General features: G+C 42.0%; 3 protein-coding genes across 15 annotated transcripts in view; 2 read left to right on the plus strand and 1 right to left on the minus strand.

The window, feature by feature from the left end:
* Positions 1 to 25,819: 25,819 nt before the first annotated feature.
* Positions 25,820 to 40,371, plus strand: lcorl (ligand dependent nuclear receptor corepressor-like). 6 transcript variants are annotated; one of them, XM_019876642.1, is made up of 8 exons: positions 25,820 to 26,112; positions 26,863 to 26,928; positions 27,783 to 27,871; positions 27,995 to 28,121; positions 28,487 to 28,711; positions 28,850 to 28,919; positions 34,399 to 39,437; positions 39,532 to 40,371. In XM_019876642.1, exons 1-8 carry the CDS (start codon positions 26,019 to 26,021, stop codon positions 39,537 to 39,539), a joined length of 5,718 nt encoding a protein of 1,905 aa, XP_019732201.1. In that variant the 5' UTR covers positions 25,820 to 26,018; the 3' UTR covers positions 39,540 to 40,371. The 6 variants fall into 6 exon arrangements, with proteins under 6 accessions (XP_019732201.1, XP_019732200.1, XP_019732202.1 ...); XM_019876641.1 differs by having other exon boundaries at positions 25,822 to 26,112; positions 28,847 to 28,919; XM_019876643.1 differs by having other exon boundaries at positions 25,825 to 26,112; positions 27,783 to 27,865; positions 28,847 to 28,919.
* Positions 40,372 to 41,858: 1,487 nt separating this feature from the next.
* Positions 41,859 to 51,914, minus strand: ncapg (non-SMC condensin I complex, subunit G). The gene is made up of 22 exons (XM_019876647.1): positions 51,830 to 51,914; positions 51,430 to 51,543; positions 51,052 to 51,306; positions 50,366 to 50,594; positions 49,680 to 49,825; positions 49,497 to 49,581; positions 49,201 to 49,393; positions 48,982 to 49,131; positions 48,455 to 48,595; positions 48,255 to 48,378; positions 48,024 to 48,113; positions 46,864 to 47,052; positions 45,607 to 45,717; positions 45,274 to 45,393; positions 44,769 to 45,005; positions 44,292 to 44,473; positions 43,723 to 43,888; positions 42,807 to 42,974; positions 42,588 to 42,711; positions 42,360 to 42,407; positions 42,231 to 42,300; positions 41,859 to 42,145 (listed from the first exon to the last, which is right to left on the minus strand). Exons 2-22 carry the CDS (start codon positions 51,535 to 51,537, stop codon positions 42,019 to 42,021), a joined length of 3,063 nt encoding a protein of 1,020 aa, XP_019732206.1. The 5' UTR covers positions 51,538 to 51,543; positions 51,830 to 51,914; the 3' UTR covers positions 41,859 to 42,018.
* A 2,405-nt stretch (positions 51,915 to 54,319) lies between these two features.
* The window catches only part of fam184b (family with sequence similarity 184 member B), a 25,471-nt gene continuing 24,088 nt past the window's right edge, over positions 54,320 to 55,702 (plus strand). Inside the window, exon 1 of one of the 8 annotated variants that reach the window (XM_019876716.1) lies at positions 54,320 to 54,989. In XM_019876716.1, the coding sequence (XP_019732275.1) occupies positions 54,840 to 54,989 (150 nt within the window). In that variant the 5' untranslated portion in view covers positions 54,320 to 54,839. The remainder of the gene's footprint in view (positions 54,990 to 55,702) is intronic. The other 7 variants (XM_019876711.1, XM_019876714.1, XM_019876710.1 and 4 more) reach the window with 7 other exon arrangements.

Genomic DNA, 55,702 nt, shown 5'->3' on the forward strand with positions numbered 1-55,702 from the left:
ACACACACACACACACACACACACACACACACACACGGCTGGTGGTTCAAGTTTAAATACAAAATATGTGTTTGCACACATATGCATTTGGCCTGTGTGCGTGTGCGCATGTGGGTTGTCGCCCCATGGGCAGCTCAGAGGTGCAAAGTGTTGCTTTGCCAAGTGTTAATTGAGTCACAATGATACCAACTTGAGGCCACAGCAGCAGAAAGAACTCAATTGGACTACAACGACATTCATAAACACACGTTGGCGGGATTTCAACTACGTGTCCCCAGGCCCAATTCTTATCTAGTGGGTGAAATAAATGTGCGTTTAATTTCAAGTGTCCCATCTCCAATATCACTGCGTTCACATTTACTGCAGCAGTAAACCCCATTATGATGCAGTTCATCATTTGGGCCCCGCTAGCAAAAAGTGATTGTCTTGTACATGTTTGTACAGTGGACAAATTTTGAGTTGCACATCTTCAGTGGACGAGATGGTTGATCCCCAAACGGAACAGACAGAATATATGCCTGTGAGTATTGTCAGTTGTTGTGTTTGTATGTATTGTTGAGTGTTAATTCGCATTTGACTGAGGTTAACAGTCTCATTAGCGTAAGATTAATGCTTGTTTCAATTAGCCCATCTGTGTCATTTCGCATTACGTTAGCAATTACTGTACATGTTATCATAAAACGAGCAGACTTTCATCAGACAGAATTATACAGATTGGTTGAACATTTAGATGTGTTTCAATAAACAATGTTAATTCGCCTTTGTTTTATGAAAAGTACAAAGTTGCAAACAGTCTAAAATTAAGCAGGGGATGCACATCTATGAAAGTATATTATTTTGAGATGAACATAATTGGGATATTTGTATTTATTTATTGTCATTAGCTAGGTTTTGCACTCCAAGCAGAATTACTGCTCCATTTCATTGAATCTAACTTCATTTAATTTAAAACCCTGACCTCATCCAGTCGAACAGATTCCAATGTCAAAGACTTTGGAACTACTCAAAGCCTCACCCTTGTTGCCGTGTAATTTCTGAGAAAGATGAGAACGTGATGAACACACTCCACATTTTTTTGATGTAAAAGCCAGACTCGCTGTTGTACAACCAAGCATTTGAAATTTGCTGCAAAATGACACTTGACACATGATTAAACGTTGTCCGTTTAAAAAGCTTCCAGGCTTCCAGCCAAGGCAAATGTTGGTCAGGCCCGTGTAACATATTATAGTTAAATTGACACGGACACTCCCGGTTCATACCGCTTTGGTCACTGTGAACTCTGCCAGTATGGCGTCATACACGACGTATTCTCTCAGCGCTTGGTCTGCGTGTGTGTGTGTGTGTGTGTGTGTGTGTGTGTGTGTAATAGACACTCATAATACATTTCCATTCACATGATGAGAAAAGTCTTCCACTTGCCACGCCCACTAAACACTCGTCACAGGCCAGTCCCACCCTCTCGTACAGGTCAGCTGATGAAGTGAGGCTGTGTGAGGTGTGGAAATTTGCGGAAAAAATTCCCACACACTCACACTAACTTGTAAATTGAACGTTGGCCATGATGGCCAGGTCAGTGTCAACTTCAGACATGAAGTGCTGAGCCAATTACATGAAGTCACACTGTATGTCCAGTTAAGTCCAAAATGTTTCATTTCCTGCCCATGTGATTTTTTTCACTCGTAGAATGTATCAAGAGGTACTGTATAGTACGACTTCAAACGAAGCAACGAAATTACAGAGACTGTCTTAAACGACTCCCTTGGAACCTAATATGACTTTCGCCAAACTATTTCACGCACATTTACAGCTTTTCAGTGTTTCAAGTGTTTTGCACGACTTGCTAAAAAGGAGCTGAACAGCAAGATTCTTAATGGGCGCTTGATCCATGAATCGACCAATTCATTTCCTGTATCGACTGGAATTGGTATTTAACCAGTCCTCTTCATCACGCTGTTCACATGTTGTTGACGTTGTGAGATCAAGATGACACCAAACAATCGATCAGCAGTACCTTGCCATTGCAAAGCTACAAACAAGATGTCAGAGGTCAAGTGTGTGCAACAGTGACAGGGACACTGGAAGAGTCACAGAAAGGCACAGAAGTGGATGTCTTTGGCAGTGTAACGGTTGATTTATGGATCAAACATCTGTTTTGAATTTTCTCATTAATTTGTTTGTTGGACTGTTGGCCCTGTGCAATTATATTTTAGAGAAGGTTAAATAAACCTTTATTGATTATCGTATATTTCTGAAATTCCATTCAAAATTAGACTATCCCCATGAGTACTAAATATATAAACACCGTAAGCCTCTGTGTGGCTATTTTCACTGTTTTTACATTTTGACAAAAATGCATTGAAGTGTTCCATGTCATAATATTTTCATATCCTTTTGCGGGAATTATCCAGTGTTCTAAACCCAGAGATAATTATAATTCTAGATTATGCTGGAAGTTACCAGGGTCCTTTAAAATGGTCCAAAATAATGTCTTTGCTCAAAATTGTCCCGTAAGATCAGGAATTTAAATAACTGTCAAGAAATGTTTCATTAATATCCGTAACATAACGTCTAAACAGACACAAAGTCAAACATTTCACTTTCACTCAAAGTTTGGCCATGCCATGAATAATTTGGGGCTTCGCTGTATGTCTGCGTGATGACTGATTTTCCATAATAGATGCCAAACATTACAGTATATCATCATCTTAAGGCTCAAGATTACAGGATGTGAGGACTAAATTTAAGGGGCAAGGCAGCTTTCTAATGGATTATGTATTTTTAAAAGAGAAGGAATTAAGTTTTGATATTCATCAAATCCTGCCTAGCAACAAGAATGCGACGAGACCAGGAAAAGGAATCAAGGCAATTCATTTGACGCTCTTTGGAGAATGCGCAAGAACAATATTGATGCATCCTGAAATATCGAAATGAATCACAAGCGTCTCTTGGTGATATTTGGGAGTTTCACTGTGCCGATGACTCACTCAGGAGGCAGTTTTGGGCCAGTGACTTGCCTTACATCAATGAGTCTGAAAACCAAGAAAAGGGGTAATTTTGATAATTACACCCAGCCTTGTTTTTAATATACAAATCCAAACTTTCGCTTGGCGAGGAAATGCGATCGGAATACTTGGTTGATGGCTCACAGGATTTCCCCTTTGTTGGGAGGCTGTTTGTTCGAGCGTGTGAGGTTATAGCTTTCTCCACACTTAATTTCATGTGGAATGGAGCGGCTACAGGGCTGACTCCACTGACACACGTGCAGCGCACCAGGGGCCTGCTACACCACCCAAAATGTCTCTCAGATGCATGCCTTTGATCAGGGTGACATTTTAAAAAGGGGTGTGCGAAGTGTGTGGAGGCTGGAGACGGACGGCTTGCGGTGGCATGGTGACTGGTGTTTTTATTTGCTTTGATGCTGATTCCCACTGATTGAATAACCCTGATTTCTACGGCTGAGCGGCGTCATGTGCTTGGTGCATGGTCTGTACGAGCGCACCAGAGGTGGTAGCACAAATACTTTGGAAGTGCCCCCAAGAAGATTTTTCACTTCTTTGCCCTTTACTTTTGTATTTACGGTATTTGTGGTATGCACACATACCGGTATAGTTTCTCTAATTAGTGGAGAGACACTGAAAGGAAAAAAAAAAAGTAAATAGCATCGTGAGCGTAGTTGCTATTTTGCTCGTAATCCTGCCTAGCAACGGACTGGCCACAAAAAAATGTGATGTGACCGGGAAAAAGCCATGATTTCATTTGTGAAGTTTCAGAGTGAATCACATGGAGCGCGTTTGTGTGTGAAGGGTGGGGTGTGCATTGATTGGCTTTTTTTCCTGACATCAGAAGTCAGGTGGTGGTCCGCTTCAGCTCCCAAACTTTGAACAAATTAAGCCGAATAGAAAATGTATACACGGACACACCCAAAAACACCAGTGATCCTACAAATCTGGTAATTAGAGCAATTTTTCAAGATGCATCTTGGTGATGGCACCAATAAAAACTGAGCATCATTACCTCAAGTTTAGTGACAGGACTGGGGGGAAGAGCAGCTAAGAAATCCACAAGGCCAAATTTGCACTTTGCGCTGATAAGATCGTGGCTTAGTAGACAACTTGGCTAATTCTTGAATGTTCTTTTAGGATTGCATTCTTGATTTAATGGGGTCCATATTGACTGTGTTATGGCTAGACGGTACATTATCTGACTTTATTCACGCACACATGAAATCCCCATCAGGCTGCTCAACATAGATTCATTTTGTCCCTGAATTTATTCAGTCCAATTCAGGCATCCCACATATTTCACTTTTTAATATTATTTATTATTATTTTTTTTTTTTTTTGTAAAAAGGAGTTAACCACTCGTGGCAATGACATTCGGAACACACCACTTGAAATTTGATCACAAGTGACCATGCACTTGACTGCACAAAAAAGTACAGAGAATACAGTACACGGAAGCCACAGAATCCAAAGAAAAAGTCAAACATGCAGGTTTTTCAATCTCTTGGAGCTTGCTAAAATGAGGTCTGGTGAAGCGCGCGTTGCCTTCCCGTGACCTGATAATAGGTAAGCAATTTGAGCGGGACTTGCAATCGCACGACCTCACGGCATTCCGCTGCAGTATAAAATGATCCCATTTTTAGTTTACTGAAAGAAAAACATCATTTTCTCACAGGCGAGGCTTCTGAAAAATAATGAGCCCCAAACCTCGAAATCTAAACACCTCTAAGACATGGCAAAAAAAAAAGTGTTTCTCAGTGAGGAGTGCCTGTCATGTTTGTGGAAGGAATCACCCTTTTTGGACTGTGTCACATCACTTTGAGGGTTTGCACACAGATTTTCGGAGAGAAATGTGACAATGTTAATGATGAAGTTTACAGCCTTAAAAAATAAGGTACAGATATTGTACTTCATGTATTTCACCTATCATGGGATATTTTTACAACGTAACCGTCACAATAAACGAGGGACCAGTGTAATCATTAAACAATGTGAACAGTCGCAGCTGCAAATTGTTCTTAAATAATTTATCGGGAAACAATTAAATCCTATGGTGAAATAAGGTGGCCACAGGTACTAGACCAAACAAACAAACAAATAAATAAATAAATAAATAAATAAATAAATAAATAAATAAATAAGGGTCTGTCTACATGTGCCAGCCTCTTACAAAATGATTTATTTGAGCTCAGGTTGGAGCAGCACATTTGTCAGCCAGAGTGTTAAGTGTCACACGGGCATGACACATGTGTGCGACAGCTCCCGGCAGAAAAACACCACAGCTGGACTTGAAGGCTGATAACTAGTGACATGGAGAGGAAGAGGAGAGAGAGGAAGGAAAGGGAAGGACACTTGTAGATTGTTGCCGAAGGCTCCATCCACATCATGACCGCAACAAGGTGCTGAGAGCAAGAGTTTCTGATGTGCCAGTTGTGCATTGAAGTACACGGGAAAGCTCTGAATCCTTGCTCCTTGCAACTTAATTCCGCTTTTACATTCAGAATACAGTCAACCACAGCTACATCACAGTTTTTATAGAAAGATGCCAGCAAATTGTCTGTTAGCGGCAGACCAGGATTGACAGTGTGCTGTGTGCTTCTTTAATTTTACATGTGTGGCTTGATTGCCGGCATGGTGGTCGACTGGTTTCCATGTCCGCCGCTGCACGTAAACTACACATTATATTTTTAAGCAGAAAAAAATCGAATCCATTGTATACCTGCAACAGCCACACACACGTATGCACTACCAGCAGCCTCTTTAAAGGAGACCTCCCACTGTTCTTCATCACTCAAACCGGTCATCAGATTCCCAAAATACCGAAAACCCACTTTTTAAGCTCTAAACTCCAATTTCAGCTCCACTTTATTTTTCTTGGCCCAACTACAAAGTTTCGTTGTGTTCATTAAAAGTCATGGAAATTTATTTCCTAGAAAGAAACCATTGCTGAGAGTGATAAAATGATTTGTATTGGTCACGTGTTCATAAAAGCAAGATACTAGGGAGAGGATTTTAAGCGAATGACATTTCTAGAAGTTTCTACAATCCAGGTTTAGAACGACATTTTCTTCTGACCACCTAACCACATCATTGATGATTACCTGCATGTGCATGGAACGTGCACGTCATGTGCCTGTCTGGATATGTTCCGTGCACAGTTTTATGTGCGTGTGTGTGTCTGATTGCTTTTGGTAGCAGTATTAACCTCAGCGAGCCAGGAACAGTAAATGAAATGCCAAATGTCATATCAGTTGGAGGGGAAGATACACACACACACACACACACACACACACACACACACACACACACACACACACACACACACACACACACACACACACACACACATAGGAAATTATAATATGATCCTGGTGTCCATTTCAGGAGATTGGTAGGTAAATGAAAGTAAATTAATCTCATCCTAACCTCAGCTTGTTGGTCGAGACTGGGCTGTCAATCAGCGGCTTCATCACTCATCATCTTGCTGCTGCAGAATTTTCTCCTATTTTTGTCATTGTGTTAGTAAAATAGTTTTAGAACTACAGTTAATTGAGAGTTGTGTCTCATATTTTGCTTGCTTTTTCTGGGCCTTTTTTGTTTTTATGTCTTGCATTAAGAGTAAATAGGAATATGGTTTTCCAAGGCAGAATTTTAACAGCAAAGAGAAGCATGGAAAACAAATGCAGATAGTGTTTACAGTATGTATCATATATAAGCAATGTATATAAAAAATGTAAAAAAAATATTCATTACACATTACACAAACATAAATGTATCATCAGAAAAAAAAAAAAAAACAGCACATTTTTTTGTGCAAATACTGGATGACCCAAATAAGTACCGTATTTTCCGCATTATAAATGCACCTTATATTCTGATGCTCCTTATATATGGACCAATATTCTAATGTCTTGGACGTACTATTTAAAATTTTCTGTAAAGCGCTTTGTTACAGCTGTAGCGGATGTGAAAGCTCTATATAAATAAAGCTGTATTGTATTGTATTGTATTGTATTCCTTTAGCGTAGCTCCATCTAGTGGATGCATAACACAGTCGCAACCACTATTGCAGCTTTGATTCTACGCGCCTTATAATGTGGTGCACCTTATATATGAAAACAGTTTTTAAATAGGCCATTCATTGAAGGTACGCCTTATACTCCGAAGCGTCTTATTGTGCAGGAAAAAAAAAAATACAATTTTGCCAGACTCTTCTTCTCATGTACGAACTTCAGCTGTATCTAATGGATTGTTTTGGCCACTACAAATAGTGAAATAAATTCATTCATGATGACGCAAATACAGCAAACGAAAACTTTGGGAATGCGCATATTAAATGAATACCTCTCTCAGTGTCAATCAAAATTAAGCATGATGTAAAAGCGTCATTTTAATGCCGCGCTTGCAAAGTCTTGGGATGTAAAGCTGCTCGATGGAAATGAGATCAGTGAAGCAGTGAAACATTATTCACTTATTCAGGCCCTGAAGCTGTCCCCTACATCCAGGAGCTCAAAGATACTTTTGGTGAACTGAAGTCCGGGAATAAGGCCACGGAGAGCATGAAATAAGCTTTTATTGTAATCATGGCCTCCGGGCTTTTGTGGTAGCCGCTGCAGAAAATCCCCACCCTACATCCTGTGCGGTAGCACATAGCCACTGAAGGCTTCACACAAGTTCTTTTGAGGGTCAGGTAGCAGCACAAAATGATGTGTAACAATGACGTGGTGCCTCGTTTATATCCCTGAGTTTGCACTGTCGTTCAAAAAAAGCCTTAGGGTATACAAAAGTGACCTAGTAAAAATGATACCGTTCTTGCTTTTCACATACCGATGACAACATTGTTGAAACGAACCCTGCAAATGCAAGGCTGTCCTATGCATCCTACGCACATGCATTTTAATTATTTAATTGACTGAAAAGGTTGTGCAATAAATATGAAGTGTATCATCAATCATTTTTGTCCAGGCCTGTTTCATGAGTTTGTGTTTTTTTTTAAATAATTCTGTTGAACAACAATTCAAAAGCAATTTCTGATTTTCACTGGTTAATTGTGATTTATTATTGCTGTTATTCTCGTTGTTTTATTTTAATTGTTATTATTTTCATCACCAGAGAATAGGTGGTCATTTGTCCATGTGAATAAAGAAGTTAAAATGAGTGAGAACTGAAATCTGATTTGTTCTTGGACATTTTACTACAGGTGCGTAAATGGGGACCGAAAATGAATGAAAAACAAATGTTATCGTCCTGATATGACTCCATAGAGAAAAAACAATGCAATAACAAACAATGCAAAACGAGACCGCAATACTTTGAGCTGACATTTTCTGTAAATAGGTGACACAAATTACATACACAAATTTTTCTGTCTGAATGATTTTGAGTTTTTTTTAATTTTCACTACAGAGTCCAAGACAGGTACTTCATGTCCGTGGGATCTTCTGACATTTTACAATATTAATGGCAAAAAAACGCGCAGTAACTAATCCAAATTATACTGTCTGGTGGGAATGAGGTTTAAAACAAAGTGTCAACAGAAGAGCGAGGGTAAGTTCCGTTTCATCAAAAGATTTGTGGCTGGTGTTTATTCAAGGCTTCAACATTTAAACTCTCCGCAGGGCCTGTGTATGGATGTGAAGTGCATGTGTGGATGAATATGCATATGTGCGGTGTGTGTTTGATCCTGTATTTGTGGATGTGAAATCAGATTAAACTGGGAAGGGCAGTGTGCTCTGCTACGCTCGGTCTAATCTGCGGTATGTGAGAGTGAATTTGTATGTGTGTGTGTGTGAGTGTGTGTGGGTGCGTGTGCGTGTGTGTGTGTCTGTGTGTGCGTGTGTGTGTGTGTGTGTGTGTGTGGTGGGGGTGGGGGCTGAAATTGCAGTCTTTGGCTCTCAGGTATTTAACTTGGAGGCATCCGTGCACAGGTTACGGTATGTATATGTAATGCGTCTATAAAAGTAAGAGCCCACCTGCTGATGGCTGTGATAAGAACAAATGGGGCTCAGTCTACTGTTACCTTCAAAACATCCATGCCTGACTCAAAATGACTAAAACATGATGAGAACATGTAGTCCATGTTCATGTCAAGCGATTGGAGGCTTTAAAAGCTTTGTTTCATGACAACGTGGGATCTGGTTAAAAGAAAATTGTGTGCAGAGCAAAACAAGGCTGCGGATGTGAACTGTCTCTTAAAAATACTGTTTTGAACAGCAGTGTGAAAGAAAGCATTTGCATAAAAAGACTGGCTAATGTCTTTTTTTTTTCTTACGCTCAAATGCTGGCCAAATGGTCATGTTATTTTCTGGCATCTATCATGAATGAACCGTTTGTACAGCATAATCAAGCATTTCGTTTAAAAAAAACAAAAACGTCTTAAAAACATCTGCCGCGGAGCCACGATGCAGCTTTAATTTTAAGGGAAATGAAGTTGATACTTTTACACTATGAGCACTATGCTGGTGTCCTGGCAGGTCCAAGTGGTGCACTCTTTCCATTCCAGCTCTTCACAATCAATTCATCAATTGCATCCATCCTTCCGTCACTGACAACTTTACTCGTCTCTTGATTGCATATCAATACTCCCATTGTATGTGAAAACTGTCATTTTAGGCTCACGTTAGAGCAATTTGTTGCTTTAACACACTATTCATTGGAATGGTAAAAGTAAGACAATCTGTGCCGCTTTTGGCAAAGTGGCCAATGAAATCCATCTTCCAGAAACAATCAGTGTGACCTCATTGACCTGTGGGTGCCAGTCACCCAACCCTCAGCCGCACGCTGACCCACACCAGGTGACCATGTGTTAGCAGGCCCTTTTGTCAAAACTTGAACAGGACACGTCCATCAGCGGCCCGGAAATTACCACTTGGAGAATGAGAGGGATCTGTGTTCTCCCAACAACGAGGGAAAAGAGGGCGAGGCGGACGGACGGACAAAGATAGATGCTGACCTCTCCATCCTACCTCCAGCTCTATCATTTCGATCATAGGAATTTTCCTTATTTCCAGTCGCTGAAATTGTTTCTCTAGCGAGCCGCAATAGTGACATTTGGAAAACCGTTCCCAGACATCACGTGTGTTTTTCAGGATAATGTTACAGGAAATTTCCCCTTCATTCCTCACAAAAGACAGTGAGGTTATGACACATATGAAACAAGTGCCAGTGCAAGACTGAAAAGTGAATACACCCCTTTGCTTGCTGTACACAAATAAAGGCTGTCACAGGGCCAAAACAAAAGGAACATGAATGCAAAAGTTGAATTTACTGGCCAAGCCCAAAGATTGGCAAGCATCACCAATACATGTAGATCGTCAATCACTGCCTTAAAGCTGTTGAAAACTGACGTTCAATCTCACGCTGTACAGCTCTAAAGAGTCATGAATGACTTGGCATGCCAAGTGGCCAATTTTTGGTTGTTTTTTTTTTTTTTTTTTGGGTGCATGTATCCGGCGAGTTCGTCATAGATAAACCACCGTAACCAAAGTGGTTATAAATGATGTTGACAGTACAAACAGACATGCTGGGTGCGTTTCTCATGAGGGTGTCTAGCGAGGCATAAAAACCAACCACACGCAGATTTCCTGTCGATCGAGATGCTTTCAAACGGTTTCTGGAACAGTCTGAATTGAAGGAAGAATCAGCGTACTCTCAGTGCCACCTCTTAACCCATAAATCTGTGGAACAGCTCTCTGAGCAACTGCAAAACAAAAACAACTATGGCGGAGGGAATTACATATGGGTTTTTTTGGGTTTTTTTTTTTTTTTGTTTTTTTTAAGGGTTGTTGCTGGGGTGGCCTGGTGGTCGACTGGTTAGTGCGTCGGCTTCACACTGCGTGGGGTTTCTCCGGGTACTCCGGTTTCTTCCCACGATTCAAAAACATGAGTGGCAGGTTAATGGAACATTCTAAATTGTCCCTAGGTGTGATTGTGAGCGCAAATGGTTGTTTGTCTATGTGTGCCCTGCAATTAGCTGGCAACCAATTCAGGGTGTTCCCCCGCCTACTGCCCGAAGACAGCCGGGAAAGGCTCCAGCATGCCCATGACCCTTGTGAGGATATGCAGATTAGAAAATGGGTGGATGGGTGGATGGGTCGGTGCTGTTATAGACACATTTTAGACAAATCAAATGCAGAAATACAATGAGAACTTTAAGGTCAAATTTGAAACTTGTTAAACTACACGACTTCTGATTTCTTCCGATTTCAAAACAATTTCCCCCTTAGAAATAATGACGATTAACATAATCTATTCTATCTGGCGTGATTATAAAAACGTTCTTAACTTTACAGGTAATGTTTAAGTCAATTTACGATTACCGCTTTCATGTAAAACTGCTTTCTTAATGTGTGTACTGTATTTATCTCACATTCTTCTCCACATCCTTTGCTGAGGTTTATTCTGTTCTAAGGTTTACTTTGTTCTAATATGTGTCGCAAGAAAGCTAAAGAAAAAAAAAGAGGAAGCGATTCAACCCGATAATGACAGGACAAAATGTTTCAATTGAATCCAATGACGTGGTTCTTCCAGTGTTGTTCAAACAGGGACCATAACCGAAGAACCAGACTGAGATGGGTGATGGAACAAACCTAATTTGAGTTATAAAAGATGGCCAAGACATGACGTATAACTTGAATACTTTAAGATTTATGTATATGTGGTGGTGTTGCATATGTTTTTTGGGGGGGCAAAATCATCAATCTAATAAAGTTTTTCAAGTTCCTTGATTCTCTTTCTGTCCACCCATTCATATGTCTATTATCCATGAATCCGTTTACTCTACCACTCATCCTCTTTCAGGTCACAGAAGAGCCGAAGCCTATCCCAGCTGACTTCGGGCAAGAGGCAGAGGCAGGGTACACTCTGGGCTGGTCGTCAGCCAATAATGGGGCATATAATGGAGCTCTAGCATCAAGCAAGTAATTGATCTTGGCTTTCAGACTGACTTGGCATGCAAACAATGTGCGAAGGCCACATAGTACTCTAAACACGTGTACAATGTTGTTTGAAGCCAAGTTATTTCATCTTAACTCAAACGTGTTGCCTTATAAGAGACCAGCCTTGACACACAATCCAACAACAAAACAGTAACGTTCCACTTTGAACAGACTACATGTTTATATGGCATGCACATCATTAGCATAAGTGTCGGGATTAAATCGGGTTCACACAAAGTTATTGGCGACACCACATTCTCTCCACAGTGCGGTGAGACGGTTGGACCTCCGTATGTTACCATGACGGTTACATGATTAATGATAAACTGTAAGCGGGGGAATATCAAAAGCATGACTACAGCTTTCCCTTAGCTGAGTGGTGTTGGTGTTGACAAACAGCTCATGTTTTCATTTCCAGATGTTCATTAGGTTTGTTGTTGTTTCACCGATGGGGTGTTCCCCACAGCTGTTGGAGATAACGTAATACGCCAGCCGAGTCCTCCGACAAAGGGAATTAATTCATTGAGCTCTGTTTTTGTAGACAGGGCCGGACAGAGACGCTCATTCGCTCAGGCCTAAAAAATGGCGCATCTTGATGTTTGTGCAAGCCTACTTGAGGGTGTTTTGGAATTTGGCTTACCGTGCTGTGCCATGCAGGGCATTCCGATGGACTGAGGGTGTTTTCTTTTCGTCGCACCTGAAAATTTGGTGGCGTACAGTCGACTAGGCTTAAGACTTGGTGGAAACAGATCTAAGTTGTTGTGCAGGTGGTGAAATGCGAGTCTGGTAAATTTGATTGAGGCGCAAGCATACAGATTCTGAGCTCTGGCTCGAATCATCCTATTTCAATGTCATCATATTTCAACCACAACGTCAGATTTCTAAATCTGTGTAAAAATCAATTCATTAAACGCATTAACATTCCTTCCAATTCACCAGACCACCCCTAAAACTAACATTTTCGGGCAAAATTAACCCTTTCATGCACCAATAACGATAACCTGCAACCTGATAACATGATGAGATGTCCACTGTCGTAACCGATGTCACTGAAAGGGTTAAGCTACAACTTCCTCCTGATTTTCACCAGCATTTTCTCGAAGTAATCAAGTTCGGTAGCTCTTGAAAGAGATTGTAGAGTAATCTTGAGTCTATTATAACACCTACAGACGAGCGCTCTAAACTCATCGTGCCATGTTCATCTTCATTTAAAAACAATAAAATGGATGGTTTTGGAATCTGTTACACGTCTGAAGGGATCATTGACCGTACAAAACTTAAAATGAAAATATATGACTTTCTCTTTTGCTTTTTAGAAGTTTTACATGGTGTAGGGTTTACTCAGGTTCATCCTTTCATTTTTAATGGGCAGAAGACAGACTACTGGATACCCAGTCAATCACAGGGTGATTACAAACACTGCTCAGGTCTCATAGAAGATGTGTTCATACTGAGCATGTGAAAGACATAAGCGTGTCTAGAGATGCTGTGGACAATATTTACTATAGATCCTAGATGAAACATGCAATGTGATGTTATCGACTGGGCACCAACTCCCCAAACCAGAATCGGAATGTGAGATTCATGTGCTCCTTTTTTTTAATCGGTGTGCATACAACACATTGAATTCTGAGGTTCATGCTGGACTATATTTATAGTCATTTTACACTGTCGGCAAAACAGAAGAAACCGTCCAGGGATTCTGATTCAATACAAAACATTTTCTCACAAGTGTACACGGTTGCTTTTTTTTTTCTTTTTTTTGTTCCATCTTGGATTGTGGAGTCGCCTCCTAGTTTAAGACAAACAAAAAGACACATTGATTCTGTCCCTTCTACCATGACCTCATTGGGCCCTTTTTTGGGGTTTAACACACAACAAATGTATCCAGCTGACGATGAGAAAGTGCACGACGTTCATCTGGCAAGCTGTTGTGTTGTCAAATGGGAATTCGGGGTATCATTCAGGGTCAAGTTGACATGAATAGTAAAACACTTGATATGGATAGTTGATGGTCAGGCAATTACACAATGTTAAGAATTTATAGCCATGTTGACAGCTGTGTGAGTCTTTACTGAGCTGTGCCTGGAGCCAAATGTTAATTTCATCGGATGAAAAGTCCCTGGCTCATCACAGTTGTTACAGGTCATCCCTGTGGGACGTGAAGCCTAGAACAAGTATTGAAACAATTTTTTTTCACCACTCAAGCTTCAGTGTTTGGGTAACATTTTAATTACCAAATTGCTACAAGGATACGACATCTGGCACATGAACAACAAAAAAGATTGCACGGTTCAATCGTGGAAGAAAGCGTGGGTCACGCCAGCTCTACATCTGTCTGGCATTTAATGCGCTGCATTGCGTAACTGATCCTCAAAGGTGAAATTGTAGACTTGCTTCAACAGCCACTTCAACCCATGCCAGACAATGAATTAGAGACAACGGTGCATGGAGCGCATAAAGACCGAGTGGGAGCTCTGTTAGACAGGAGAGAGCGATGGAAAGGCCACCTTAAGTTTCAACACACCCTTGCAAATCAATAGCACCAGCTGCCAGCATCCACTTAAATACACGAGACAGATAAGCAGTGCATGTTCACACATGAAAAAAGAAGGCTTTCGTCAGGGGAGTCTTCATTGTTAACGCTCGAAGTTGCATTTGCGATTTGGACTTGGGTCCTGAGTTTGAAAAGCATGTTTTTTAATCGTATTATTCTCAAATTAAAAGGGAAGTCAAGTAAAAAATGCGCCCCCACCAGTCTAAACACAACCTTCTAATTAATATTGCATTTGCGGAATATGAATTAAGTCATTAAATTCCACCCATTTTTATCCACCTCAGGTGGCGGCCACTTTGCCATGAGCTGTTGACCTAAAATGACATCACAGTTCCTTAGGGCTCAGGTAACGACCAATCACGGCTCACTTGTTTCCTGGTTTTGGTCATGTGACCGTCGCAAGCTGAGACCTTAAGCACTGACATGAGTAGACCAAAGTTTCTTCTGGGAGTCTTCACTGTAAACGCTGGAGGTTGCATTTGAAATTTTGGACCTTGGTCATGAGGTTGAAAAGCATTTTCCCCCTCTATTTCATATTCCATTATTCTGCAGGAGGGCTGAATGTAAATCGGGCTGCAGCTTCCCAACATGCTCGTATCTCTTGTACTGAAAAAGGAGCAACTGCGCATTTCCAACTTTATAATATTCACAACACATCACAAATCAGGCAATGCCACAAACAACTTGACCGATAATTAACAATGTCACATTTATAGTGCTCACATTTAAAAAAAAAAGCTAGGTTACAAATATTTCAATTTATTATTTCCTTTTCATTTGGTTTTATTTGAGGTAATGCGGTGAGTGGTAAAATTGTGGGGCAGTGCCGACGCACTCTCGATTGCCCCGGAGTCACTGGTCCAACTGGCTGTCTGACTGACACGATGCAGATGTCCTCCACCTCTCTCTCTCTCTCTCTCTCTCTTTCTCTCATTACTTATTCCCATCAGGAACATGTGAACAAGCAAGGAAGCAGCCAGGAAGGTGACATTGATTAGTACAAATCCATACACATTTAAATAAAGGCCAAGATGCAAACATGCAGGTTGTATGAGGACCACGACAACAACAGCACTATCCTGTTAAATATGCGCTACACATACCGTACACACACACACACACACACATATATATATCTATATATATATATATATAAATGGTGTGTTTGTTCTACCATTAACATACAAAGACTGCAAGCTATTTTCAATCCTTTGGATTGGTAAAAACAACACCCACTCATATAGAATTGACCAATAAATAGATTGCAAAACAATATGAAATTCACTAAATAGTGACACAAGAGGTTTTAATCTGACGCCAGCAATATGCCCACTGCTTTCACACCTTAACTTTCATTGACACTTAAAACGCAAAACCCGTCTCATGCTCTTTTCTGCACAAATTGTGATTGGCAAAAAAACTATACCCATAAGACCAATTTAACGGACTCTGGAAATACACTCTGTAATGTTCATATATTTAATACTTTTCCTATTAAAGAAATTGTCGCGTCATTTGAATTCAAGTGCAAACATTTGGCTTCAGGTAATGACTTAGTGAGAAAAGTAATGGCTGTTATACGTTTGGTGTGCGTGTGCGCGAGTGTGTGTGTGTGTGTGTGTGTGTGTGTGTGTGTGTGTGTGTGTTTGTGTGTGTGTGATATACAGCAAAACCAGATCTTAAGATGGGCCTCACTCCAGTCTCTGCTCAACTCTTCAAGTAATTCAAGGTTAAGAATTAACTTTATGTCCCCTTTTTTATGCTAATGTGGCCATGGCGCTTTAGAAAAATGTCTGATCATAAATCGTCTTTCCATGACAACACTTCACTGAATAAGGGCAAAGTACTTTTGGGTAAATCATAATGCAACTACTGTTTCCAAGGTTCGTGGATTGAAAATATATCCTAACTTCCCCAATTGCAATCAAATTGTGACGGTTTGCAAAATGTAAATAAAAACAGTATCCAATGATTTGTATATCCTTTTCAACCTTTATTCAATGCCTACGGCATCGGTAACTTGCTCATCAGTGAAGTCGCCATTAATGCTGAAAGGTAGGTTTTGGAGTAGTGGAACAGCACTAGACTGGCCTGCCAGCAGTCCAGACCTGTTTCCCATTGAAAATGTGTGCCGCTTTATGAAGTGAAAAATATGACAATGGAGACCTCAATCTATTGCGCAACTGAAGTTGTACATCAGAGCAAGAATGGGAAAGAATTCCGCCTAATGCATCAACAATTATTTCCCTCAGGTCCCAAACGCTTATTGAATGTAGTTAAAAGGAATGGAAAATGGTCTGAAGTTATATAGTGCTTTATCTACACCACATGGTGCCCAAAGTGCTTCAAAAAGCCTCACATTCACTCATTCACACTCAGCCCCAACCGCAAACCTATGGAACACCTTTTGGGTGCCCGACAACACAAATTTTCTCTCAGGTTGAACATCGGGCACCTCTGACTACACAGGTGTTCTTTCTTCAGAAGAGAAGAACAAAAATAATCCCATAGCCACAGTCCAAAATGTTGCAAAACGTTGTTTCCTGAAACCCTATAGAGTATAGTCTCTTCCATCCTTACAGGATGTCACAGCAACTCTGCAACAAAAACATTTGTCACACGTACACATACAGTATAGCTGATTTACTGTGACAGTATGGTCTCCACTGTGACCGTTTCTGTTTCACTTCCTCTGGTGAAAGCATCGTGTCACTCTTTATCTGGCACACACATCTACACAGAGAGTCCATGCTTGGTTATTGCAGTCTTTCCTGGATCTCACTTCCTGGCATTCACAAATGTGTGAAATGACACTGCCTGTATTAAGCTCACACATATTCCGGTTGGCATGTGCTTTCCTTTGCAACATAGCGGCTCATTTCCAGCTGGAATGTCTTACCAGAGAGTATTTTCATTTTATTTTTAACATGACATACAAACAAAGTTATGCACCATAGAGGTCGTACATTCAACTTGTGATTAACTCGTCAATGCATACAGGTCGGATAAGATGAAAGCGCTATGCCTTAGTCGACTAGCCAGGAATAGGCTCAGAGCCAATCACGAGCGATGAGTCTATGCACCGTGCGCTCACAACCTATTAGATGGAAACATCTGTGCGTACACGGACGGATGAGCTGGACTGTGTGAGTGCGCAAACGTGGGTGTGTAAGTCAAAATCGATTTACAGTGAGAAAATTCTCCTTTCCCCCTCTGGAGTATCTCATTGTTGGCCCGGACTAAGGTAGTAGAATTTCTTTCGGCACGTCTGGTGTTCACACACACACGCACACGCACACGCACACACACACACACACACACACACACACACACACACACACACACACACACACACACACTGTATGAGTGTGAAGACTATTTGGGCACAACACTGTTGGCATGTGGGTTAGATTAGCCAAGCCTGCCGAGCTTTATAACCATTGTTCTTAAATATAGAGCAAGGGGGACATGGAGGGAGTGCTGACGATGGAGACAGGGAGAGAGGGAGGGGCTATCTCTTTGGAGACTGGGGAAAGAAGGAAGGGGAAGAGCACGTTTCCATCAACAACAACAGACACAACCCTTTTGTACAAGTGTAGAGAAGGAAGAGGTTACCGGTAAGTCTTTATGGAATCTCTTCATAGAATCTCAATGTTACATTACATTCAATTAAAAAATAAAAAAAAAACAATAAAATTGGAATGAGAGAAATAAACATATATACTCACACACAAAGTGGCAGATCAAAGCGACTGGTTGTTTTTAACAAGTGTGTTTTGCGTTGTGAAATGAATTGAGCGAAAGAGTTTCTTCCTAACTGCCATCGTTCTGCCACAATGTTCTTGAAGCAAAGCCTACATTTATACTTTGTCATGTCAAGACGGAGAAAACTGCGGGTACCTGTACAAATAAAGAGCAATTAAAGGCGCTATCGGCGGCCGCAGTTCATTCTTGTCGATTTGGCCCATTGTCTTAAAAGTGAGTCTACGGTGAGCGCATTAAGCTTTCTGATTCACTTTTGATTTGGGTCACTTTTAACTCTCATCAAGAGTCAGATTGAGGAGCAATAAGCAGCTCCCAAATATCAGAATCCTTTTTAGCATGTCAGAAATTCGATCAGCTGTGAAATTGATCTTGCACAGCTGGATCTTATGTGACATATGCAATTTTCACTTAACTTGTGGAGCAAAGATACAAGACCAGTTACAACACCCAAATGTCAAAGGTGTTTTGCAACCCATGTCTTACTCTTAAGTGATGCCTACTGTTATCCCGACACTCCACGAGATGTGAGTTCCAAATTGTTGTCTGCAGCAACCTCTGCGACATTGTTACTAGATTTATAGCCTTTCTCTCAACAGATACCAATCCTGAGAGCTTATATCGGTGCATGATCTGAATACCATACTATAGTTCCTCAATTTGTGCCAAGACCTTTATTTTCCATGGTGAGGCTCGCCAAGTCTTTAGTGGGTGCACCTTTCTATATGAGGTGGCACAGATGATTTTCCTTTTCCCTCAGTTTTATAAGAATATGTTCTCATGTCGCAGCACAGAGCCACCTTTTTGATCCACGGCCATATTGTGGGTGCCAAGCAAAAGAGGAATGTCTTCACTGGAGAGACAAATTGAGAAAAGTGTGGGTGTGAAGTCATAGTGGTTGGCTGTATTTTTCCCTCTGCCAGCTATAATAAATCCTCTCTTTGACCTCAACAATGTTCATTTGTTGATACGCGGAATGAAGCAAAAAAATATTTGTTTGGTGTCCTTTTGGGAGAGTTGGTGAATGAGTGAGCAAAGAAATCTTTAGATTTATGTGTGGGTCAATATACAAGTGAGGAAACACCCAAATCCTTTTTACAAGATGGAAAAATGTCACTTAATCTCTCAGTGAATAATGGTCGTGATAATGTACAAACATATGCAGGAAGTTGTACTCAAACCGTATATTACATTTCAAGATGAGGCAATTTTTGTTGATATATATATATTTTTTTTATAAGTGGGTAATGCATGAATCATAGTGACACTTAAGGCATATGCAAAAGGTAATTATTTTGTATAAAGGTGTACAGTTTAATGCTGACCGACAGAAGAAAAGAACATAAAGGCCTTTTAAAGTTGGAAATCAAAACTGTTTGCCGCATCTGTGCCAAAATTTAACAAGTTCGACTGTGAGCCATGATTAATCCCTTTACCAACCGTGTACATTGTCCGGGTTTATATGGTAGAAACCTGAGAACATGGTACAATTCAAGTCGATTCTCATCATGATTATTACGGTAGTAGTTCTATTTCCAAGCAAAGTTGTGGAAAATTTGTTCCAACTTTTTAAGGATGTTTTACAATATGCAAACTTAATAAAAGAAAACAGCAAGTTTAACGGACACCCCACGACATGGCTTTTTACTGGACTTGGCCACTGAGTGCACTTGACCTTGCATGTGTTTTCAGTTTGGCCATTTCCTCCCGTCTCTCCGTCCCCCATCCCTTTTAGGGCAAGGTCTTTCTCCATGCATCTCGCAAACCTTCAACACCTCCCCGTGTAGTACGACGACGTGTGTGTGTGTGTGTGTGTGTGTGTGTGTGTGTGTGTGTGTGTGTGTGTGTGTGTGAACGAGACCACAGCCAAGTGCATTATTGTGTGCAGAAATAATGATAATCCTCTGCAGTCCCCCTGTGCCTCATAAGCCTCCCGAGCTCCTTTTCACCATTAACATCCAGAACACACGTCAGCCTGAGCCCCCCGGCTTACCCTCAGACTGTCCAGATTCACAAAAGACGGAGAGAGCGTGAGGGAAGGGGTTCAGTGGAAACCAGCTTGACACAGCTGAAGTTAGGGGACCTTCAGATCGACAGCAGTATCTCTGCGCAGCAGTCTACTCCTCAAGATCACTGTACATGCATTGTCTGTGTTCATACTTTTAGACTAATTTTACATTACTTGACTGCCCCTTCACATGCTAGTTTTGCATGTTTAGCCACAGCGGAAAACTGCAGTGTGATGCAGTGCAGTTTTACACTGTAAACTCCAACCATAATAAGTTCAGTGTCAATCAGAACTGAGCATTATTATGTTTGCCAAGACAGATTTTTATGACTTTCATCTTTTCATGCACCCTGTAACCTGATATCATGATAAACTCTCCACTGTAGCAACCGCTGTCCCTGAACGGGTTAAGTTGTAGTCGTGACCATAATGTTTTGGTTAGTTGGTGTATGTTCTTTATGAAGGCATGTAGGAAAAACGGTGGTCACAAAATAAGCGTTATCATGCAAAGTATAGTGATTTAAAGAACATTAATGTGGGGTCTTTAATTTCACTTGCATGATTGGTGGAGCACCACGAGACTAAGAGGAGGCACCGCGTTTAAAAAAAGCTTATTAATATATTTAATTAAGAATTGAAGTTTATTCGATATTATTTGAAAATTGTAGTTGAAAAAAATGCTGGAAAAAGCTTGGTACTCTTTGCAGCGAAATCAATAAACACTCTCTTGGACTAGAGAAAATATGCTGCAATTAAGTGTAGTTGAAATACTGTACGTTTGTTTCAACGGTTTGGTCCCCCCCAGGCCCCCCAAGGTAAAACAGGATAGAGATGTAGACTGGTAGATCAATCAATCCATTGTCTGATCCGCTGACCCTCAGGAAGGTCGCGGGCGTGCCTATCCCAGCTATGGTCGTGCGGTAGGCAGGTACACCCCGAACTGCTTGCATGCCATTTTATTTGGGTGTTAGGCAGACGACTGTCCCCCTGGAATTCTGCCAAGCAAAAAGTGGGCTTCAAATATGTGACGCAAACTTCCCTTGGTATCGAGCCGACTCGCATGGTTTGAGTGCCATCAGTTAGTTTCATATGAGTAAAACTTACACACTGAATCCCCTTGGGATCCGGGGTAGGCTCAAGCACGCCCGCGACCCTGGTGGGAATAAGCGGTTCGGATAATGGATGGATGATCAAAGGGTCTCTACGCTATGGCCAAAATCCAACAATTACAGTCATCCCCAAGATCTTATTGTGCTCTACTCTGCACTCATCAAAAAACACTCATGTAATCATTACATTTGCTTTCCTTTCTTTTCATGTTTCATGTTGCTCTCCCTTTCGTTTGTGTAATAGAATGAGTGCCAAACTTTCCAACTGAGAGAAATAAGTCATTTTTGGGAACTTCGTTTAAAGGGCCCAGCTCAATGGCTGAAGGGCGTCTGCTTCATGTCATCGAGTCAACTCTGAAGGATTCACTTGCCAAAAACACGAGACCTTGGACTCTGAGTGTGCGGCGACTGAGGTTACGCTCCAGTAAAAAGCTCATTTTGATTCACTAGATATACAAATGATTAAACACACCGGTTCCACCTATCAGCATAAACAGCATACATAATCCATCAAATGTCATCGATCAACACCTTTTTTTAATGAAAAAAACAGCCAGACCCCTGCTGTAATCCTGAGCTTTCACTTTACTGCCTCATTTTTCAAATTTATCTTGTTGCATCTGATTAAATATAATCCCTGCTGCTTTCTGTGCGTCGCAGTGAATTACATTTAACTGCAACGATTATTTGGATGCATGGCAGAGAAGGTGAACACATCATATAAGAGTGCACATTAGTGAGGGGCCTATACATGAAAAAATAAAATAAAACTTACTGATTGAAAGCAGAATAAGACAAGTGGAAATGTGTCACAGTAATGGGCTTCTTTCAGAAGAATTTTTATCGTCAAATTGGCCAATAAAAACCTTCCCAATGTCACGAAATCCTGTTTAGATTAAATGTGTGAGGTGTTTCTTTTATGGTATTGGGAGAGCTGGTTCTAATCATTTTGAAATCTGATGGAATGCACTGGTAAATGGAATTAAATTAAACACCCTTCTCTGACGGGCTTCAACCAGCTGGCCTTGTTAAAGCCCAAGAAAGGATTGTTAAAAGGTGCTGACGAACACCAATTCGCTAGGCTAAAGAAGATGGAATTTTGGTCATTGGACTGTTCATGGTAAGGCGATTAATCCTGTAATGAGAGCAGTCGCGAGAATGTCATTCTTGTTAGATGACCGTGGAACCCAAAAATCAGTATGTCTTACAAAAGCCATTAAATGTTTCAAGAAAAAACACTCCTATTATTTGCATCCATCCATGTTCACAGAGATTGACCCTTGCATTCAACACATCATAGGAGTGAACACAGTAAACACACCTTTTGCACTGCAGGTAAGTCACCCCTTGCCGTATGTACAGCCTGGTGTATACAATTAACTGTTTTGATCTTAATATGAAGAACGATTTACTTCTGAAGACGGCCTACGGCAAGCCTCTCTCTTCCATTTCGTTTTTATATTCTACTTTTATGGGTGGCACGGTGCATATTGGTTAGCCTGTTTCCCTCACAGTTCTGAGGTTCTGTTTTCAAATTTCAGCTCGTACCTTCCTGTGGAGACTTTTCATGTTATTTCTGTGTTTGCATGGGTTTAATGTGGGTATTCTGGCTTGCTTCCACATTAAAACAAAAAATCATGCATGTTAGGTTCCCTGAATGATATATATTGTACTTTGGTGTATGTGTGTGTGAATGGTTCCTTGTGTATTAAGCAATGATACAGCATGCGACCTGCCACTGCCTTGGGTCCCTTCCTGGGTGTACCCTACCTCCCACTGGGATAGGCTCCACCTTATCAGTGACCTGAATGAAATAAAATCAAATTTGAAGGTGGACAAGGGTTTTGCCTTCTGATTTGACAAGGCAGTGAAAATGAGGAAAATTTAAACGTGTTGCTTCTGTTCCACACTTTTAAACTGCATAACAAGACCCATGTGTGCGCGAGCGCACACACACACACACACACACACACACACACACACACACACACACACACACACACACACACACACACGCGCGCACACACACACACACTGCCTTGCACCCAGGCAGGATTAAGTGGCGTTTTACAATGAGTTATGGTGGTGGCGAGGTGTTGTACATTCTTCTGGGCTGCAGCAGATGCAGTTGATGGACCACCACCACTATGACTATATAGCTGTCATTTTTCTGTTACGTTTTGCCACAGTGTATATTATGAACACATGCACATTTTGTCTCTTTGCACAGGGTAGATCCGCGGCATGGTTCTCAGCACTGCCATATTTCATTACCATTTCCTCAGCAAGGCCCCTTGACGCCCTTGTGAAAACTGACCCACTCACAAGCCAGCCTTCTATAACTCATGCTCTTTAATGAACTTTTCCCTGGCTGTCTCCTCCCATGGAACCTTTTTTTAATCTACCTAGATGTTGTTGGGCAAACATGTTTCAAGCCCGACTGAAAAGAGTGTTCTCCTCATTATTGCCAATAGCAGTCATGCAACATCTGTACAACTGAAGGGTAGATCCGCGGCATGGTTCTCAGCACTGCCATATTTCATTACCATTTCCTCAGCAAGGCCCCTTGACGCCCTTGTGAAAACTGACCCACTCACAAGCCAGCCTTCTATAACTCATGCTCTTTAATGAACTTTTCCCTGGCTGTCTCCTCCCATGGAACCTTTTTTTAATCTACCTAGATGTTGTTGGGCAAACATGTTTCAAGCCCGACTGAAAAGAGTGTTCTCCTCATTATTGCCAATAGCAGTCATGCAACATCTGTACAACTGAAGTGCTCTGCTGTCCCCATGTGGTTGGTTTTACACACTGGCAGCAAGTAAGCTTATGAATCGTGCATCTCCCACAAACATTTGCTTGTATTTATAAAAAACTTTAAATTCATCCATCCGTTTCCTGTTGCGCTTGTCCTTGGATAGTGGGCCAGAATTTTCTTCGAAGCCGTCCGGTAGTCTTTCTCCATGGCCTCACTGAACTCCTCCCACGCCTCGATGACTGCCACAGCTGCATTCCGCTCGGCTGGCCAGTACCCACCAGCTGCCTCCGGAGTCCCGCTGGCCAAAAAGGCCGGATAGGACTCCTTATTCAGCTTGACGGCATCCCTCACCGCTGGTGTCCATCAATGGGTTTTGGGTTTGCCAGCACAACAGGCATCGATCACATTCCAGTTACAACTATGGTGGGCTGTCTCAACAATGGACGAGAGGAACATGGTCCACTGTGAAACAAGTGCACATGGACACCTTTATGTCAGAACACGGTGTTCGTTGTGGACGATCCATGAGCACAAAAGTCCAATAACAGAACATCAATCGGGCTCTGATTGGGGAGGCCATTCCTCCCAATTACACCCTTTCAGGTCTCATTGCCATTGCCCATGCATGTGAGCACTGAAGCCCACCAGCAGAATTACGGAGTCTACAGCATCCACTCCAAGGACTCCAAGATGGTCTAGTACTATTAACTGCTATTTGATGCATCGGAACAAACAACAGCCAGGACGGGTTGACGTTTGTTATGTATGTATGTTTGTATGTACGTACGTATACAGTATATGTATATAGGTGATATGTATGTAGGTGATTATGAACATCCCATGCGGTTCCTACCCTCCGAAATGATTGTTAAACACTTAAAATATTTAAAATATGAATTTTGAATGCAAAAGAATAAATACAAAATAAATCATGTGATGCTGATTAAAGGCGATGAAGTGTCTAATTTTCATGGTCTTGGTTTTCTCAACTCAACTGTATTTATAGAGGACTTTCAAACACCCGTCGCTGCACACAAAGTGCTGTACATGGAGCAACTAATATACGGTATACAATAGTAAAGCAACAAATCAGTAACAAAGACGGTAGAGAGCACCAAACAGTATAACTAAGATCATAAAACATGTCCCACAAAAAAATTGACTGGTCTGACTGAGAAAGCAGAAAGAGACAATGTGCCAAAATAGCGAGGTAAAACTAAGTTGTGGTCACAAATCGAAATGCACGATCGAGTGAATCTTCAATAACCGAGCCACGAAATTGGAAGGGCATGTTTCTGATTCAAAGGGTTTATAGACATGAAAGGACGAAAGAGAGTTAGCTTGCTGCTGCTTGCTATATGAGAACAGTCACCTTTGTGTGGAGAGTTGAGACGTGACTTTTGTCTGATTTACCGCATCTCCATACCTAAAAAAGACATTAAGGGAGAGAGGTAAAATCAACCGCACCTGGGATTATGATTGACATCTTGAAGCAAAGGCGAGTTAAAGGAACATCATCTTTTGTCAGTGCATTAAGGTGGGGGCCCCATGATTATATTTGCGTTTAGCTCCCCAAATGACTAGCTACACCCTGACTAAAAACCAAGAGCGTCTCGCGATTTTTTTTATTAGTTTTTTATTACTAGCCTGCTTCGGGAACCCATAACTTGATGAAAACAAATTGGCCATCCTGAGACCTGGAGCAAACGGCTTGTGTGTGTCTCCTCCAAGTGGCAATGTGTAAGAATGCATCTGTGAGCAGAAGCCACCTACCTCACTCCGGAGCTTGCCTTTTCGGTCCCGGAGGCTTCGTCCACCACTTCTTTTTTTTTTTTTTTTTTTAACTCAGTCGACGTCAAGACGGAGAGAGAGGGGGGGAAGGACGCAGAATGGCGGCCGTGCCGTGCTCCAAGTGCACGGCAGAAAGAAAAGGCTTTCGGCGGGAACTTGACTCTTGGCGATGCAAGCTGATCCACTGCGTCGGTATGATCTCCGTGTTGTTTACTTGCTTCCAAAAAAAACAATACACCGCAAGGAGCGCTGGTCCGACATAAAGAGGTTTGCTCCACCCGGCTATGTTACTCGGTAGCTAGTAACTAGCCGGCTAGCTAGGTGGCGAGCTAGCAAGCTAGCGCCAACCTCATAGGTGGGCAACAACTTAAACTGACAGGCTAGGATGTACCAGCTGGCTAGTTGACACATTCTCTTTGTGCCCTCACCAACGTCCATAAACACGACTTGTTTTCGACCTGTGACTGTATTTGAGAGGTTACTCCACACGATGCATAAAGGTGTGTCGTAAAATATGCCATTTGCTCTATGTAATTGACACTCAAGGCTTATTGTGCACCGGATAATTAGAAACGCGAACACCCTGCTAATATTGGGGGATGGGGGATTATGGCTGTGATAAAGCAGCTAAAGTATACTTTGATATATATAGTACACGAGAAGACGTATTTCAATAATTGTGTTGTAGCCATGTTAAAAAAAGGAAGCTGGCAACGTTACATGGCATGTCCATAGTATGTTCGCCGTTTTTGTACTTGTGTTTAAGAAACAATAAATATGTGAAATGTCTAAGGCCATTTAACGAACAGGACAATAATGGTATTGATGAAGACATGGCCAAATTGTTAACCTGTAACTGAAACGAGCAGCGGATTTGCAGCATATTTTATTATTATTGAGGAAATTGAGTATACCCTGTTTTTTTGTGGTTTTATGTTGCAGGGTTTGAAAGCATCCTGGAGGGAATATATGGGTCTATGCTGACAAGAGACCTTAACTTATTTGATGGTGGGTCTTTGTTTAACTTGACAGATTTTTTTTTTCAAAAGTTAGTTGTATTATATTTTTGCACAAATTTGGTCAATACACACTTATGTCACAGTATGCCAAAGAAAACTATACAGAGTTGGACATAGTGATAATTCCTAGCCACTGTATCGCAGCACAGGCGGCCCGGTGGCCAAGTGGTTAGCGCGTTGGCCTTACCGTGCAGAGGTGCGGGGTTCGATTCCAGTTCCGGCCTTCCTGTGTGGATTTTGCATGTTCTCCTCGTGCCTGCGTGGTTTTTTTCCGGATACTCTGGTTGCCTCCCACGTTCCAAAAACATGCATGGCAGGTTAATAGAACACTCTAAATAGTCCCTAGGTGTGATTGTGAGTGCGAATGGTTGTTTGTCTATGTGTGCCCTGAGATTGGCTGGCAACCAGTTCAGGGTGTCCCCTGCCTACTGCCCGAAGACAGCTGGGATAGGCTCCAGTGCACCCCGCGGACCTTGTGATGATCAGCTGATCAGAAAATCGATGGATGTATCGCAGCACATCATTGTCTTGAGAGGTCATCCATTTGGTGTGCTGGAGGAAGTTATCCAATTTTATGTAATTGGTCAGAACGTTATTTATTTACGCAGAGCAGCATATCTTTGTTCATCATTCTATGCGAGTGATGTATAGTGGCAGGCAGAACAATTAAATGGTCTTCCATGAGATGACAGAAATTATACAATTACCTTCATTTAGTTTTTGTGACATTTTTCCGATATAATTCTATGCAGTGGCTCATAAAGGTTGAGAAACACTGCATAGGTGGTTAGATACAGCCCCTCGTCTTTGTTCATTCCTTTTTTTGTTGTCGTTGGCTTTCAGACTGTGAACCCGAAGAGGTGGTTGACTGGTCTCCAGAGGCAAACTGCTCTCACTGCTCATTCTGCAACCTTCCTCTGGAAAAAGTCAGTGTAAGAATTGGATTGGCGATTGTTCATAACTTATTATCCGAGTAGTGCGCTTTCATACATTTTCTACTTGCTTCTTTTTAAATTTTATTTTGTATTTATTATAATTCATTTTATTTTGTATAGGATCCAGCACCTGCAACCACATCACCCCTCTCCTCCCCCTCTGATTTTTCTCCATGTCAAGCTCCAACCATCTCTGAGAACAACCACACAGCTCACAAGTTCCTTCAAGCTGTGTTCCACAAAAAAGGTGAGTTTGACCAGCCACAAGTTTGGACACAACTTCTCATTCTGTTTTGTATTCCGGAGTCAGACTGTCTTAAGATGTATGAACTGTTAGGGCAACGTTTTAAGCAAGATTTTATCTTTCTTATTTGTCATACATGTATATAAAGTTAAATACATTATTACAGAGCTAAAGATTCACAGTATTTGTTGAAGATTGTCAAGTTCTGCAGAAGTTTCCGATGACAACAGTTGGACGTCGGAAATTCTGTCCAACTTTATCAGAGAATTTTAGGTCTGAATTCTGAATTGTAAGACATTATTGACATGTGAATTACCTTGAGATGGTGAAAACATTTATTGGAACTGGATTTTCATTGCCTTGGACAGATGTGTCTCCACGCTGTGATGCCAGTATCCCTCGGATTGCGGAGGAGCTGATGAAGAAGATGATTCACCAGTTTGCCATGGAGTATGCATCCAAGTGCCTACTCCACACCAATTCAATGGATGTTACAACCAGGATCTCCTCGCCTTTATCTGAAACGTTAGATGCCCCCTTGGACCTGACCATAAACCGAACTCCGGGAGTAATAGAAAAGGAATCTGACGCAGGTTAGTGGCAATCTTTAAAAATCCCAATAATTCCGGGTGTCATGTTTAAATTTTGAATTATGTGGCTTTTGACATGGATGTATAGATAGATAGATAAAATCCCATCATTCTCTCTGAACTTGAATTTTCCTGCAGCAGATGGGGTGCTCGACCTCTCCAAAAAGAACGCCGCCAGCTCAACAACTTCATCTAACGTCAAAGCCTCAGGGTAAGAAGTTTATGACAGATTTGACTCCTTATTTGTACTAAATAGCTGGTATTGAACCTTGTGTTGAAAGACGAGCGGAAGCTGTGCTATTGCAGTTCCTATGGAAAGACACTGATTTGACGTGATACGGGTATTTTGTTGATTTGTAAAAAAGTCTTCTCCAAAACCAAGTGAGAGAGTGCCAATTTTCTCACGTTCATTTTGGTTGGGCAGCTAAGTATGTTTTAGATTCTTGATGGGTACGCACTCTTTGATTGGCTGTACCACGGCTCTTCTAATTTGTGGTGGTCTACTTTGAATTTGGTTAAATGGGGTTAACTCTTCTATCTCTTGAGCGGTAACGTCACAGCATTGGCACAGTATTTTAACAAATGCCAAAAGCCCAGGATTGTACACTTATGAGACTTGCATTACAATCTCCTATCAGGAATCCATTTTCTTTTCAACCAATCCAGTTATGAATCTGATTCCTCCACTTAACGTGTACATGATAAAGACTGTCACTGAAGGATAACAAAACTGCAGCGGCAACACCCTGTATGTGTGTAAGGGTCCAGACAGAGGCTGCTTACAGGCATGCAATAACAGGCAGTGATGTTACCAACAAGGCATAAAGGAGTGGACCCCTCCCCCCCTTTGCCCAAATCACACCAAATCTCCATCATCTCCATCCTGACCCTGCTGTTTGGTCCTCCCATCCCTAGGAGGCTGCTCAGGCAGAAGGAGTACATTGAGAGGAGTTTGGAGCTGTCTGAGGGGCTGCTGTCCAAGGCCTTGAAGGATATACGCTCAGGAAGGCTGCAAGAGCAGCGCGCTGCATTGCTATACGGAATTCCCCTCCACACCCTGAGGCAAGGCCTGGAAGACTGCTCAGAAGGCCGCTTGGGAGCGCTGCACCCAGGGTCACAAAGCAACAGAGATTTCAGGGAGGAAATGACATGCTACAGCACGACGCCATCGATGCTTGGCGGCGAAGCCCGTCTCGTTCTGCAGAAGGTGGCAGCTTGGGCCGAGCGGGCTGAAATTGGAGGAGATGCAGAGGAGAACGGAGAGCTCAGTTTCCCGCCATCCTCCCTCCCCTTGTATCAGTCAAGTGGTCTACAGGGGACCCTCCCCCACTCTTTTCCCCAGCTCAGGGATGCTCTCCAACCCCCTTCAAGCCCCACTCCCAGTCTCGAGGCACCCACACCCCTTCGTATCCCTCAGGTCCGCTCCATGTCCAATCATAGCAGGTTAGCCCCGGCTGAGATTCACACTACTACTGAAAACCGCCGTACCTCACCAACGGAAGGCGCTGCCAATGTATCGACCACCACTGCCAGACCTTTGTCTTTCGTCAAACTCAGATCACCTTTCCTGCCACACGGCTGTGCAGGAAGTGCCAACCAGTCACCTCTTCGCCTGATACAGCGCTGCTCCTCATTGGATGATTCCGAGGAGGGAGCTGACCGCCGCGACAAAGACAAGCAACCGAGAAAGAAACGCGGAAGATACCGCCAGTATGATCACGAACTGATGGAGGAAGCCATCACTATGGTGACGGCCGGCCGCATGAGCGTATCTAAGGCCCAAGGAATTTATGGGGTACCCCACAGCACACTGGAATACAAAGTAAAAGAGCGTAGTGGAACACTGAAAAATCCACCCAAGAAGAAATCTGCCAGCTTGTTCTCGCCCGGTTCCACTAACTCAGGGACTCTTGCCTCACCTGCTGCTGCAAAGTTGTTCTAGACAAAAAAAAGAAAGAAAGAAACACGTGCAGAACTCCTCAACTCTTGAACCTACCACCTCTTACAAGATAAATGTTTTCATGGGATCTTGCTAAAACGCAACACATGCCTTTACAAATACATGGAAATATCATTCAGGTTAAACTGTGAGTCTGTTTTTGATAGTCATACTTTCTGCTGTGTTTCTGCGATTTGGTCCTGGACTTTAATGGAACCACCAATGTGGTGGCGGGTACTTTGGGCCTGGTGTTTTCTATTTAAAACAAGGATTTTTATTCTCTGGAAATGAATTTCATATTTTAGACAATCCTCAAAAACAGTTTATGATGGAATAGAATAGATGATTGGTTTTAGTTCCGGCATATGTTCCAAATTACTCAGCTCAGAAATCTTGTACGGTCACTGGAAATGCTGATCGAGGTCTTTTTTGGTTATGGTCCTTTCAACCACCCATCAATAAAATATGACTTGATATTTTCCAAGATCAAATGACTGAAACACAGTGACAGTAAAACAATGACTCCAGTGTTAGTTAGCTGTTAGGAAACTAAATAGGTTCTTCAGGTTTGACTTAATTCTTAAAGCTCCTTGTTAATGACACAATGATGATTGTCATTTGCAGCTTTCTCTCTCTCTCTATCTCTCTCTCTCTTTCTCTCTCTGGGTATCTGACCAAGGCCATTGAAGTGACTTAGAGCCATCATAACAATAAACTCTCATTGTAATTATTGTTATAAAACTCTGCAAGCAGGAAGATTGTATATTGTTAACTACTGGGATTTTAATGTGGGTTTTTGTTGAAAAAGACTAGTGTTTAAAAAGAAAAGCCATGTGTTGTCTTGAGTTGTTATTTTCCTTTCTAGTGGGAATGCATTTTGTGTAGCATGTTTTCAAATGTGCACTGATAAGCTTGGGTATACGATGTTATTGTATATGTGTATTGTTAAAGATGTTTTATGACCTCAGATATTGACTAATGTTGCTACTGTAGCTGCATTACTGTACAACCTCATACGTGACTGCTGCTTCAAAATGTCTATTTGACGGGACCATATGTTCCACACAAGCGTGCAGTTTACTTCGACAGTGGTGATTGGGAGATGGCATTCAAGACAAAATGACTTTGTGTATTGTGCGTATAAATCGATAGGCCTAATTGTGATTACCTGATTGTGGTGATGGCTGGCAGTGTGACAGTGGCTTGACTCAATGTAAAGGGCCCACAGGCTTCTGTCTTGGAAATGGTTTCACTGGAATGGTTGTTGCTGTCTTTTCTCGTCTTGTCTGTCCTTGAGATGGACCGATCTCCGGCAACCGCAGCAAGAGCGCTAATACCAAAGCAGCAGTTCAGTTCAGGGTTACCAACAACAAGCTGTTTCGCTACGTCTGTTTGCTGTGATGTCAGCCTGCACGCCTCTTTATCGAACCTCTTTGCCACATATACCTCTGAACTTAATTTGCCAAGAGCCCAGTGTCTGAATTTTTTTTGTATTCACCACCGTCGGTCTCAAGGAACAATGTCTACACGTATTCCCATCTCTGACACATACTACGCTTTTAATGGTTTTATTGAACACTGTGGCGTTTACAGATCTGCCTTGATTTTGCCATTAGGTTTACAGTCTCGTTAATCTTTGGATGTGCTTTAAATAAGACCCATCAGATTCTACTCTGATACTGATTATCTCCACTTCTGAATGTTCTTGATCTTTCTTCAACCTCAGTGACTGTGACTACACCATGTCACAAATGTCTTTTTTTTTTTTACTTTCCTTGCTACTATATGAACAACTCTGTTTGTAAACAAAGCCGAACCACCTCTTGAGAAACAGACAGCTGAGTGATTCATTGCAGTACATTTGAGATTACCATCTTAATTATTTTCCCCGTTCCCTGGTGGTAAATCGAACAGAATTCTGCCATTTATGCATAAGTGTTATTGCACTATGACAGGGGTGTCAAACTCATTTTGGTTGTGGGCCACTTTGTAGTTATGGCTTCCCTCAGAGGGCTGGTATGACAGTGAAACGAAATGAATGTTTAATTATCTCATCGTATTATTAATATACCTGTACACAACAAATTGTTGGATTAATAATTTTGAAATGAGAAGTCAAGGATAATAGTAAAATAATTGTTCAAGTTACGGTAAAAAAAGTGAAATCTCACCGTTACTTATTACAGCTCATAATTTAAAATTTTGGTTCAGGTTTTAGCACAGATCATGGAAGTTGACATGATTTGCTTCTGCGGGCCACATAAAATGATGTGGCGGGCCTTGAGTTTGACACCTGTGCACTATGTGGAATTCAAATCATGTCTCTGGAAACCTTTTATGTGTGGTACATGTTAGTTGCATTTGTGCTTGAAAACTGAGTTTTACTAGTTAGCTTGTACGTGTTGGTTTGTAAAAGAGCACTTAAATTTAATGTCAAATGTGTATTGCGAAAATTGCATGAATGCTTTGAAATGTTAACCCGCTGTATTTAATTTCATCCCCAAATGAGACCCATGAATGTTGTGATTTTGTGATTATTGAGTGATTAGTAGAAAATCAAAAGGAACACTAGAATGTAACAACTTTTGGAAGAACCTGTTGCAAGTCCAAACATGGAGAATTGAGTAGTACATAATTCTCTTACGGTTTCTGTTTTAATTTCACTGTACACTTTCACTATAGCATCAAAATTAATCTTACTCATATCTGTGTATCCATGAAGGATAAAAATATATACCAGCATATCTACTGGTAATGTAACGATGCCATCATACCTCAAGCAGGCATCTTAAAGTGCTGTATTGAATTTAGACTAGTCCAACCCTGACAAGTTCTTAATTCAAACTTAACCTAAGATTTTGGAAATGGTATCGCATTTCAAAAATGTTATTTGATCGTGTTTAGTGGGAAATCTTTGTCATGACCCGATTTAACCGTTGACTTGAACATTAGTTTGTTGATCTGTTAAGATTGTAGGTGAAAGTGCTGTACAAAAGGAGGTTTGAGCGTTTCTACAATCATTCCTGCTGTGTTTAGCAGAATGTTAATTTGCCTTCTGCAACTCAATAAAACAGCTCTCAAAAAACTGCCAACTTGTCCGAATTTTTTACCGATTCAAATTCGTAGCCAGACTGGTAATGTTGCAATACATTTGTGGGCCATTTCTACCTGTGTGCATCTAATTATCTGGTGACTTGACAAAAGGACCAACTTGTTTGTTTTTTTTTTAATTAAGAAATGTGGGAAAATGCATTTATATTATGCAAGAATGGAAATCCGTTATTATTGATTGACGTTTGTCAAATCACGGGTTAGTGAAAAGGCTGAAAAGAATACACGACATGTGCAGTAAATGTTTACTGGAAAGAGGGCTCTACTGATTCATCTGTCGGCTCATTTGATTGGCTAAAAATTAGCGGCAACAAAAAAAAAGGGGCAGATTTTGTAAAGTTGAACCCATACTAAAGGACATTTTTATTTTATTTTATTTTTTTAGACCAGTCAAATAATGTTCTGCATTTAATTCATATGGGTCAGAGTTAGGAGACCCAACAACTTTTAGTCACTTTTTAATTAATAGGCCAAAATGTTATTCTGCCAAATAGGAATCGGCATCGGCCTAAAAAAAAAAAAATTAATAAAATCTATCAATTGGGCCTTAAGAGAAACATGATATCATAGTCAGACTAGGTATTCTGTACAATTACGTTGTTCAAAACTACTAACTAATTCCTTTGTATTTTGCCCCTAGCTGCCCATCTACTATGGATAAAGAAGAATTGGAAGATTTAGAACAGAGGAAGCGCCACCCGCAATCTGCACTTTATGTTGTCCTTAGCTCCCTCTGTCCGGCCCATTGTTCCTTACTCTACCAGATGCTGAAGTTGGCACACAAGGAAAAATGTCTCTCACCCCCTGCCCACAAACACATTCCAACAGAAACTCACGGCTGTCACTGTGGATTACGTGCAGATGATGATGCCCTTAATGAGTGTGAAGCCGGAAGCATTCATTCATTCAACTCTTCTTCACCGAATTGTGGTCATCAAGATGGTGGAAGCACAGCGGGCCATACAAGAGACTTACCTTTAAAAGGCTGTGAGGGTGTAGTGCCATTGGACCTAAATGACAGCTGTATGCAAAATTGTAGGATACGTACTTGCACTCAAATTTGCCCTAAGAAGCTCCACTGTACTACTAGCCAAGATCCGCCTTCAGATCCCATCAACAACTTAATGTGCTCATTTGGTCCTTGCTCTTCCATCCGCTGTAATCAACAACCCCGCTCTTATTTATGTGTTACAAACCACACCTGTGTGACCCATCTTAAGAAAACAACAGGAGATTGTGAGCCCCCTCCTCCTGTCCTGAATAGGGAGCAGAGCCCTTCTCCTCCACCCCTGTCTCCAATCTCCTCAGATATTGATAAATTAAACGATGAAATGCCACCGTCCCTGCTCCACCATAACCAGGACGAGGAAGCTGCCCCCATGGTTAAAGATCTTCCAGGAACTCACCAGGAGGTAGCTGTGGATGCAGCAAAAACAGTGGAGCTTGTTCAGTCTTCGACTCCAAGAAATAGCCAAGCTGAGAAGAACCCAAATGTGACTTCACTGCAGGATGTTGTGAACCGCTTCAGCGAAAAACTTGATACCATCAAACCTCCAGAGAAGGACCCATCTCTGCTCTCGTCACCCATTGATGCTTCTGAACAGGAGCAGCTGGATTCACCAACTGGCCAGAACATGAAATTTCCTGCTGATGCCCTTCTGACTGAAATTATCACCACAGTGCTTCATACACGCAGCGCCAGCGACTATAACCTCAGTGAGCTGTTTAATCGGCATGATAACAAAGATCCCAAGTCACCTAATACGCGCTTGCGCCGTCGCCAGGAAGTGCTTGCTGCTTTGGCCACACCTGCCGATGGTGCCACAATGCGAAGGCAAAGCTTGCAAATCAAACGAGAGCTTGCAATGTTTAACATGCCCTACAATAGGAGAAAGTCATCACAAGCAAAGAGATCACCATTAAAAGATGGTCATGGTGCTGTAAATACATGTAGCACTTTGTTGGACTCAAACGTGACGCCGGAAGAGGAGAGAGAAACAGGATTAAATATGGACTATCAAAGAGTTACGGGGGTACTGCTGAATATTATCACTCCTGAAAGTGACATGAATGAAGTAAAAAATGAAACAAAGGAAAGAGAACAATCTAAAGAGGAAAGAGATCCAAAGCAAACAATGTCCCATGACCTGCAAACAAAATTGTGCAACCATTGTTCACAAGATGACATTGAGCAGTCACAGGTGAGGAATTGCCAAACGGACAAGGTGAGTGCACTATATGATGCCATAATTCTTGAAAACGCCCCGTCTGATCAAGGCTGTGGCACTGATGAGTGTGATAGTGGACCAGTTGAAGATCAAAATCATGCTACCATTACAGATAGTCATCAAGGTCAAAAATCCCCCTCCAATGAGTCAAGGAGGTCACGGAGAAACATCGTCCCTCCACAGCGCTTCTCCTCTTATGTCACAGCAACGAAGAAGACGTTCTTTGCCGCTTGTTTCTCTGAAAGTATATTCAATCAGAGAAGTAAGGCTAAAAATGTTTTCACATCGACCACCTCAGATGTCTTACGAAAAAATATAGATGGTAATGATGCCCAACTTGAATCAAAAACCAAAGTATCGAATCTCCCTGACAAATTGACATCAATTAGTAGAGAAGGACACTGTTCATCGCATACAGAATCAGAAGAGCAAAGTCGGGACGTGCGACAAACTCAAGCAGTTGAAAAGACAATGCCCACTGCCAGACCTTCAGAAGAAACACAACCACATTCAAAAAGACCATCAGACAAAACTACCGCATCAAGAAGGCTCCAATACCAAAATGTCGGGGTTACTACCAGGTCTGCTACCTGTGCTCACAATTGTTGTACCTCTCCAGTCCAATACACCAGCCCAATCAGGTTAATGTTTGTATCACCGGTAAAAAATAAAGATGGTATTGTATATAGTCTAAAGTCGGCAAGGTCTGGCTCAAATGCACAAGCAGAGGAACCCTTTGACCCCTACAAAGAGTCCTCCTGGGCAGGGACACCAGAGAAGAAGCAAAGCCAGATGACTGAATGCGCCATGCCACACATCAGGCCGACTCACAAATCCACTACCTCTTCTTTTCAACATGTAGGACCCTCAACAAAGTCTTCTCCTTCGCAGCGACCAAAGTCAGGTTCTTCACCAGCCAAGCAAGCGCTCTCAACACCGAGGTCTGCTTCTCCCCCAAAGTTGGGATCCTCACCCGTCAAGTTGTTTTCCTCATCGCCCGAGTCCACTGCTACACCACTAAAGTCAGGTTCTTCATCAGCTGAGTCAGCTTCTGCTCCATTTATGCGCTGTTCTTCACCAGCTACGTCCCTCTCCTCATCACCCAAGACATCACCCGGAAAATGTACTCCTTCACCTAAGTCTACCTCCCCCAAAATAGGGTCGAAGAGATCAGGTGAAGTTACGCCACCTAAGAATCCATTCAGAACGGCAAGCCGATCACCGGGCGACTTGCAATCATTCCATGAAATCACTCCTCTGAAGAGACGCCCAGGCCGGCCAAAGAAACTGGGGCCACATCTGGAACAGAAAGCCAAGCGGCCAATCGGTCGACCACGTAAACAGAAGCCTGAACATGCAGCGACAGGGACAAACGCGGCAAATGTATCTGCAGACCCAGAGGAGAATGTCAACAAGAACCTGAAAATAACTGTTGTCTACGGCCGTTCAAGACGAAACAAACGAATGGTTTCTGAGAGCTTTGATCAGCTCCAAACAGAATTCCGAGACGCATGTCGAGCAGTAGGTCTTAAAAACAACGCGAATGGAACACAAAACTCAAAACTAAATTCAGGTCATCTCAAAATGGGATCACCAGAATTTCCCGAGGGGTTACATTCTGCCCACCATGTCAAAGAAGCTCCACAGCACCCGAGCAGTAAGATTAAATGCCAGAAAGGAGAGAAGGCTTTACCTTTGAGGAAACCAGGTAGACCAGCAAAAGTGAAAATCTCAGGAATCTCTGTCACTGTTACCACAGTGTCGCCCAAGCAACGTAAAATTTTGATTGAGAAGGATGCTCCCGCTCCACAAAAGAACAGGAAAGCACTCCTCACAGACTTTCAAAGTGCCAAAGAGTCCAAGACAGTCACTTGTCAATCAGTTAGCCACAACTTGCAACCGGAGGAACAAAGAGAATCCGAAAGTAAACCTAGTAACAAAGGACTCAATCAACCTTTAGCTGTGCGCCATTCAAAAAGAGTGAGCAAGCCCTCAATTTATTTTTTGCATGCTGTTGCCACCTCCACAACTCGAGCATACAGTCACAGTAACGCTCTGTTACGGCGCTCCAAACAACTCCTGCTGAGCAAGGCCTGCAATAAAAGAAAACAAGAAAAAGAGACTAGAGGAGAACATTCGACTGTGAAAAGGCACCGTTGCGAACAGGAGCGGAAGAACATCTCGCAGGCTCTCGCTCGAGCGGCGGGTGTTTCTTTAGACTCAATCTTTGCTCCAGAGGAGACACTTCGTTGGTGGGCAGCTTCAGCTGAACAGGAGACCTTGAACCAAGCGCTTGCCAGACGCATTCAGCTCATGTCAGACACCTGGGTCTCAGACGCCATAGAGAACCACAGGGTAGACCTCCGATTCAAAGTCGACACCGAAGGAACCGGTTCATCTGTCGCCAAGTCCAAACATTCTTCAGTGGTTCAATCACTGTTCAACTGCCCTCCTTCTAGACCCAGATCCTGTAGCATGCAGCAACTCGGTTCCTGGTTTATGGAGACCACAGAGACGCAGTCACTGGCTATCGTCAAGAGGACGAGCGCTCGCAATCGTTACGAAGTCATGCACTTCCCTCGCTCTGCCAGCAAACATGGCGTCAAGTGCCAAAGTCCTCAGGCAGAACGACTTCGCAGACATCTCAAGAAGTTTGCCAAAATGTTGCCAAAGAGTCCTGCCCAACATGAAAAGGCTCAAAAAAGGTTGACGAAAATTAAGGAAGCTCAATCAATTCACAACATTAGGCAGCGACTCTTCAGTCGCAGTAGTAAAAGGGGTGTGCCCAGCCGAGGCGCGAGAAGGTGGCATCACGTGAGCAAATACCAGGCCGTACGACTTCGGGCAAAAAGTCGCTTCCTGACCCGACAAGAAAGGGAGTGTGCAAAGAAGGAAAGAAAAACGCAAATAACTGCACGTGGGCCAGAAGTGGCAATTGGAATTAAACCAAAACTGGAAGCATTGAAACCAGTGAAAGATGAGTTTTCGGAATGTTCGGAAAACAGTTCTAAAGCCCAATCCGAGGAGCCTGTAGGTACACCAAAAGAGCAGAACATCCGCTCTAAAGCCTGGAATCCCGAGACCCTGAAGGAATGCCGGGTATTTTTGAAAAAGATCAACTCTCCAGACAACATATCAGCAGAGGAGTGGGACTGTTGTACCGTGACACTGGATAAGTCAGCCTCTGCATTTGTGATTGCTCGAAAGAACAGACAACTGGTAGAAGTCGTCAAAGCTGTGAAAAGAAAAGGCCACGCAAATGGCCTGGCTGCATCTACAAAACTGATAGATTCAGCCTGTGAATCGCTGCAGGAGCTGGACGAAATGCCTTTGGGGGAGCAGAAGGGCAAATGTCCCAGCCTTGTGTCTGTTGAACCGCCACCAGCAAAAAAGTTGCGACAATCGCGGATGAAGGGCTTAAGTGGGCCAAGGTGGTGCGACTTTGTGCTTGGTAAGTATCATCCTTCCTTTACTGAATGCCACTTCTAAGAACTGCAATTGTAAGCCAACCAGAACCATCTGGAATTGTGTTCCTTGTCTGACAGGAAGCTAGATGACGCACAAGGCCTTCGTCCTTCGTGGGAATTGGACTGTGGTGTTTTGTGGTGCCTTTGGACACTGAGCTGACCGAACGGACTGACCGTTACACTACGGTTCAGTCTTTCCCTCAGCAATTATGTAGCAGTCTAACTTAAGAAAAGCTTGATGTTGCACTATTTTTATACGTAGAAGAGATTTGACATTTTGAAAAAAAAACTGTTCTTTGATAATACATGCCTTGTCCGGAGAGCTGTTAGTAAGACCAAGACCGACTGCATTAAGACTAAGACAGCACTCTGCCTGAGAAATACCTCTTCATCACTTCCCCCTGAAACTCAGCAAACACATTTTTAGACACAATAGCTAGAAAGGTTCACGTGGTTTTTAAAGTTATTATTGCCCCCCCCCCACACACACACATTTGAGATCCATTGATCTTATAGTCTAAACCTTTGATCTATCTACATGTCGATGCCAGGTTACGACAGTCTTACCATCAAAAACGATGAAGGAATTGGCCCTCATGCATTTTTTTTTTCCTTGCATAGACTTTATTTTTTTTGTTACAATGAAGTGTTGTTTTTGTCATTTTCAACCCAAGCATTTACTGTCACAAATGGGACACTGCCAGCATTAGATGTACTTCTTGCACTATCCCATTTGCGATTTGGAATCCCACTTTTCAGATTCCTCCCCCATATTTTGCACATCCTATGTTCCACTACCAGCACCTATTGTACAAGTAGAGAATCCTATGTGGTGCAATACAAACCCAGATGTTTTTTTTTTTTCCCCTTTCGGTATATAGTCATTATTTTATTACTGACAGATGGATGTACACGATGGCCTGGGATGTCACTTTAGTGGTCGCTATGTAGATGTACAAGGTGACCAGTAGAAGGATGGGCATTGGAATTGGAACAAAATTTCCTAAACTGACTAATGTTATTTTAATGGGATGGGACAAGTGCTGGGTGACACGTCTGCCTCACAGGGCAGAGGTCGAGGGTTTGATTCGGGGCTCCGGCCTTCCTGAGTGGAATTTGCATGTTCTCCCCATGCCTGCATAGGTGTCTCTGGGTGCTCCAGTTTCCTCCCGCATTCCAAAAAATGTTCATGGTAGGTTAATTGAACACTTTAATTTGTCCTTGGTTTAAGTGTGAATGGTTGTTTGTCTATTTGTGCTCTGCAATTGGCTGGCAACCAGTTCAGGGTGTCACCTGCCTACTGGCCAGACAGCTGGGATAGGTTCTAGCACGGCCACAGTGGATAACAGATGGATAGATGGGAGAAGCGCAGTCTGAATGTTCTGAGCTCCTTTTTCAATGCCAGTGTTGAGTAGAATAATGCTGCCTGGAGCATTTTGTAGCTAATGTCGTTTCGATGGCAACCTGTTGAGACTAAATCAACTAGTGCACTCCATTTTGAACACAAGTTTCACAAATTCTTGATGTTAGTTTACTCTGCCATCCCTGAACATGAAAGTTTTCAATCCCAAACGAAAGCAGTTTTGTTTTGTTTTTTTAAATCATAGCATTAAATGTTTTCTTTGAATGTACAAGGATTATTATATCCTGTTCAAATGCAGTTGAGAGATGTTGGTCTTTCAAATTCCTGCTTGATATTGCCTTCTGTTTCCAGCATGAGACCTCCAGAGACTATCGAGGCCCACTATGCTTTTTGTCCAAGATGTATGAATGATGACTTAACACTAATCTTGGATGGAACTTAAGTTCGTCCCTCCCCTTCCTGGAGTGAGATTTATTTTAACTGTATCTCTGTATAAAAATAGTGTGTGCCTGACTACCCATGTATGTCATTGTGGTCACGTTTTAGGGTGATGACCCTTTTTTGGGGGGGGGGAATAACCCGCTCAAAAGAATCTGGTGCTGAACTTCTGTTGTATATTTTCTTGTGGTTTTATACTGTCCTTTACAGATGCAACTGTGACTGTATTTGGAGGAATAAAGGTGTTTTTTCCCTAAATTCCAAATGAGCGTCATGATTAAAATAATTATCCAGGACACATAGTCAACCTGGCATATGTTCCAGACCCACCTGCCATAGATGAAAATCTGTAAAAGACTACAAATATTTTTGAAATGTTGCAACCAATAAAATGGACAGAAAAAAAAAACTTGATACAAGATGCAATCGGCTTTCCTATTGAGATTGTTACTCCAAGAGAAAATTCCATGACTAATTAAATGTTATTTTGTATAGGTTTTTTTTAAACTGCATATTGATTTTTTTAATAAATAACCTTAATTCAAAGGCAAATCAGCCTTAAAATCACTATAAACCTGAGATTTAACAAAAATAAATAAAAGGAGGCAATCTACACTGACCTTTATTCTTAAAATAGTTAAAACTTGGAAAATGCCAGCAATATTTGAGAGCTCAGAAGATGAGAATATAAAATGTGGCCTCGCTTACTGTAGTCTGAGAGGGTCGGTGAATATTTGCACAGAAGCCAACTTTCGGGAACACAGTTAAGACAAATTGGCCTCTTGGTTGAGGAGGGGATTGAGATCTAATTTTGTCTTCTCTATAGCTGCGATCTTGGCCCTACGAGAAGGTCGCACTGCAGGAACTGGGTCGGGAACATTTTCTCCATCGCTGCGTTTAAAAGAAAAAAAAAAGGGGGGGGGGAAATACATGTGAGATTGATATAACTATTTGAAGAAATAAAGGCAAGTCTCACCTCTCCTCGGAAGACTCTGCCCTCCTGCTTGCCTTTCTGCCTCCTTTGGCCGTGCTGGCCTTCCTCTGACCTGCACACACGCTCATGTCACCTCACAATGATGGAAATTGAAATTACAGCCCGCTTTACCTTTTTTGCTTCTCTTGGCTGACTTTAATGGCTCCTCTGATACGGTTTCTGTAGAAACATACACCATGATTCAATGAGTCACCCCCCTTTATTCGAGGCACCGTGAGGCATTTTTTTTAAAATCCACTTATCAACATGTTAGAAATAAAAACATAATCCTCTTACAAAAAGACTGAAAAAGTCATGCCCGCACATAGTGCGGTCAAAATGTTTGATTGCAAGTCGTACCCTCCGCGTTGACATCCAACGGCTGCAGCGCAGATGCACCGAGGACTTCGGCTTGCTCTTTCGAATCTACCAGTTGGGAAATCATCTTCTCCAAAGCGCGGAGACAGACGCGGTCCTTCACCATCTGAGGAGCACCACGGGATGGAAGTCGAAACTTTGAACGGAGCCGGCGCAGAAGAAATTGACAGCTGTGCTGTTGTACACGGGGATGTGGCGTACCTGGACGAGCTGCTGCAAAAGTGAGAGCAGGTCTTTCTTGACAGTCTCGTTGCGGCTCAGCTCCAGGTAGCTCAGCATCTTGGCATAAAGGCGCACCTCCGGGGCAGTCGGGTCCCGCAACATCTCACCACACACGCGCACCGCCAAGTAGTCGTGGACGCTCACTTCCTGAAGCCACGCACGCACACACACCTCAATTGTATCTGTTGTCTCAATGTACCTAATGCAGTGCATGACAGATAAACACTTAAAAGGACAGTCAAGCCTGGGCTTTTTCTTTGGCTTTTTTATGATGCAACCGCAGAGGAGTGATGCCAAAGAGGAAAAGCGTGACAATTACCATAGAACCAAAAATGTCTTCAATTATAATGTCAGAAAGCAGTGCACATCTGTTTTGACTGATGAATACCTATGCAACCATTTTCTATTGGGCCTGTCCTTACTAAGGTCAAGAGTGAACGGGAGCCTCGCCCAGGGGTCTGTGCGAGAGGTGGGCTACTTTTGGTCAGCTTGCCACCCAATCACAGGCCACGTAGCGTGACAGACAACCAATCACACTCAAATTCGCACCTCAACGGCAATTAAGAGCACGACCCACTATTCTTTAATGCGGCCAGGCTCACCCACGAACATTTGTTGGCTTTTATTTAGCAGTTTTTTTCCCTTAAGCTGGTTATTTAAAATACCGGTATATTTATTTGTATTAATCAGTACATGAAATAGTTGGTTACTTCATGTAATATTCTGAATATACTGCATATTTCACAATCATTTATTAGTTACTTATACCTTGAAATTTATTTTAAACAACAAAACAGGGGAGGGAGGGTAGTATCAGAGCTAAAACAGAGGCTCACGCCTCTTTGTAAGGACTTTTTTCAACTCTACTAAAGTGTAGAAGTGAGTGGGTGCCAACCTCTGTGTCCGCAGAAGGCTTCAGAAGGACACTTGGACGGGTCAGTTCCACAAAGAGCTCTATCACGTTGTTAATGTCTATCTCTGCCAATGGAGAAGTGGCAGGTGCATTCATCAGCGTACGCATGGTAGGAAAGAAGCTCTCCTCCACAACTTCCTGGTGGACCCTAACACACAAACACAAAGTGCCATGCTTGTTAGTATCGCAGGTGAGGTAGCACCTATTGCAGCTGACTTCGGGCGAAAGGTGGGCTCGTCACCACAAACACTTAAGCTGAAGGATTTTGAAAAAGAATATAACTGCAATTTTCTCACTTTACTTCAATTGCGAATTTATCTGCCATTATTTTTTAAGGTCATCTTCCCATGTATTTTTTAACAAACAAGTAATAAATGAATCCGCAGAACAATAAATTATATCAAATATATTATACATGGATGATTTGAAGTAGTACAAAAGTATTCATATTCGCACAATAACTAAACAAACAGACAAAACGTTTTCAACCAAAAAAGTTATTGAAAACCAAATTGAATAAAAGCCAAAGTAATTTGTAAAGGGGGTCTGACCTGCTCTCGCGGGCATAGAGATGGAAAAAGATGCCCAGGCAGTGTCGGAGACGGACGTCGTCCTCAGTAACCGGGTTGTACCACAGCAGAACCAGACGTGACAGGATCTTCGCACTGGACATGCGTCCCGTGTACATCAGTTTGGCCAGACCCTCAGCCGCCTCCGTGCGCAGTTCGGACACCTGCATGTGACATTTAGGAACGCGTGTTGTGTTAGAAAGTCATGTCATTGAAAAGTTTGACGACAGACTAGTTCGTGATTATTTTATAGCAAGATGAATGGTGTTTGCTTCACTTTAATTCTTTGTATTATTATCGAGCCTCCTTGTTCTTTAACCTGAACACACTCATCCGGATGGCACAACTCTAAAAAAAATAATTATTGGAGACACTATGCTTTAACATTTGATGGTTCTCTCCATGTTATGTTGGGATTTGCCAAGAGAATATTGAAAGTTATTCCATGTGCAAGCTGACCTCATTATCCAGGAGCTCCGACAGCATCGCCAAAATGCTCTGAGCCGTGTCCTCTGACTTGACCTCAGCCTGTGCCACCACTTCCTCCTCCTCCTCCTCCTGGTCTGGTGATCCCGGCAGCTGATTCTTCTGACCGCTGCCAGTTTCAGAGAGCAGCTGAAAACCGAACAGTAGCAGCAAGTCGATGACTGCTCGCAGAGCGATGATACGAATCTTGACCTCGTCCAGCTGAGCGATCTAAAAAGAGAAAGTGCACCCATAGACATTGACATGTTACTTTTAAGTGTCCTGAGTGTGCGGTGCATAGAAGAGGTTGAACTTTGGAACCCCTGATCAAAATGACAAATGTCATATCCAAAGAGGTGGTGATCAATTGATTCAAGACAATTTAGTGCAGACAAAGATTTTGATTGTACAGCCTTGAAGGAGGTCAATTGTAGAGTCTTTACTGTTTTATAGTGCTTAATGCATAGTTCAGATAACTAAAAGGTGTGCAAAACATTACCTGTAAGAGAAGGACCATGTGGGTGCTGGCGAGCTCTTTGCTATGGAGAGCGCATGTACCCAAACATAAAACAGCCATACTGCGGACAGTGGGGTGAGGATTTGCGATGCCGGGCAGGATCTAACGGGAAAAGAGGTCACTTCAACCAGCAATCTATAAATTTCATCAAAACCACTCCCTTCACCATGTATCAAAATACATGGAGGTACATATGCAAACGACTAGTTGTTCCGACACAATGAATGACATATACGGTACTTTCAAAAAGTGACGAGGGCCATGAATGTTGATTCTCTAATAAGTGAAAAGGCCATTTGCGCTGGTAGTTCATACCAGTGAGGACATTAAGGCACTTATTGTCGGGTTGATTCGATTCTTGATCTTCATCTGCTTGAGCAGCTCAGCACACATTGTAAGACACCTCAACAGAGTCTCAGGGTCGTTCTAGACAACAAGACGAACAAATTGGATTAGTTGATACAGTAGCTGAATTTTTTTCTCCTGCATATACCAGATTTCTTTTGACAGTTACCTTTGCTTGAAAAAGATGCCATGAAACCAATTAATTTGCTGGGGACATTGCCCACTTTGAATAAAGAAATGCCTCACCTCAAACATACATCTCCCTTTTTACCACCTAAACAAACAAAATAAAAGGCACTGACACTAATATTAGATTGATTATAAAACATACGGTATTTTGTACCAGGTCAAATATCTGAATGAGTGTCACGATTTATAAAGTGGCACTGAAACTTATTCATGCATAAGATTGTCCATTACATTAAGTTTCTAGATGTACAAACTTCCAACATTCAGTATGGCCACTTTCAAAAGTGACCATTTGTTGTATTCAGTGATTTAAACTATTCTTGTTTTGTTGGTTCGCTACAAACTAGGTTAAGTTTGGATACATTTTTGCAAATGAACACAATACAAATGATAATGCAGTTTGAAAAAATCAAAATAATAAATACAGTGACTGTATGCCGTATGGCATATACAGTAAAACAATTGACTAAACAACGAACGTCCGCTGAGAGATCATACTGTAAAAGACACAGACATGCGAACCAAATGAACCTTCAAACAACACTCAGGGATGAGTCCGGGGTGTTGTATATTTATCTTCGTCTGTAACTATTAACGAGGACACAGGAAACAACAGCACATCTGTGATTAATTGTGAAGCTCTCTTCAGAATGCTAAACAACGATGTGTGTGCCTTGTAACCATGGCAACAGCTCGGAGTGAAAAAGGGGTGGACTGTTTTCTTCGATCGCTTTTCTTTTGGGTGGGCGTCAAATCCCTGGTCTGTAATGATTTTCGGAAGACTCAAACATTTTCCGCCTTTTAACCCCAGATTGTTACAGCCAACAACGGCACGCGCACAAGGCCTGTTCAATGGCAAATGAGGCTGTTAGCAGGGCTTGTCAACCGATGTGTCCGCGAGCAATGGATTGTGGGTAATCCAAAGAGCTCGAAGCACTCTTATTATTTAACGCATTTGTCCAAACAAAGGCATTCATGTATGGAGCGTTGCAGTATACTTTAGACACAGTTTGAGGTGACGCCCCAAACGTCAGGTACCTTCTCAGTACGGATCTCATTGTCGGCTGGCTGGGCGCTGGCTGCGATCTCCTCAAGGACCTTGTTGCGCTGGTTTTCCTGCTCAGTGATGGAGTCCTTCAACTGGGCGGCGCGACCGAAGTCCTGAGCAGCGATGCATTCCTCCAGGGCTTGTTTAATCTCGATGATTCGCACCTTTATCTCTGCTAGCTAAATGGGAGATCGAGAAGCAATTAGAGGAGGAGGAGGATTATTCCTTAGCTAAAAGCACTCTGGAGGATTCTTGACAAAAGCCAATGAGAGGCAGCAACAATAACGACAACAACAGCGGCAGCTGAGGCTCTGGGCCAGGCTGCCGCTGTCTGGAGACAGTACTCTCTAAAGAAGTGTTTCCAAACCATGGGTACATGTGTACTCATCGGGGCATGTGAGCACATCACAGGGGATACGTGGAAACATGCAATACTGTATTTCCAAGATGATAAGTAAATATTCTCAGTCATTTGCTAAGCCCGTCAATAAAATGCTACCGTTGGTGTGCTCTACAACTTGTTTCCATGAGAGACATGTTTTTGTTCCTGATATTTGAAGTTTAAATGCCTGCTTAAAGGGGAGTTATTTAAATAAGCACCATTTTTGCTGGTAAACGTTCAATTTATTTTACTGGTATGCATTTATTTTAAAGGCAACATATTCAATGTTTATGTTCAAGTTAAAAAGAAGATAACGCCTGAAAACTAAATCTTACAATTAAGAAGCTGAAATAAAATGATGTTCTACTTTTGGAGAATCATCAACCCTTATTAGTTTGGGGTTACTCAAGGTATGATGAAAGGATTAAGGGTAAACAAGAAAAAAAAATTGGTAACCACTGCTCGCAAGAATAGATGAAGGGACGTGGGGGGGAGGAGACAGGAGAACGTAGTAGATGGGAGCAAAGGATGCTCATTGCGATTAAGATGCAAGGAAGGAGTATAAATCCTGAGAGGCTTTCAGTGATGGGGAAAAATACGAAAAAACAAGACTTTCTATTTATTCAAGCAGATGGAGAGCCATCTCTGCATACACAGTATATTCACCAACTTTAATCAGTCAGCTGCACTTTGCCTGTTAAAATAAATAACAGCCATCTGCTGGATGGAGAGAGAACATTTGGAGGAGGATTTTCCGAATGTTCCCACCTGAACCTGCTGGCGACGACTGCCGTTCTCGTCCACCGGGTGACTCGTTTCTGTGATTGGCGCCCGCACATCCGAGATTATTTCCGCCACCTGTAGTCCAGCAATCAAATTAGAAAACATTATTTTCAAGAAAATTTGGGATTTCGCTTCCCCTTTAAAAATATGTTTCACTTTAACATACACAGAATTGCCAAGAGGGACGACAAAACGTATGTCAGAAATTGATCTCACTGTCTGAATGCGTCGCTGGTCATCGGGCATGAGTGTGAGGAGCTTCTCGGTGAGCAAGAAGACCAGTGAGGAGGGTGTCTGTGGCAGAGCCAACATCTCCTGCAGCACTGCCAGAACACGCTTCCTGTAAAGGTGAACTGATATTAGTCTAAAAATGACAAGCCCCTCAGCTATTCAAACGCGTCAATCAAACTTCTTACCTGCCACCTTCCTCGTTGGTGTCCAGGCATCCAATGAGATGGATGAGCTGCTGAGAGATAAAATCCTTGGTCATAACCAACTCCAGGTGGTTCAAGTCGGCTTTCTGCTCTTCCGAAAGCATTGGAAGTGCCTTCAAATACCTGCACCGTGTCAGAATTGACAGTTAGAAAACAGCAGCAGCGGCTACCCCCCATACCTGGTCATTACATGCTGAGTAGCAAATAGCAAGAGAAGATAATTTTTTGAAAAAGAAGTCTTTGGTTATCTGGATTGTGTAGTTCTATCTAATGAGGTGCTAAATCACACAAATTCTACAAATCAAACCCATTTGTTAACATTATAGTTGTTATAATATTACCAATGGCTCCCAGCTAACTTACAGCAATCTTTGCAAATACAGTACACGAACATTCAAAACAAATATAAATGTGCCTTTAGTCATTGTGATTCACCTCATTAAAAATGTGACACTTTGTTTAGCAATTTCCCTTGACATGTGCTTGTGTGCATGCAATGGCTCTCATACTCGTAGAGGTAGTCGGCGTAAGTGGCAGCATCCGGCAAGACCTGCTCCAACATTTCATCACCATCATCACCTTTTTCCTTGATAAACTTGCAAAGGGCTCCCCAGTAAAGCACATTCTCGCATGTCAGTGATTCCACTGGGATCAGGTTCCTGTTCAAACACAGACATACAATCATGGTTTACCTATTCAAAAGGCAGAAAATAACTTGACAAATGTACCTGCTGTTCAACTGCAATCTGTTCTGCATCAGCTCATCAGTGTCCATGCCTTTGAAAATGGCATTCAGCATCTCCAAAGCTGTTTGAGCGCAATTCTCTACATCAAGCCTGTGGAGAAGCTCCACGACATTTCCATCCAGTCGAAGAAGCCAGGCAGGTAGTAGACGGGAGCACACAACCTCTTTTACTGCTTCTACAACACATGCAACCAGTCGGGCAGAATCATTGTAAAGCTCTGTAATCATTTTAAAGGTCTGTGCAATTACTATACGGTAACAGGCCGAAACTATTGTTACCTGATGTGTCGTGGAGTCCCTGCTCCAGTAAGCTCACTCTCTGTGCAATAGACAGAGCTCTAACATGAACCTTGTCAGCCAGAACCTTTGAAACAAGTCAAAGATATCACAAATGAAAAATATATAATAATGTAGCAAAACACAAATACACACACGCACACGCACGACTGCAGAGGTGTCTACCTGGTAGGCTAGTTTGCGGACATTTTCTTTAACATCCCGGGTGCGTTTGAGTACTCTTGGGAGGGTGCAAGGAGAAATAGCAATGCAAGAGAGGACAGCCCGGCGCACCTCAGCATTGGTGTCATTTTCTAGAATCAGCATGAAAGCTGAACGGGGATGAGAGAGAAATAGAGTATTGTGACAAACAACACTGGCCAAAAGCAAGTACATCTGTTGATTCACTACTATAATGACAACATAGAACTTGAATATTGTTTTTGTCGCTGTCCATCATGGTGTTAGTTAGCAGGTTATTTTCTGGTTCAAGGAGGATGAAAAAAAAATATGGGTGGTACCATATCGATTGTGGATGAAATTCAGTGAGGTCATTGACTAAATAAGGTGTGCATATTCCTCATAATCTGAAACAGTAGGTTAGATTTTCTGAGGCTATGGTCCTCAGTTGGAAAAGAGTGGAGTTTGCTCTCCAGTTTGGTGATGAGATCCTGCCCCAATTGGAGGAGTTCAACAATCTTAGGGTCTTGTTCATAAGTTAGGGAAAAAGAGAGCGAAACATTGATTGGTGCAGCATCTGCAGTGTCTCAAACTCTGTATTGGTCTGTCATGGTGAAAAAGGAGATAACTAAAAGGCAACGCTCTCGATATACCAGTTATCAAATATCAAAAATTCTTCTGGGAATACACACCATTGATGGTGGGACAATCAGGATCACTTGGTTGCTGCAGTCGGGTCATGGCCAAGGCAGCCTGGATGCGTACATTGGGAAACTTGTCAGTGACACGCACCAGCATAGCTTGATGGATGCGATCGAAGAGGTCGTCGTCGATCTGAGCGTTCTCTGCCATGCTGCCAAGCATCTTGTTGATAAGCTGGCACACGCGAAAGCGCACTGCATGGCTGTTGGCTTTATGAGACTGAGAAGGAGATCACATCAGTTTAGATGAAATACAAACAGGCACGATGGGAAAAGATTATATTGTACACAGATCATCAACACAACATCATTTACAGTGACCCATAAATCCATCCATTCATTTTCTATCGTGCTTGTCCTCATTACGGCACGCAAGAGCTTATAAATTTCAGGGTAATTTTAGCTAAACTCTAAATGTTAGCACTTTTAGAGCAGTTGACCTTCAGAGGTTCATGCTCAACTACTGTGCACAACAAGAGGCAAGGTGATGTTCGCAACAAATAAATAAATAATTAATACACTCTAGGCATGTTTCAGAGCAATGGGTAACACAAAAATATTGTACCAATCTACATCAATCTATACGGTCCAGTATATAAACATGCAACTTGAAGTAGCAGTTGCAATTTAAAGCAGTGTTTTAACTAAGTACCGAAGAGTAAGTGTGGGTTATATACCTCCAGCAGGAAGTTGAAAAGGAAACTCAAAAATGGATGATCATCATCATCATCATCATCATCATCGGTATTATCATCATCATCATCCGCTTCCTTCTTTTCCTCTTCATCAGCTTTTGGTGGCGACTGAAAACTTGTGGCGAATCTTGCTGCAAATTCAATGACGTTTTCCACTGTGGGCTCACGCTTGTAGACAATCATGGCATATTTCAGGTATTTGACAAACTCTTCGTGGAACAAGGTCTTGTCCTCCAGCTAACAAAGAGAATATTTTAAATGTATTTAACAGAACACACAACATCAAATAGGTATTGTTCCGAACCTTCTGAAACAGGTTTCGATTTATAAAACAAACAAAAACATTTCGTTTAGCCTCACTTTGTTGTAGCGGGTCCTCAGGCTCGCCACAAGTTTCGCCTTGTTGATGTGGCCTTTTTGAGCGAACTGAAATGCCTCCTTGACGTCTATTTCGTTGTCCACAGCCATATTTTCCTTCACAGACAACACCTACCGTTAATTCCAGATATGTGTTTGTACAGTCTTCTTACTGTTTAGCTCCAGTGAGCTTTGTCGTCAGTTTTGTCTCTAGTGTATAGTTAGCAAAAGCAGCATAGCCACTCATCACAAAAACCCCAGACAAAAACAACGTAGCCTCTCTGTGTGTAAATAAATTCACCCCAACGAAACGCTACAAATCTACAAAATACTTACTAACATATTGAAACAATCAACGTTTTATTTCCTTCGAACATCGTTATTTAATAGGAAGTTAAATTACCTTTCCGACTTTTTCGTGCCGCCTGTTTTCAAATCCAACAACTGTTGCGATCTCGCGAGAACTGTGATACGAGTACTTTTAATGTGCCCCCAGTTTAGTCTCACAGGTGTATTTGTCGGTTTCCCTTAAAGCGCTTCTTATTTTGCGCGAAAGTTTGAAGGTACAGTTTGTTTGTTTTTTAATCACAAAAAACCCGCTAAGTAGACAACTTCAAATTCACTATCTATGATTCTTTATAAAATAAAATCGTACAAAAGGTATCACTGTGCACCAGCTACAACAATTTTTTTTTTGCAATATCTATTCATACTTATTTGTCATTTTTTTTGTACAATGCAGTCATAACTTTTTTAATGAGTGAATACGTGGATGAATGAATGAAGTAGCTCTTTGTCTGTTTACAGTGCTACAACACCAAAAACGGCAACCTCTCAAACCAGCATCTCTGACAGTGTCAATCAAAGCGACAAATATGTCTTTGTAAAAACAACATTGTAATACTACTTTTTTTTAAACATTTAAATAGTATCAATTTAAAAGACTGTTGTTATCATAATTACTGTCTGCTCTGGCAATAAAAGCCTGACAGCAACCTTAATAATGTCTCACCTTTACTGTAGTCATATTAGATTATTGGTTGGTTTGCTTTTCTGTTTATTTGTTATTGCAAAACGACACCCAGTCCAGTTTAACAGATCTCCGCTAGATGACTAATCAGTATTTTTGTTTGTGTCCCAGTTCAAATCTTTATAGCGGTCGCAACAGACAGCTTACCCACGAGCGTGCACAATATATGTGCAACCATCAGCCACCCATCTCTGGAAATCAATTCAGTAGATTGCACACTTTCTGTTTGCGTTTGACCTGAAAGTTTTTTTGGGATTTTCAGGATTTAGATTGGATTGTTTTATTGAAATGAAAGAAGATAATATGAAGGGGTATACTTTATCTCCTTTAGTTCTTAAGCGCTTTTTTAAACTAAAAGGATGTGCAAATATTGGCCGCAAGAATTGTTGTTCGTCAGAACGTTTTTTATAAAGGGTTAATATTATGGAAAATTGTGTTTTGAAATGCTTAAAAGCAATGACTTGGGTCTCTCGAATACCTGCCCACTTTTCAAGTGTGAAATTAACAGTTAAGCAAATTAACCAACCAAGTACTGGTACAGCTTTTCTTTTCTGACTCTCAAATATTGTTTTAAAAATTCCTGGCCTACTTTTGAAGTTGGGTATTGGGTATGTGTGTGTCAGATATTGTGCCCTTCCTCCTCGCTTTTATGAACCAGTAGGATTAATTTACATAATACCCACCTCCACACCAAGTTCCTCCACCAATGACTTGTCGTCTTGATTGGCCATAGTTTCATTGTCATTTCAAAAACCAAAAGGCATAAGCAGAGCTGTGTCCATGTGCCACATACACACAGTATAGTCCCTCATTCAGAAGCAGGAAGCAGAGATGGCCAAAAAATATTTCATAAGCACCACTTACCAGTGAAGAATCCATATCCCTGGTCCTCATGGTCAAGAAAACTACACTTTCATCGTCCCAACAGTATATGGGGCAGGATGAGGGCCTGGCCCCTAAAAACAAGCCTGTTTTTTAGACTAATGACAAATAAGGCATGGAAAACATACAACATGTGTCCTTAAGGCACCTCAGAACTGTTTTAAATTGTGGGGAAAATGCTTGGTATGCTGCTATCAAATTAATAGGCAGTTTAAATAAAACATGATTATTATTTTGCAAAGACAGTATTTTTGATATACTGTAGCTCATTACATCATAATCTGTATTATATGATGCTTCCAGTGAAGGCGGATATATTGGGTGGAGGCCAAAATCCGAATCTTTGACCTCTTCAGAATACCTTTTCAAATGTATTTTTACCGAAACATCCATTCATGTTCTATAGTGATTATCCTCATAGGGTTGTGTGTGAGCTGGAGCTCTGACTTTAGGTGAGAGGCAAGATACTGTACACTTGGGACTGGGTGCCAATCTCTTTGTTTATCCAAACACATTTCAGCCTCGATGTGCTGCTATGTCAGTCCAATCTGTATTGTAACTCAAATTAACTAAGCTACAACAGCAGCAATGTGAGAAGTAATTGTTTCTTTCACCATTCAGATTTCAAATTCACCTCACAGGGCCACAATAATGTTAACATACTGGTATTATTGGATTTTTCTACCCTCTGTTGGTTAGTCAGAGCTAAACTTGTTACAACTAAAACATGTATGTAACAATCTGCACATATTATTGCATTTATTAATTTGTTGAATATTGATTTTATGCACTTGATGTTTGTGTTAAATTATGAGATACATATTGTTTCGGAACAGCAATGGGCTGTTGGTGGCACGGGTACTGTCTATGAGTCGTTTATTAATTCGACACATTGAAATGTGTCAAAGGAAACAACGATTTATAGTTGTAGATGCAGTGGTGCTGACTGACGGATTAAAACAACACGAGTGGACCGCCACCCTTCGTTGATGGACAGTGATACAGCAACGCCGGTAGGGGCGGGGCTGCACTGCAGCAGTAAACCTCCGCCTGCTCGTGCCTCCGCAAATGTTCCGCGGGTTACGCACGCCCCTTTCCGCCCCTCCGCTCGGAGACAGGTGGTTGGCGTCCAGTGCCTCCATCCTCCCGCGCCCGAGAGGAACAAATATCTGTTGGCACCCCAAGGCAAGGCTCGCTCGTAGCGAGCGCGTCCCCGATGGACTTCCAGCGTGTGACCTCCGCGATCGCCGGGCGGAGGACAGTTGGGGGCTGCAGCCGGAACGCTCCAAGCGGTGAGCCCCGCCGATCCACTCCCAAATGTTTTCCACACAATTCTACCGGCTGCCTTACGAGGGAGGAAGCCTACCGGCGGAGGAATGACATGCACGAATGAAAAGTGGACACCATTTAGGCGGGGTTCTGCGTTTGATTGGCGGCGGGATCATTTGTGATTATCCTCCGGGCTTGGAAGTTGTTCCCTGGAGGGGAAGCGGCTGTCAAAATGGCTTCGGGCCCCGGGAAAGCTCTACAGACCCCCGGCCCGGGGTCTGCCGTTAACGGGAATGCGGCAGAGTTCCAGAACGTCGAGCAGGAGCAGTGCGACTTCCAGATGCACAACAAGATGTGCAAGAAGATCGCTCAGCTCACCAAGGTAGGTGGGACGTGACCGGACGAACCTGAAGACAGCGCCGCCTCTCGAGACGCTGAGGTGCCTTGCGTGGACGTTATTTTTATTTATTTATTTATTTTTTAATCCAGTCTTGCAGACGTGCGCAGAAATTATATCCAGTGTATATGACACACCACGTTACATGCATATTCATGATAAATTAAAATAAGATTTCTCGCAATTCGATACCGTACGAAAGGATTCAAATCTGCCTCACTTGCATTTCAAGTACAGCCCAATAGAATTCCAATTGATTTACATCAACTCTGCATGCTTGACAACCCATCCCCAAGTTTAGCTTTGTTTTATGTACTCAAACACCCCCTGCACACTTCATTCAGTACACTTGAGCGCTTTTATTTGTTCAAAGAAATTGATCAAAAATCTGTCTTGACAAATAATAAATACTTCATTGACACTATTTTATTTTCTCTGTGTAGAATAACACTGCATTATACTGAGATTTGTTTCTTATATTGTGCACAGTAGTAAATTGGCCTATTTTGTCATTTGACTCGTGCCTTATCTCAAAATGTTACGTTGCCTGTGTGATTGGGCCAATTAAGAATTTGTGGTGTATTGAGTGGATTAGTTCATCATCTCCACTCTCCATCTCCTGGGTTCGATTGCATGTTCTCTCTGTAGTTTGCATGCGTTTTCTTGTCCTAGCTTCCAAAACCATCCATGTTACTTTG

This window comes from Hippocampus comes, unplaced genomic scaffold (genome assembly GCF_001891065.2).
Source record: "Hippocampus comes isolate QL1 unplaced genomic scaffold, H_comes_QL1_v1.1 scaffold51, whole genome shotgun sequence".
Lineage (NCBI taxonomy): Eukaryota > Metazoa > Chordata > Actinopteri > Syngnathiformes > Syngnathidae > Hippocampus > Hippocampus comes.

Bases quoted from the DNA above. Each gene is read 5' to 3' on its own strand.
- lcorl (XM_019876641.1), top strand. From the start codon at position 26,019: ATGGCGGCCGTGCCGTGCTCCAAGTGCACGGCAGAAAGAAAAGGCTTT. The intron at 26,113-26,862 runs GTATGATCTCCG...TTTATGTTGCAG, and splicing joins CAAGCTGATCCACTGCGTCG to GGTTTGAAAGCATCCTGGAG. The intron at 28,712-28,846 runs GTTAGTGGCAAT...ATTTTCCTGCAG, and splicing joins AGAAAAGGAATCTGACGCAG to CAGATGGGGTGCTCGACCTC.
- ncapg (XM_019876647.1), bottom strand. From the start codon at position 51,537: ATGGCTGTGGACAACGAAATAGACGTCAAGGAGGCATTTCAGTTCGCT. The intron at 49,826-50,365 runs GTGTGTATTCCC...ATCCCCGTTCAG, and splicing joins TGATTGTCCCACCATCAATG to CTTTCATGCTGATTCTAGAA. The intron at 45,006-45,273 runs GTAATGTTTTGC...TTCTCTTTTTAG, and splicing joins ACATGGTCCTTCTCTTACAG to ATCGCTCAGCTGGACGAGGT.